Source organism: Amblyomma americanum, chromosome 6 (assembly GCF_052857255.1).
Source record: "Amblyomma americanum isolate KBUSLIRL-KWMA chromosome 6, ASM5285725v1, whole genome shotgun sequence".
NCBI classification, from domain to species: Eukaryota; Metazoa; Arthropoda; class Arachnida; order Ixodida; family Ixodidae; genus Amblyomma; species Amblyomma americanum.
In genome coordinates, this window is record NC_135502.1 from 138,610,386 (window position 1) to 138,682,474 (window position 72,089).

General features: G+C 45.8%; 1 protein-coding gene across 1 annotated transcript; it reads right to left on the bottom strand.

Moving 5' to 3' along the window:
• Nucleotides 1-21,256: 21,256 nt before the first annotated feature.
• Nucleotides 21,257-42,114, bottom strand: LOC144095002 (uncharacterized). Its single transcript, XM_077628843.1, has 5 exons — nucleotides 41,819-42,114; nucleotides 40,963-41,056; nucleotides 40,386-40,461; nucleotides 25,804-25,933; nucleotides 21,257-21,396 (listed from the first exon to the last, which is right to left on the bottom strand). Exons 1-5 carry the CDS (start codon nucleotides 41,832-41,834, stop codon nucleotides 21,272-21,274), a joined length of 441 nt encoding a protein of 146 aa, XP_077484969.1. The 5' UTR covers nucleotides 41,835-42,114; the 3' UTR covers nucleotides 21,257-21,271.
• Nucleotides 42,115-72,089: the final 29,975 nt, after the last annotated feature.

Below are 72,089 nucleotides of genomic sequence, written 5' to 3' on the forward strand. Positions count from 1 at the left end.
CCTCGGGAGAACCGCGCCTTCTCCCAGGCTGTGGAGAGGACGTTTCTCTGTTCTTAGAGGGGAAAGAGGGAAAGTTTCAGCGGCTGCGACGGCGCGTCAAGAATTGGGGGTGGTGTAACTGCCCTCCCTCGCAAACCTCCATGACGGCGCGCGCATAACACTGCGTGATAATTACGCGCGGCTGTTACTATGGGACAAGGGATTTTCGTGTATCCCGATACGGTGTACCACCAGTTCCTATGTCCCTGTTGTCTCAAAGGCGCAGCACGCGTGTTCTTTGTAAAGTGCGGCACGAAAACCCGCTATGAGGAAAAGCGAGGAAAATGGCGTTGTCATAGCTGTGTCTGTGCGTCCGCACAACAGAAGAAACCTGTCGCCAGTTGGCATTATGCCTATCTTCGTTACTAGCGAAGGCGTAGCCAGCGCGATCATTCCGCATGAAGTATGAAAGCGATCACAAACACCTGGCACTACAGGAAAAAGGCACCAGCGGCGACGGACCGCCGCCAGTCCGACTCAGTTTAATAATAACAGTTATCGCTTCGAGAAATCAATATGCTACTTAGTGGGTAGTGGTTCTGTAGATATTCACGTGCTTTTAAAGCAGTTTTTTCTTGTACTAGCACTAGGAGTCTTGTTGACACTGCGCATGTGCGCTGTTTTTTCGTGTATGTATATATGACGTGCTTCTTCCTAATAAAAAATCTGTAGTAAGTTCAGCGCTGGTTTGTGTGTCTCGTCTCTTACATGGTCCGTATGTGGTTGCGTTTTTGAACCACCACTATGCATCAACACCAACTAGCGCAATGTGCAGTATTTCTGCAATTTAATTTCTTCTTGACGCTCTTTCGCTTTCATCAGTCGAGCGATGACTGTGACGTGTAGTTGGTGTTTAATTCACATGAGGCATAAAAATCCGATATTATTGCTGACAGGTCATTTTTTGTCATTCCAGGTCTTGGAAGAGGCTGGATTAAATGTCGTAGTCAATTAAAGCTACATATCAGCGATTGTATTAGTTTTTCTAGTTGCATCATGTGACCAAAACATCAACTTCACGACAGTCGGCGTTCGGTCGATGAAATCAAAACAGCATGAGAGAAGAAATTCGATTATAAATTATTTAGCGTGGTTGTAGGCAAGTACTACCCGGTAATCCATGTATTTTATTATCTAACGCATCATTTGACAGAAGAAAACACGCAATAAATTTAGGTGTCTATAGTCCTTTATTGGCTCATGCACCTTTCGGTTATTCTTATTATGGATATTTATGTTTATTATGGTTTCGGATATTAACAGCGAAAGAAATATGCTGATATTTCAAGCCTTCCACATTGTAGCATTGCATATGGCTATGAAGCATTTCCTGAAAGATGTGACTGTAATACTTTTGAAAGTGATTTTTATCCACCATACTGAATATCAATTTGATGTGTGTTTATTTGTTCACTTTTACATCTGCTATGCAGCGCAGAATCCACACAGCCACCATGGAAGGCAACAACAGAGTGGCTGCGTTTGTGCTGGGGGCGAGAGACTGGGATGGCGGTCGGAAATTTCGGACGAAGGGGGCGGGCCCTTCACTTAGTAATTGGGGCTTTGTATGCAAGAATGCCGAAATGTCCTGCAAAAACAAATAAATAAATAAGCATTCTTACTTGCACTGAAATTTCAGTAGTAACATGTACACAAAAAATACTGATGATGTGAAGAAAGCCTCTGGGTTGGCAAGGTAAGCCTTAAGTCTAATTGGGTCGGTGGGCCCAAAGGCATACAGCTATTGGTTCTATATGGGTTACCTTTGTTGACTTCCCGCAAGTTATCACCTAAGAAGCCCACTGGGACCAAAACGGCTAGACCACAGGGGCCCAGTGCGGGCTAGCCCACGGAGGCCCGACACAGGCCAGCCCACGCAGGCCCGGCACGGGCCAGCCCACGCGGGCCCCGCACGGGCCAGCCCATGGAGGCCCGGCACGGGCCTGCCCAAGAGGATCCAGCGCGGAGCCTTGTGGGGCTATGCAGTAAGCCCACTGGGCAGCCCTTGAGGGTCCCCCCCCCCCCCCCCCCGATGCCGAGTTGCAAATCCTGCACATATCCCACGTCGGGCCCCTATGGGCAGCCCGTGCCGGGCCCACAAGGGCCCGCAGTTCACAGCCCCATTTGTGCTACTGGGGGATGCATAAGTAGTTAGCAGCCCATTCGTACATTGTCAGGATTCGAAGGTGGAACAGAATATAGAAAGTTGCACCTTTCACATCGACATTAGGCAAGCAAGTGACAAGTTGAGTGCCGCTGTACAATTTTTCTGGTGCCAGCATCGCATAGCACGGAAAGATTCTAGGAGGTAGTGTAACACTGACCGAGTTTCAATTGATAATGTGGTCTGCCACAGATTGCCTCAATCTACCGTATTTTCTCGATTGTAACGCGAGCTTTTTACCGAAAGTAAAAAGGAAATATCACCCCCCGCGTTACTATCGAATACTAGGTTTAAAAACGCTATGAAGAGCACCAAACACACACTATTAAAATTACTTCATGTGTCAAACGTGGGCGTTGATCGTGCTGGTCATTCGAAATCACGCACTCCAACTCGCCGGTCAACCAGTACGCGAACCACAGGTCACAGCTACTAGGACAAAGCGGCAATCTAATCGCAAACGCAAAAAAACGACGCCAGTGAGAACAAGCCAACAACGGTCGACGCCAGCTAGAGTCACTGGATGGATGGATGGAAGGTAGGAGCGTCCCCTTGGAAACGGGGCAGTGGTTGTTGCCACTATGCTCAGGTTTTTTCCTTTATTTCTTTTTACTCTGCTGTAAGTTGTTAATAAAATTCGCCATTTCCTTCAGAAAACGTTTTCCTACACTTTAAAACTTATGTCAACTCTCTGCGTTTGTGCCACCAATCCTCTAATCGCTTCTTGCTAATTTCCACCGCAGATTTATTTACATGACTATTGTTATCTCTAAGCCCTAAGGCCTCAGGAAAAGTGACTGTGCCTGCATCGACATCGGGATGGATACCATAGCATTTTAGGATAAGGTGTTTTATTGTTTCTACAGATTTACCACACACAGCACATGTGTCATCTTCGTTAAATTTTTTTCTGTAGCTGCGCGTTCTAAGTTACCCTGACCTAGCTTCAAAGAGGAGGGCAATGCCTCTTGAGTTATCATAAAACGTTTCCTTTTCCAGCATCGATATCGCTCTACACTATGCTTCTTTTGCATTGAATCTATCCAATTTTTACCTTCGACGTTTTTAACCTGTCGTTTAATGCTCTTTCTTTCTCCTTCCTCGTCTCTGGCAAACTTACTGGCCAGCTTTGTAGTTCGTTTCCGCCACTGTGTGTCAATGCTCTTTCTGTACAGGTATTTAAATACCTTAGCTGCCCACCGGTTATCGTCCAATTTCCTCAGGCGTTCTTTGCATAGTACTGTACTCTGAGCTTCTCGTGCTTCGAACGTTGTCCAGCCCATATCCCCCTGTACAGCCTTGTTTGTAGTTTTCCCGTGGGCACCTAGTGCGAATATTCCGACAGTTCTCTGATTTACTTCTAATCGCGACTGAACTTCAGCCCTTAAGCATAGAACCGCATTCCCGAAAGTAAGCCCCGGCACCATTATTCCTTTCCATGTACCTCTGAGGACTTCATACCTGTTGTACCCCCACAATGCCTTATGTTTAATTATCCCGGCATCTCTTCGCCCTTTTCTAATGAGATACTGTTCGTGCTTTTCCGTGTACATGTGCCCGTTGTTTAACCATAACCTGAGATATTTGTATTCGGCCACTCGGCGTATTTCATGGCCTTGTATTGTAAGCTGCTGATCAGTTGTGCCGCTTGAAACCATCACACCTGACTAAGTTGCGCTAAAACTGAAATCTAGACTGTCTGCTTCGTCTCCACAGCAATACATCAAAGTTTGGAAATCTTCCTGGCTATCTGCTAACAGTACAATATCTTCCGCATACATTAAACCCGGTAGTCGTTGCTCAATAACCTTTCCGCCTAATGTGTATGACAGACCATAACCTAGATTGATTTCTTGTAGCCTTCTTTCCATACTTATCATATAAAGCAAGAGCAGCAGCGGTGGTAGAGGACAACCTTGCCTTAATCCTTTGGGTATCTGTCAGCTGTTGTACTCCTAATTCCTTCCCTTGTTATTTCAACTTCATTTTCTCGATAGATTTCCTGTAGAAAATTAATTACCTCATGACTGACACATTCACCTTTTAATATGTTCCACAGGAGTTCCCTGTTCACGTTGTCGTATGCACCGCTTATGTCCAAGAAGGCTGAATACAGAGGTCTGTTTTCCGGCTTAGCTATTTCTATGCACTGGGTAAGCACGAACAGGCAATCTTCTAAGCGCCTACCACTTCTGAACTCGTTCTGAAGTTCTCAGAGTACTCTATTACTGTCTACCCATGACTGCATTTTCATTTTCACCGCCAGCATCGCCAGCCTGTATGTAACTGATGTTATCGTAATCGTTCAGAAGGATTTTATGTTCGTCTTATTGCCTTTTTCTTTATAAATCAAATTCATTTTACTCTGTTTCCAGCTGTGCGAAATTTGCTGATTCGTTATGACTGCCTCCAATAGTTTTATTAGCGTTTCCTTGCCTCTTGGGCCAAGTTCATTAATTAGCTTGATTGGAATTTCGTCGATGCCTGCTGACGTACATCTTGGAATATTTGCTTCCGCCTTTTTCCAGTTAAGGTTCGTCAGTTCTACGCTGTTTTCTACTGTGCTGTCCTGTGTTGCTCCCTCATTTGGGGTGATTACTCTATCGTCTTTCTTAAACGACTCAGCTATAACTTATGAAATGTAGTTCACAGTGTCCTGTCCCAGTAAACATTTTCCCTCGGTATCATGAATCTTTTCCTGCTTTCTGTGATTCACTTTGCCCAGCCAGCCTTTATGGCTCCAGAATTTTCTTGGCCCCCCTTAAGTTGAATCGCTAACTTCAGCCAGCCAGCGATCAGAGGACTGCTTTATTTTAGCCTGGACGAGGACCTGCACTTGTTTCTTTGGTCGATAAGATACCCATTTTAGGCCTATATACTCTTCAGATAACTGCGCCCTCTTTGCTTCTCTGTGTTCCCGCGATGCCAGCCGTCGTTGTTCGATCGCCTCCCTAATTTCCTTATTCCACCAACTTCGTGGCTTCCTCTTTCCTCTCCAGCGGTTTACTCCTTTTACTTGTTTTATTTTTGTAATAATGAGTAGTTCTAAATTATTATAATCCTACTTTTCCATGGAATGTGTCTCTATTGCTTCTTCTATGCATGCCGATATTTGTGCTATTTGTTCGTAATTTAATTTCGCGCATTCTTTTTGACTCCCCTTCATTTCTCTTTACAGCAGGCCTCCAAACTGTAGACTAATACGCTTATGATCACTACCGAGGCTGTACTTCACCTCTTCGTCTATTTCCATCATTGCGAGCTTGCTATACACCCCCTGCGAGATTAAGCATTAGCCAATCGTCGTTTGCATGTTACGGGATTCCCACGTGATTTGTCCCTCACACTTAGTTTCTCTATTTACAATAACTAGGGTGTCGCTCACAGAAGCCTAGCATCAACTTCCCGTTATAATCTGTGCATCCATCCAGATCCTCGATGTGGCCATTCCTGTCCCCAAACATAATAATATTGGCGCCTTCTCCAAACTGCTTTATATCGTCATTGAGACACTTAACTAGATCCGTGTTCTCTTGCCTGCATTTGTCCCCTGTCCCTAAATAAACAACTCCTAGCCATGTCCTTTTACCGGCAATTGTACCCGATACGCAGACATGTTCTTTGCAAGTTGACTTTTTTCTTTGTCAATTTTTTTCCTTGATGTATCAGCATACCTACTTCACCTCCCTTCCACTCCGTTGTTGTTCTGTTGCTCCCTTCCCAGACGTAGTCATCAATATATGGCGGGTCTTCTAGATCCCTGAGATGTGTCTCGCTTAGCGCGTATACACCTACTTCTTCGTCCTTCGACTGCTGTTCTATCTCTAACCACTTCGCTCTCTTTCTACCGCCTTGCAAGTTTATATACTGATCCTAGTGTTAAATTTCTTTTTTGTAGTTTTCTTCCTGGACCTCCTAGTGGCCATTTTATTCGCGTCAGCCTTCATTGCTACACTTTCTACTTTGCTTCTACCTACCCCTATGCCTAGATCCGCAGTGGACCCCCCAAAAAAAGCTACTGCCCGGCGTGCCATGCGCCACCCGATTTTGGCTCCTAGCCTTCTATTAATGTGGATGCCATCTCGTGTAAAGCCTCCGCCAAAGCCTGCTCTATGCACTTCCTTGTTTATGTCTGCCACTTCAAAGCCTTTCTCCTGGCTTAACTTGCATATCTCCCGATTAACCGCCACAACGTCCTTGGTAATTTCTCCGTTCCGTCCTTGCACTACCGGCACTGTGCACACCCCGATCTGGACTTGGTGTGCTATCGCCCTTAAATCGTCAACTCCCTCCACTAATCTTTCCGCTACTTTTGCGGCTTCACCATTCAAGACATCATTTAGTTGCGCCGCTATCACTACCAAATTGCGCTCTTCAATAATCTTAGAGGGTTCGTTTTTTGTTTCGCTCAGTACTGCGTCCATTTTCCTGCCTGGGAATGCCCCGGCTGCTACCCGCTTATCAGCCTTTACACGCTCCATTATAGTTCTTTTGCACCTACTCATATTAGAGTCACCACCGATAAGTACTTGGGTACTCGCTTCCTCCATCCGAACTTCCGGTTTATTATGCCGCCTCTTATCTGTGGCTGTGACCTCATTCCTGGAAGTTATCTTGTTCCCCTTCTCTCCATCTCCAACAGACTTCCTAGCTGCCCCGTGTGCGTAGCTGTTCCTGTTTGAACCCGCCTGACCTAACTCCTTATCGCTATCCATGCCAGCGCAGGCCCCATCCACGCGGCTGGCGCTGGAATGTCCGCTAATGTCACTTCGCTTGGCGGTGTCAGCCATTTGTGCGTTCAACAACTCACTAAGCTGCTCTTGGAGTTTGCGCTTCTCTGCCCTTTCTGCCTGCAGCTCTTTTTCTAGGGAATACATACATAGCGCTAGGCTGGTGTTTGCTTCGTCAGCCCTGTCCAGGCGTGCACCTAATACGCAGCATTAGCACATAAAATTTGCGCCTTCGGCTTCCTCTACAGATTCGAACCACGTTTCTTTCAGATTCGCCTACGTCTCACACTCCTTGCATTTAACCTTCAGTTGCTTGACCATTTTAGCAGCACTCTATTATTCCTACCACAAAATCCTAGAGAAGAAAAAAAAAACACTTGCAACCAGGTGCTCAAACAAAATTCTTCCTACTGCTAAAGCCAATCACCTATAAAGGAATGCTAACTACCTGTCTTCTACTAACTAAAGGAATACTAACTACCTGGCTCACAAGTGAGCCCTGCAGATCTACAGCTGTCAGCCGGAAACGGCCCGGCCGTTAGGTCACTGACCTGCTCTTTCGCGAGCACTTCCCCTGACTAGCCCAGATCTAAAACTAGGCTAAATCTAAGCTCTCAAAATATTAAAGGAAATAACTCATCGATTTGTCGTAGTCAAGCGCTCTCGCAGTCGTCCGTCCGTCAGGACCCGGTAACCACGCGTAATCCGACGAGCACCGAGACAAGCGTCCGCACCGCACGGCTGTCAACTGCCAACCTGTCAACTGTCACTGGGCGCGATGAGAGGGCGCCACCTCTTGACGAATGCTCGCAACCTGTAGCGAGGTTGTGTGGCCTCTGTGACCACAAACTGAAACGGCCATCTTGGAGGCACCGAGCGCTCGCAATCGCCTCCAAGATGCCAGAGAGAAGCGAGCGATCCCACCGCCATCTGTCTGTTAATCCTTGCAACTGATGCAGAAACGTGGCCACGTGACTAAAAGGCAGCAGGGCATGCAGCAGCGCGCTTTGTTTGCTCTTTCTCGTTTTTAGTGCCAGTGCATAATTGTGCGTTCCGTGCTTCGAGTCTTAGGCCTATCCCAATCATCGATCGAGTTGTGTTCAAGCGGAATGGCGTGCTCACGCGCTCAGTATACAGCTGGCTTCAAGCGCAACGCTATTCTGCTTGCTGCGAAAGTGGGAAATTCAGCGGCTGCAAGACGTCTGGATGTCAGCCAATGGACGATCAGGGAATGGAGGAAACATCGCGAGGAATTGTTTAACTGCAACAGCCTGCGAAAACGCTTTCGGAGGCCCAAGAAAGGCCGCTTTCCGGAGTTGGAGCGCCGCCTTGCAGAGTTCATTAGCGAGCAACATTCCCGACTATTTGGAGTAAGCATTGAAATTCCTCAGTGGAAAGCACAGGAGTTCCGCAGGGCACGGGTTTGACCCAAAACCAGTTTAAGGCACCACGAGGCTGGGTGCAGAAGTTTAGGCGAAGGGCCGGGTTCTCCCTTCGACGCACGACTTCTATTTGCCAAAAGCTGCCTGGGGATTTCGAATCAAAACTTCGAGAGTTCCAGCGCTACGTCATCGATCTTCATCGCTCTACCAACATGCCACTTGGACATATCGGCAATTCCGACCAGACCCCCGTGTATCTGGACATGCCTATGTCCAGAACAGTGCACAAGTCTGGTGAGCATGAAGTTCGCCTTAGAAGCACAGGCAAAAAAAATTCGGATTGCCGTTATGCTGGCATGTTTGGCTGACGGCCACAAGCTCCCTCCATTCATCATTTTTCACCGGAAGACGATCCCGAAGGAAACTTTCCCAAAAGACGTTATCGTGCGCTGTCACGAAAAAGGTTGGATGGACTCAAATCTTGTCATAGATTGGATTCAAAGCGTGAGGGACCGAAGGCAAGGCGCATTGCTGCACCTGGATGCAATATTGGTCCTGGACTCTTTCCAAGGTGACTTGACACCCGGCATCAAACAAAAGCTACAGCGTGACCGAACGCATCTCGTTGTTATACAGGGTGGCATGACCTCCATTCTCCAGCCTCTGGACGCTTGCATGAGCAAGCCCTTCAAGGATCGCTTGCGACAATCATACTGGGAGTGGATTGAAAGCGGATCAACAGCAACAGCTAAAGGTAGGCTGAAATGCCCAAGCGCGTCTAACTTTGCCCACTGGGTTTCAGCAGCCTGGTACGGGCTGCCTCATGTATTGGGCTAATGAGCATTTAAGAAATGCTCAGTTTCAAATGCTCTAGACGGAAGAGAAGACGACCTGCTGCGAGAGGCATCTAGTGACAAAGAAGAGTCAAGCTGTGTTGATGACAGTGACGGCGACAACTGCCGTGAGGATGAGGGTGTATAGGGGTGCCTGTTTGGCTTGTATTTCAATAAAGTTGTCTTTGACCCTCAGAACTGTGCGATGTCGGTTCCTCGCATCACATTCGGGTTCTTTCGGTTTTTCTGTCGCACGCCCGAAGTCTACCCTCGCGTTACAACCGTAGTTTTTTCCCTTTTCACACCCGAAATGTTGACCCTCGCGTTACAATCGTGGTCGCGATATATTCGAGTAAATACCGTAGAATGGTGCTTCGCCCAATGGTTTACTCCTAATCAGGTTCATTATTGTGATCACGCTAAGAGAAACCTTTGTTTTTTACACGACAACTGACAGGCTTACCTCGAGCAGAAAAGGAAGGATCAAACAACTGAAACGCTATAAAAAATTTCAAGGCCAATAAAATGAGGAAGCTGTATCATTACAGGGCCTGATCTTAAAGCTGGCCCAGCTAGAAGAGGACTGGGCAAATGCTAGACAATATTCGCTAACAAATGTCAGTGTAAAAATTCTTGTGTGCGACTCTCTCAACTTCTGTTTGCCTTTTGCAGGGTTTTTTGCCAATTTACTTTTCGGGCCTCTAACATAACGGTGTCCATTTGGAATCGAAGGTGGCCTAGATGTGAGTAACGGTGGACATTAGAGAGCCCAAAATTAAGCTAAAGTGTCGCAAGAGAGGGGTTGAGAAAGTGGGAATCAAATATGTGCATTATGGAGTGGAAATGCCACTGACCGTGCTTGTCACTCACGTACAAGTCCTCGAGAGCAAGCTGGTAACATGCAGGACATTTTCGAGAATTCGCGCTCTTGCGCCTTAACCCACGTCACCAGGCGTTCGCCCGAGATTGCCCGCATTGCATTGGCTAGCGCAAATGGCGTCATGATGCAGAGTGCTGTCACTGGTTCGCGAGCAATACAGAGAAAAAGGACGGGTGCTTGCCCGGCCCGGAAGGTGACTGCAGCACCTCCTCCTTTCTATTCCCTCCTGTGTCTGTAGCTGTGGCGGCTGGTGTTGAGAGGTAAAACATGGAGGCAGGTTTGTAACTGCCAATATCTCTGATTTACATTAGCTATCCTGAAAATTTTGCAGGAGGCTGATAGGCAATTCAATATCTACTAGTTTTATCAGCTTTTCTTACCCTCATTGCCCTCCCCCTTTTCAGTGCCTTTTGAATGCTCGAACAAAAATGCCACAATTTGTGGCTTGGTTTTGTTCAGATGATATCATTTTCTGATAAAGAACCAAGCTTGTAAATAAAACAGATCATTAAGCTATGATAATTAAAATTTAGTGTTCTACAGCAATTATCAAGAAAAACCGACTATAAATTGAGATTCAGTAATAATCGAATTAAAGAGCCCTTTCAAAGCACTGCAAGTTGACAGAACCAAAGTAATAGTTCAGAGAAATCAAAATTCAAATCAAAGAGTTCTTTTACTTTTTTTTGTGCATCAAAGCAACTACAGTGCCCTAAAAGAAGTATAATAATAATAATAATAATAATAATAATAATAATAATAATAATAATAATAATAATAATAATAATAACTTCCTTATTTCCATCAGTGATGGAGGAGACTGCGAGTAAAAGTCGCTTTAGAGGCAAGCGACTTGACTATAGCCCGCAGCCTCCTTTACAAGGCAAACAGCAATTGAACAGGAGGTTAACATAGCAATTGACCACATGTGAAATTTTCACAAAAAATAAGCGCAAAAACACAAATTACCTGAAAAACGCTCTTCAATTATTTAAGAAAGATTGAGTGACAAAGTGTTTACGTAAAGCTCGTACATCAGTTATATAAATATCAAGACTTGATTTCAGAAACAAATTTAAAAGTGTTGGTAGTGTGTATGATATCTTTTGTGTAGAATGATTGGCACGCGGAGTGACTACCTTCCACTGTTCCGTACACCTTGCGGTGTAAGAATGTGTGTTCCTGGTGAGATTAGATAACTAATGAAGGAACTGTAAATTCTCTTTTACCCCCCGTTTGAAAGCTTGACTTAACTTGTAATGATAAAGGTTAAGCACGGGTAATATATTTGCTTTCGGAAATAAGTCTGATGTGTGGGCATTGTAAGGCATGTTAAATAGTACTCGCAAAAACTTTTTCTGAAGTATATGTATTTTTTCTAGATTCGTACGTGATGTGGTACCCCACACGAGCAGACAGTAATAAAGTGTAGAGAAAAATAGGGTGTTAGAAACAAGAACCTTGATTCTGTAAGGTAATAGTGGTCTCAGCCGCACCATCATGCCAACAATTCACGAGATAATTTGCCCAATATCGATTCTATGTGCATGTACCAAAGCATATTGTGTGTGAAAATAACTCCAAGTATTTTAAAACTATCTACAATTTCTATGTTTACATCGTCATAGACAAGGTTGACGGAACTGATTATTTGCTTAGATTTGGGCCTAAAAATTATTGGTTTTGTTTTGTTGATATTGATTTGTAGACAGTTTTGTTTTGACCATAAATGAAGAATTTTCAGAGCAGTGTTAGCTTTATTCTCACGGCTACTTATGTCAGGTGATGAAAAAAATATACTCGCATCGTCTGCGTACATTACGTAATTCGCATCTTTATAGATATTTACTAAGCCATTTATATGTACAATAAACAGGAACGGGCCAAGAATACTACCCTGAGGAACGCCGCTGGTGATATGTATCAAATTTGAGCGGCTATTGTTTATTTCAACTTATTGATAGCGATTATCAAGATACGATTTTATAAAGCTTCCACAGTGCCCTCGAATACCGTAGAGTTCAAGCTTATCAAGTAGAACCGAATGAAGGATGCAATCATCTGCTTTAGTAAAATCAATAAAAATACCAAGGACAATGTTCTTAATTTCAAATTGCGATAAAATAAATTCTTTTTGATGTAGTAGTGCTAATTCTGTAGACCATCGTTTTCTAAATCCAAACAGGGCTGGAGAAATTATGCTATGTTTGTCAAAAAACTTCGAAACCTGCATTAGTATTAGTTTTTCTAGTCCCTTCTAGAAAACAGGTAATATAGAAATGGGTCTGTAATTTTTAGTATCATTAACGTCACCTTTCTTGAACAATACGACACTCTGGCTATTTGCATCCGTTTAGGAAAGATAGCGCTTGACAAAGACAGATTAATAATATTGGTAATGTACGGGGAAATGATATCAAGCACATACTTGATAGGGCGAACCTGCATGCCTTCTGCATCGCAACTTGAGCTATTTTTTAGTGAAAGGAAAACTGATGTCACCTCGTGCTCAGTAAAGCGGTGAAGAAAGAGTGAAGATGAATTTCTGTTTGGTATAAATTCACTAATATCAGACGACACACTACCACCAGAAAAGTTTACAAGGTAATCATTTAAAACATTTGCAAGAGCACTTTCTGATACTTCGTTTCCACCAAGTATTAGAGTTTGTATTCGCGGAGCTGATTTTCGACGATTTAAGACATCATTTAACTTTCTCCATAAGGTATCAGGTTTGTTGAAACAACCCTCGAATTCTGCACGAAAATAGAACTTCCTATGCAATTTTAGTTCCTTATTTAGCTTGTTTCTATATGACTTGTATTCCTTTAATGTACTTGGATACTTAGCTTTGACGAACTTGTGATAGAGCGCATTTTTATAATTAATCAATCATCTATTCAAGCAGATTATTCTGAAGGCCAAATACTTGCTGTAAGTTAAATTGAACCAGCAATACAAGGAAAAACGGTGTATCTGTGCGTCATTTCTTCTCAAAATAATTGCATTTACTGCTTAGCACATAAAATCAAAGCCACAGTGTATCAAGAAACCAGTTAAACGCAATGCTTAAAGAGAATGCGAGGGTCCAGAAACATCACAAAGTGCAAACAAGGGCAAACAAACTTGGCATGCGAAAACTCGCCAACAAGAACACTATACAGGCGAAGCTGCCTAAAAGGTCGCCTGTGCATTCCACCTTCCAGAGTAAACTGCAAGGCGACTAGCGTCTTTACGAAATTTTTCAGGATGAGGCGTGTAGCCTCGTCCACTCTGTCACCTCCCATCAAGGCAAGTCGCTTGATGTGAAAACCATTACAGCACAAATAATAATAAAATGTTTAATACAAATAAATAATGAATGATCATTTATAAATTGTCATATTTATTGCATACAAGGCACAGAAACGAAGACGTTTATCTATGCTTAGCACCCAGAAATTTTTTACACCCATTTTCCCCAAGAATTGCTATTTCATGCACATGATGAAAAATAAAACACATATGCAACCAAAATAAATGCAGCGACACAACTGTCTTCACTGCATTGCTTAGAAGAATGTGCTGGTGCCAAGCTGATCGAAACATGCTCAAGCCATGAGTGACAGCTTTTCAGTGTGATGCGACAAAGCATGCCCTATTAACCCCCCCCCCCCTCCCCAGATATTTCTTAACTGTACCGGAAACCCAAGCATGATTTCACCAAATTTCACGCAAGCAAACTGCTAGACATTGATCGAGAGTGACAAAGGTAAAAGAAATGGCACAGCTAAGAGATAAAGAATATCCTGCAACTTCCAAAAAATGCCAATCTGTGAGAGCAATACAAATGCAGTCATCATGCACTCCATATTTTCATGCCTGCAGGTTCCCGGAAAAGTTCAATTTTCTAGGCAGGTACTTTTAATTTCCGTTGCTATAAATTTAAGTGCAAGCATACTGCTGAACTGCGAATCTGGCGATATAAAAATCAGGAAATTTTATTCGTGCTATCTAGGGAGTGGGGGAGGCGCGGCATCAATCTGTGTCGAGTCCTTCACGGCAGGGACTTTGCTGTCTACGCTAGCACCGTGCCATTGCAGCCACTTCAGAAGGCTAACAGGAAAAGCTACACCTTCTCTGCTGCAGCCTTCTAGAATGCTCTACCCATGCTGTACCCCAAAATAAGCCATTGCCACTTTAGCTTTGGCTTAACGCTGTACTAAAGGTGATTCTGAGCTCATCTTTTCACCGCGTGAACTCAAGCGCCAAGTAACTGCTTAAGTTTGAATAGCCAGTGAAAACAGTGCTGAGAGATACTATGCTTATTAAAGAATTTCTATGTTTACGAATCAGGTTATAAAACTTGAAATGCGAAAAACATTTCTTTACAACAACTGAAAAGCCTGGCTCACCAGAATAGCCCTTCTGTCGGGATCTCCAAGCATTTCTTCTAGCTCCTCAACATCTCCCATGGAACTCAATGGGACCAGCTCTGTTCCGAGACAATGCTGCAGAGCAGCTGCGTGATTTCCTTTGAGCTCTTTGATGTCAGCTGTGATCTCCATTAGGAGCTGCACTGTCCGACTGTTGAAGCCTGAAATGTACAAAATCCTTGATTACAGAAAGACTGCACATATTCCTCTGAGTGCTTTGGTATGGCTAAATGTATCACAATTTGGTTCACACCAAACACTGATTGCATAGCACAGAAATTTTTTTTTTAAATTCGGTGATTTTTTAAATATGTCAGTACTCCCGAGATGAGCGCACTAGTTGGTGCACTACAAAGTATAGGATGTGGAGTGTTTTGAGGGAAAAAAAGCAGAACACGACTGCATTACTGGGTCCCATTCGCCTCACGCATTCATTAGGTCTACATTTATTCAGCTTGAACACAACAAGCTTCTCAGCTTGATAGAGCAGCCTTGTATTCTGAAAAGGTTCGAGGTTTCTGACATGAGCGAAACGCATGTCCACTCCTGATTTTGAGAGCGCAATGCACAACATAATCTGTTTGTGACCTGTAGTAAACTGTCAAAACAGGCAACAGAGAAAAAGAGAAAGCTTCGTGGCCTGTGGGTAGCGTGCCTCTCTCACAGGATTCAATTCCCACTACCACCTCTCAGAAAAATTTGGTGTATCTGAACATTGCTGAGTTGTTCCTGAATTTTTTATTTCTCTGTTCCATTAGGACTTTCCACCCCCGGCCAACGCCACTACAGAGTTTTCTGTGACAAAGGATCGATAACACTGTCGCATTAATATTCAGAAATAATGTGGGGCCTGGACAGAAGTTAATGTGCTCACTGTGATGACAGCGTTACATGTTATAGCCTTATGCTCCGGGTCCTAGCAGCAGATGTGCCAATCAGTTGTTTTTAAAACCATAACTTTTATATTTCTAAGACTGACAAATCGCCCCCATATCCGCAGTTTATGGAACTTCTCTGGAACTGCAATGCCACGACTAAGGGTGATGTCATAGGAAACCACAGGCTATCTCACACTGCCATTCACAGCAGTCATGACAATATTGACAGTTGTCTGTAAATGAAACCGCACTGTATAAAATTGAATGTCGCCCACTCACGTTGCGAGAATGGGGTGTCCATATCTCGTCGATATGAAAAATCAATGCTATGATATATTGCCAAATTCTTTATATAATCAGCACAAAACTTTCCTGCCACTGTTTGTGTAGGCAAGCAAGCAAGACTCAAGCAACAATTATTAGGGGTATGAAAATTCATGTTCATAATTCTAACTAAATTTCAGACAGCATTTGCTATTCGATTCGCACTTTCACTATAGTTTAATCTCGTTATATCGAACATGGATACAGCGAAATATCAGTATAACGAAATGAAGAGTGCAAAATCTGACCCGCTATTGGTTATAATGGAGCAGTTTTTTGTATTCGCATGGTTCAAATTGCACAAGGAGCCGTAATAAATGCAAGAAATGCAATATTTTGATCATCTGAATAGTCCACAGTAGTAGTGTGTATGAATCGACCGTGCATTCACATGCCGCACCATATAGGGGCAGTACGAACTAGCATCAAGCTGACAGGCGCATGACCGGCACGTGCTTGAACCATCACCTACTCATGCCGCGCGCCCGTGCCACATCTGCAGACCTGCGCGCAAGACGGCTGCACTCCATGACTCAATCAGCTCCGTTGCGCAAAATGGCAATGTAGAAGCACAGAGTAGTGTCATTTGAGTCGATTTTTGGTAGTCCACAGCGAGCGCAAAAGGGGACATTACTGAGCACTTCAGTGTTGTATCTAGCACTCAGTCGACAATTGTGAACGCAAGACAGAAGATTGAAGACATCTCTTTACATCCGTTCCAAAGGAGACATTGTCATCATGTCATCATGTCGACTGGTGCTTCTGAATGTTACGTTTGAGAACTTTTTCTCTGCTCATTACAACTTGGTCATGGCACCTGTACTGACCGAACAATAAGTCGCTGACGAGGCTGATTCTTGCAGATGATGCAACTAGGGATAATGACAGTGAACCGAAAAGTGAAGAATGAGCTCTCTAAAGCGTAGAGGCTGCCGACACGGCCAGGAAATTGAAGGGCTACCTACAGAAAGTACCTGTGGCCTGATGTCGAGAAAGCTCTACATTTAATTGATTTCATGAAGAATATTGTCCTCTCAAATGCTGCTCAGCGCCACCAAGCAAAGATTGCATTGTTTCTTAAATAAACTTGGGCGGAGCCAGCATCCCCATCTAGTGTTCATTTCTGCTCTCCTACACAGAAAAAAGAAAGAGCGAGATTTCGCATGCTTTTACCAAGCTCTAAATTCAACAACTCTTCGTTATTACACCTTTCTGTTGTTCCCCCAAGAGCACCCTTTGCTTGGGTTTATTTGCAGACTTTTGCAGATTTTTAGAACGATTGTTGTGTATAACAAATTTTAGGCCAAAAGTAGGCTTGTTATATCTAGATTTGACTCTATTCGAACCTCTTTGATCAGAAATTATGAATTTCTGGTTCATCTAAACTGGCAGTGAAACATCGCGACATTCTCAGACAGCAGTATCTTGCACTTATGAATGGAGCCTACAGCCATTGACATCAATGAAAGCATAGGGAATTTTTTTATGTTGGTCAATGTAAATTGATAATGTAATCATTGAAATAATTGATTAAAAAGGTGGGATGCAAACCTATGAGCGCCTAATATCATGTTCGGTGCTCTATCAACTTCGCTAAGACGACAGCTGTTCAGTCTTCTTTCATAGGTATTTGCTGCATGTAACCTATCGTTGAGATGTTCACCAGCACCACTCTTTTCAGTACTGACAGACATGTATGTTCAGTAGCGAGTGTCGCATGGAACATGATTCGACGGGAGAGTAGAAATTGTGCGAAAACACTCTTGCACTACCCATGGCAGTAAGGCTGCCAGAATCGAGGCCCTTTATTAGAACAAAGACCTTTGCTATCGCCAAAATGTTAGAGACTTCGTTCTCCAGAAAATCCGATGTCGTCAGCGCTGTCAAAGTAAACTTATGGCCATGGCTATGGCAGGTGGTCGTGTACATGTGACATGGACGGGACTGATTTGGCGGCAGATTGTGTATCCTCACGAGGCCACATGACATGGCGGGAGCTGACAACTCGGGCTTATCAAGGTAAACTTCGAGATGGGAGAGTGAGATGGAAATGAAACCCACTGGGACCTTTTCATCCACAGTAAAACATGATACTCCTAGTCAACACCGGCATGTTAGTGTCGCTTGGTTATAACGAGGCTTTATAGGTATCTATGACAGGTGGAATTCCACATAATAGGGCAGCCTACTACTGTACGTGACTGAGTATGTGTGAGATAATTTTGGCGAAAATTAAGAAATTCTTTAGTGATTAAACAAGCAGTGTACTCCGTGTATGTTCACAAGTATCTGCAAGGAGAGCCACAGGCGGGAGCCGTTAACGCTGTCTTTTTCACCCTTAAAGGCAGAGCTTTAGTGTCCCCCGAATTTTCTGGCACCCTTGCTCCCACTGTTATAGGTAGCTTAAAGGAGCCATGACATGGTCGTTCTTCATAATGCAGTTTTCTGGTTCAGTAACTAATGCAAGAGCTTATGATTCAATTATCGAAATTTGGCTGCCCTGGACGCGATGAATTTTTTCCAAAACATACAATCGAAATTGAGACCGGGAGACTCCTCCCACTGGCAGCGACCGCCATATTGAAAGCTCTCGTGAAGTCACTAACGCATGCACAGAGCAACGTCTTCTGCTCTCGTTGCTGCAATATGCGCAGCGAGGTCTCATTCCCCCCTGTACTTTTGCGGGCGATCGATGTAGCAGTCGTCCCCCATATACTAATGACTGGTACCAAAAAAGCGATAATAACGCAGTTTTTCTTCGGTATAGGTAGGGTGCGGTCACACTATAGGCCGATGCGACGGCGATCGACGGTCGATGGGTTGATCAGTACACAAATGCCGTCGCTGACGCACTGGTCTGTCACGCTAGACCGATGACGACGCCAGCACAATCAACGATCGCGTATCGTAGTAATGTTAGAGTCAGCTTAGTGGGAACCAGAAGAGAGTGGTAGGGGACTAGTTGGTATGACATTGAATAAACTTAAGAAATTTAAATCTTATTGAACCTCATGCTAGCCACAGCGACATACGCGATGTGCGTGCACCAGCGAAGATCTGCTTTCATTCGATGCGTGCGCATAGAACTGATCGGCGAGGCAACTGACACGGGCAGAAAACGCCGCACAACGGTGCCGCTCGCCGCCGTCACCTGGGCTTGTGCGGCCGAGCGAAAGCTTCATGCCCGGTGAGACGGCGGCCGGAAAAACTGCGCTTGTGTACCTTATCCGTATCGAAAAAAGCGAAACAAGTGGCTACATATTGCCACAGTCCCAACTAATCCAGTGGCGCCATGCCGCGACCGAACTGTTTTAGATGGGACTTGCCATGCTTTGCGCTCTCGAGGGGCTAGAGGTTTTCGTCTTCCTCGCACGAGCTCCCTGCTGTCTTGGACGCGTAGCACGTTTAATTAAACCGGGCTTTGAGTGCTTTGACCGTTTATCGGTGATATTTGGTGGAGGTGCCGGGTAACGATCCATGTACGCTGACCTCGAGGACACTCTTGACGTCAGTTCTCAACGCGTGGCTACAACACCAGTCCACAAGGCGAGCCGCCGCCTGCGAGGCCCACAACCAGAGTTCGGCCAACTCGCAATACCAGCAAGGGCGATGACGTCCGCTACGGCTAGCCAGACAAGTCAGATTCCGGGAATGCCCCGCCGTTTGTCCTTCACACTCCTCGGTCGCCCCCATCATTCCACGGTGAGAGGTTTGAGGACGTCGAAGACTGGTTGGCCAGCTTTGACCGTGTGGCGGGCTTCAACGAGTGGGACGGCGAGCGCACATTGCGGAACGTGTACTTCGCACTACAGGACTCGGCCAAGACGTGGAATGAGAGCTCTTAGCCACGTTCAACACCAGCGAACGAAAAGAGAAGGCTGAAATCGCCTTGCAATCGAGGTCGCAGCAGCCGAACGAGAGCGTCGCCATGTTCATCGAGGACATGACGCGACTCTTCAATCGCGCCGACTCTGCTATGCCCGAGGACAAGAAGGTACGCCACCTAATGCGCGGCGTCAAAGAGCAATTGTTTGCCGGACTGGTACGTGACCCGGCAAGAACAGTGGCCGACTTTGCCAAGGAGGCAACAAACATGGAGCGTTCTCTGCATGAACGGGGCGCTCACTACGGCCGTCAGGCTAGTGTAGCAGCCGCTCACCACTGCACGCCCACGTCGTTACCCACTGAGCAGCTTCGAGAGCTTGTGAGGAGCCTGGTGCGCGAAGAACTCGAGAAACCTCGCTTCGAAGCTCCACAGGCAAGCGTCGCTGCCATACCGGACGTAGTCCGAGATGAAGTCCGGCGAGCTGCTCAGTCGCCACCAGCTCCGCAGCCAGCGCCCTATGTGATGACATACAGTCAAGCATTACAAAGCCGTCCTGGGCCAGTGAGTCAAGCATTTTCTCCCGTCACTCCTATGCCTTCACTGCGGTACCCAACTGCAGCTGTACCCGTCGTATCACAGGAGCCCCTGTCCACCATGAGCAAAGCGCGCGTTTGGCGTACGCCAAACAATAGGCCGCTCTGCTACCACTATGGGGAGCCCGGCCACATCCTCCGCCACTGCCCCTACCGCAGAATGGGCTTAAGGGGGTTTTCACCTGACGCACCTCGACCGCGCTACGGAGAACGGCCGCGGGACATCGAGCAGTATCTGTCCGATAGTGTGCATCCAACGACCTCGCGGCGACGCCAGTCCCGTTCGCCATCCCCAAGGCGGTTTTCTTCGCCAAGCCGCACGTCTTTTTCTAGCCAGTTCAGACGCGCGTCCCCACATCGGGAAAACTGAAGACGGCCTCCCCCGGGGATAGGGCCGCCGCTATTGGATCAAGTCAAGAGCCTCCACCTGACGATTCGCGGCTACGATACGACCGACGACGACTTCACCCGACGACCTCAACGACAACGACGTGCTGCGACCGAATGGTGTCTGCCGAAATCCCAGTAATCGCTGATAATCGTGATGTGACCACTCTTGTGGACACCGGCGCTGACTTCTCTGTAATGAGCAGTCGGCTAGCTACGGCACTAAGAAAAGTGCTGACCCCTTAGTCTGGACCCCAGATCCGCACCGCCAGCGCCCATGTGGTTACGCCAATTGGCATCTGCACGTCACGAATCCAGATCCGCGGTGCTACTTTCCCTGGTTGCTTTGCTGTGCTACCGGACTGCTCCAAAGACCTGACCCAGTCAAAACGCACTACAGGATTCTAAGACAGAAAATTTCTGTAGTCTGTACTCTTGCCGTATTTTTGGGCATGTCTGGTGTAGTCTGTCTTGTCTTCTGTAGTCTGTCTTGTCTTTTGTAGTCCTGTCTTCTGTAGTCTGTCTTGTCTTTTATAGTCTGTCTTATGTAGTTTGTCCTCTTTTGTAGTCTGTCTTGACTTCTGTAGTCTGTCTTGTCTTCTGTAGTTTGCCTTGTCTTCTGTAGTGTGTCTTGTGTAGTGCTCGTACACTGTGTAACAGTCGTTACTGTGTCACCTGTCAATTAACACAGGATTTGTGTTCTGGAGTAGGCAATGCACAAAAATGCGCAGCTTGTTAATGGTCACCTGTCAATTAACACAAGCTTTGTGCATTCCAGAGTAATTCGTGCACAAAACCACTAGAATTGAAATGAAAATGATCAATATTTATTTACTGTTTCGTGCTTTTTTTTCGAGCTTGCTGATGCATGCTGTCCAGCGTTGTCCTGGCCGCAGGTTCCTAGATACATCGCCCATGAGCCAAGAAAAATGGTTTTTGTCTTGGCTGAAAAAAAGAAAAAATAGAGATCATCGCTGCTACCTGCGCAAAAAAGATGTGAAAGCGTTGACGCCTCGACACTGGTCGCCTTTCAAATTTGGCGCCATGGTTGTTTTCTCGTTGACTTGATTGGTTATCAATTAGCTCTTATTTTACCCTCATTTCATCCCAGCAGCGATTTCGAGTTTTCAATCTTTCCTCCATGGATCGTTCCTGCCCACTCGCTGAATACCCGCCCAGTCTAATCACCCGTTCATTGCCATTCGCTTCTCAATAATTGCCTAATTGCCCCTAATTTATCATTCCTATCTCCTGGTTAAGTATAGGACACTTATCACTGGTCACGTGATTGCTCATTTCAAGTTTTCAAACTTGGCGCCAAGCTTTGGCTTTGTCCATACATCCAGTTTTTCAAATTTGGTACTACGCTGTAGCTCCACCTACTTTCAGCGTTTTCTAATTTCGCGGCACTTTTTGTCTGGCCCAGCCACTTTTTGGACATTTTTGGCTGTAAATAATTATCCGATCATGAAATTTTCTTTTCGAGCAGCATCCTCACATCATCCTCTGCCAATTATACAACCAATCGTATGACGCTATCTCTTCTGAGTTGCCCACAACTGCTGCGGACACGATCCCCGGCAACATAGCCTAGTAAACTTGTCACTTTATTCAAAATGTTGTAATACTGAACAAGGCTTATGACTGGCCGATTTGGTACTGACTCACCTTAAAACCAGCTAGAACACACAAGAAGACATGAGCTCAAGAGGCGGGACGAACAAAAATTTAATTAAAGATTTTGATTATTTGATATGTGAGCGTTTAACGTCCCAAAGCGACTCAGGCTATGTGGAATGCCGTAGTGGAGGGCTCCAGAAATTTCAACCACCTGGTGTTCTTTAGCGTGCACTGACAACGCACAGTACACGGGCCTCTAAAATTTCGCCTCCATTGAAATTTGACTGGCGCGGCCAGGATCGAACCTGCGTCTTTTGGGACCGCAGCCGAGCGCCATAACCACTGAGCCACCGCGGCGGCATCATTGAAGGAAAGCCGCAAAAGAAGACCCGCGAAGAGATACAAGCGCACAATAACCCAAAGCAGCGAAAGGGCGAAGTGCAATCAAAGGTCACTGGCATACTAATGAATCATCTGAAAAAGCAGATTCCTTACGGTGAAGGTTTACCGATGGCTTAGCCACACGTGTCCTTAGCCTTACCGATGTACTAAGCCTCAAATATCTACCGACAGATTTATCCCTTCCATAAACCACTGATGTGTCGTGGAAATTAGTCGTGCAACGAGACAGGTCATCCTCATATTTGCATTCACAAGATTGAGCACGCAGTGCCAGATTACAATTTGTCTTCCCCCTATACAGTGAAAGTGCTCAGTCAGGCGCAAATTCAGGTATCTGCCTGTCTGCCCATATTAGTTGCAGCCATAAGGTAGTGGAACGCAATAAACTCCATTACTTTTGCAAGTGGTGAACCTTTTTTTGTGACACTGTCCATTGTGGACAAGTACCCAGTTTAATCAAGCCTTTTTAATGGCGGCGCAAAGGCCTCCTGTCTTGCACTTCGCTGTTAAGACAACAGCAGCATTTCACTTTCCCGCGACTTTCTTGAGACTCTGAAATACTGTGGAAGTAAGGTGTATCAGCATCATCGGAGTATGTGCTCCTTACCCTCGAGCGAGTGAAAACATACTATGACAGGTTGTTGAGATGGGCAAGTGGGAACCCAGATGCTTGGAAACCTGCTACAAGAATGCGTCCTCAGCAGTGATGGCATGACTTATGTAAAGCTGATGTCATGCACACGATTGCACACCCATCAAGTGTTTCCATCTTTACTGACCTTAACCAGCAACAAATACACCTCTTCACCATCCTTCCCCAGCAACGAGTGGTCCGACTCGTAGCTAAAAAGAGCCTTCCCCGATCTTTAGCTGTAGCCCCGACAAACATATTTGTCCACAATGCGCAGGTCTGCATCAAGGAACTGCTAACGGTTCTGCTTAGACAATTTTAATGTAAAAGACAAGCCTTGACCGCATGCCTTAAAGACTCCTAAAACATCTTGTGCCAACTTATCTGACCCTTCTATGTCCAGAAAAATTAGATAGTCATGAACATAACGAATTGCTACTATTCCAAGGTCTTCAAAACAGGGCTCTAATGCCTTATCGACTTTAGACAAAAAAATGTTGCTGAGCAAAGGTACGACCTGCGCGTAAATACCGCCCTGCAACTGACAAATGCAGATTTGCAGTAAAAGGACAACAGCCCCAAGAAGCCAGCAACCGAAAACACAATCATCTGTAAGAGCATGTTCATTGTTCACCCTGATGCAGTTTGTACATGCCTCAGAGGTCTATAATGTGACAATGAATAGTGCAGACCCTCCATGTCGATGCTCACTGCAGAGCACTTGCCCAGGTTGCTGTCTACAAGAAACTAGAACTCCACAAAACTCCACTTTTGTGAGTTGGCAAGGCGGTATTTACATCAGAAATCAGGCATATGCAGAGGGTCCCAGGTTGCACTGTTCCTCCGCGATATTCTTCTGTCCAGAGTCGATACCGCATCAAAGCCCTGTTTGGAAGACCTCGAAATAGTAGCATTTCGTTATGTTGATAGCTACCTAATTTTTTTGCACAAGGCGGGCTCAGATAAGTTGGCACAAGACGTTTTAGAAATCTTTAGGCATGTGGTCAAAGCCTATCTTTTATGTCTGATTTTCACTAAGCATAAGCATTTGTAGCTTCTTGACTTAGACCTGCGCTTTGCGGAAGACCACATATGTTGGCGCCACAGCCCAAGATCAGGAAGCCTCTTAGCTACGAGTTGAACCACTCGAGGCTGGTGAAGGACAGGTTGTCAATCGCATGCATCATGACCGCTTTATTGAAGTCATGCCACCACAGTGGGTAGAATGCATTCTCGGAGCAGGTTTCCAAGCCAATGGCACCTTGGTTCCCACTCGCCCACCTCGCGCACCTGTCAGAGTGTGTTTTTACTCTCTCGAGGGAACGGAACACCATTCACATGATGCTGACGTTGTTGAGCAGCACAAAAAGACGGGCTCTATACCTTACCTCCACGCCATTTCGCACCATCCCAAGAAAGTTGCACCAAAGTATGATGTTGCTGTTGTCTTGACCGCTAAAAGTAAGGTAGGAGCCCTTTGCTTCTTCGTTCAAACTAGGCTTGATACAACTACGGGTAATCGTCCGCTATGCATAGTGGAAGGTAAAGAATGTTCACCACTTGCAAAAGTAAACGGGTTTTTTGCGTTCCACTTCCTCGTAGCTGAAACTACTATGGGCAGACAAGCAGATATCTGAATGTGCGGTGCGCATGGCTGAGAGCACTTTCACTGTATAGAGAGGAAGGCGAATTTTCACCTGACACTGCACATTCAATCTCGTGAATGCAATCGGAGGACGACCTTTCTCTTTGCACGCCTGATTTCTGCGGCACATCAGTGGTTTAGGGAAGTGATAAATCTGTCCTGATATAGTTGACGCTTACTACATCAGTAAGGCTAAAAACAAGTGCCTGGCTAAACCGTCGGTGAACCTTCACTGTAAGGAATTAGTTTTTTAGTTGGTTTACTAGTACATCAGTGCCTTTCGGTTATTTTTTGCCCTCTCACTGCTTTGGGGTCTTGCGTCCTTGAATCTCTTTGCAGGTCTTCTTTTGCCACTTTCCTTCAACAAAATTTCAGTTGTTAGACCAGCCTCATCTTGTGCTCATCTCTTCCCCTGTTTTGTGTCTTCCGGCTGGTTTTAAGTTGTAATACTGAAGGCCGGAAGACAGCCATTTTAGAGTCAAGTGCACTTATATTGGCCACAGCTATAATGAATGTTCATTTATTACAACAATTAGTGCTGACTTCATTAATTTATGCATGAAGTATATGACACTGCATCAAAATAAATAAAGGACTAAGCCTCTAACCCTCATGGCCAAATTGCAGTTACAGCAAACAAAAAAAAACACCATAAACCTGCCCCACATGCAAAAGCTTGCACTTAAGGCCAATGCAGAAATAAGATCAGATTAATTCCCAAAATGCATGACACTGCCACGCAAAGTAAAGATTGTGACAGGCAATAAAGGAGCAAAAAAAAGCAAACTGTAGGTAGCAGCCAATCTCATGCAGACAAGCTACAAGGTCAGGCCAACATAGCCACAACAAGCCACAACAAGCATATAATTTTTAAGGTTTTCACAGCCCTTTAAATGGCAAATACTTTCCTGAAAAAACATAACAGAAGCGGCAATTATTGTTTGCCAATCAATTTTTTTCATGTACTTCATTATTCATGAAGCATGGACGGGCATAGAGTAGTCAGATTAGTGGATGCATTCCTAAGCAATGCCATGCCAAGAACTGTACTTACAGAAAAAGCTTGCCTTACTGAGTGAATACCACTGGCCATCCACTAATTTCCCAGCCTGCTCCAGGTCCCTGGCAAAAATCACACGCAACTTGGTGGCTTGTACAACTTCCATGCAACTCTTGGTCTTTAGCTGGAAAAAAATTGAGGGATCAGTGAGATATAAAATTTTACATGCATTGCTTTGTTTCAATGACCGACTAAGAAAGAAACAGCGGTTTCTGTGAGCGCAACTATTTTTTCACACTAGCTTTCTACAGTAAACCATGGTTATCGCGACCTAATTCACACTGACTTGCTTCACGGCCCCAGCACTATTGTGTATAGCTCCATGGATTCAAATGCTTGTTAGCTCTGAGCCCTTGGGCTTGCACTCGTTAATGCAGAAAACCTCGCAAAGGGCAACCAGAGCTTCGAGCTTTAAGCCATAGGAATTCAGAAGCTCAGTGGTCTGTGGGAGAACTTTTGGCTGGGTGACACAGTAGCAAATGCTTCTCCAGCTACTTTCACTCCATTGCAAAAAACTCGCACAGCAGAGACCTGTCCTCCATTTTGCATTGCAGAAACAATCACTGAAATTCAAAGCACGCATACTAAATGCACACCTACCTTCCAACACAGCTTCATAATAATGGGTATAATTAATGGAATGAAATACCAGTCAGTACATGTAGTTTTCAGTTTATACAAAAATTATTAGCAACCGACAAACAATAAACATTAAAAGGGAAATAAAATAACCAGAATTGTTTAAAAAATCTGTCAGAAGAATTATGTGACATCGACTACACTCCAGCAGTTCTTCGGCTTTGTGCACCTTCAAAGCACACTTTCTTACAGGCACATTTGCACAGAAATTGCATTGAACCTGATATTTAAAAATCTTGATTGGTGCAACATTAAGGAGAAACCAGGTTTTACTCAAAAACGAAGGGCCCTACACATTGCATCACAAGCCCAGATGGTGCACTTTAGTCGCCTCTTATGCTTATGGAAGAAACAGGAACACAGATATCTTGACTAAATCAAAAAAGAGGAATTGCAATGCATGTGTAATGCAGAGAAGATATAAGCAATACCCCACTAAAACGCTGGGAGGATTCCAAGAGTAGGTGAATGCATGAATGGGTGGCAATCAGATGGCTAAATGAGATTAGGAAATTTGAGGAAAAAGGGTGGTAGCATGTGGCTCAGGACACAGTTACCTAAAATGAACTAGAGAACCATTGTTATGCACTAAATTTAACAGCACATTCACACGACAGACAAAATCACTAACTCCAGGAACGGACTGCGCATCATGCAACTCAATGTCAATCACCATTGCAAATGGCACCAGCACCGCAGACTGCACATGAGGAAAAGTAGACGTATTTTTGCTCTCAACTTTGAGCAGCAGTCAGCTGCGCTTTTAAGAGCAAAGCTCTAAAGTACGGCAACATTGGCACTTTATTTTACTGACACGAGGGTGCTTGTGAGCGTGCAAGTCCCATGTTTGTTTTGCACCAAATGTGTTAATTGAGAGGTATGTTTAACTAAAGAGGGGCACCTAACATGGGCATCAGCACTTCATTACTTCCCTTCTATATCCCTCCCTTATATCACGGTTCAAGTGTCCACCAAAATGTGAGACAGTTACTCTTACATTTCCTTGAATTTTCCTTCAACTAATTTTAATTTTTTTAAGTATGCAGCTTTAAGAAGGTAGAGGTACAAACTGTGCAGTATAACCATATGGTATGGAAATAAACCAGCAATAAATCTGTGCTCACAGCAGCTTGCCCAGTGCATTGCAAGGATGCTATGCCATACAAGAATTGGTGTCATCGTGCAATGTTACATTACTGACTCACAATTTGGTCTCTGTATCAGAAATACTGGTAAGCCATCATTGTAGAGCACAATGTTTTAAAAGGAATAAATGAACATATAGGTCCTTTTTCGAGGACACACATGCATACCAGGCAACAGGTGTGCAATGTTAAAGCACAATTATGTTAACAGCAGCTGCGTCAAGAGCTACATCAGCGACTATATTTTGTACAAGTCTACAGTTCCGGTAACTATAAGCTGAGGTACTGCTGTGAAGTGCATGTAGAGTTTCATGCATTTCTAAAAATAGCTGCAAGCCTATATTGATAAATATTTTTCTAAACAGGCACCTAAGATATGCATCACTGAAAAAGAATTACCATGAACGGATCAGGATGGATGACACAGCCGAAGGCAGGAAGCACGCATTGCCCAATAGATGCTGGCCGCTGGCAACTGCAAATAAATACATCCAGAGCAACAGCTGTCAGTGGCTGTAGCATGTCATGAATGACAAGAAAGGAAATCGTCTACTGCTTTAAGAACTAAACTTAGACGTAGTATAAGTAAATAAAAACCAATGAGCTAGCCCGCGACAATACAAATGAGCAGATTTTATGTAATGCACTCATATTCATCCTTTGAGAAGAGTCACAATGACTGTTATAACCACACTGAAAATGAGCTGGCTGAAATGCCGCACACCAATTTGAATATAGGATGTGCAGGTTTTCATTAATTCCTATCATGGTGCCTTGCACCAATGTCTAGGTATTAATTTGAAAGTTGCAACCAGTCTGCCTTGGTTAAATGAGAAGAGAGAATGGAAAAAGCATGCCTTCACTAGCAAGAAGCTTGATATCTCACAGCACAGCTTAGCATCATAGAAAAATTGCTAGCGCATTTAACAAATCTGCATACAATTAAAAGCTGCACAAAATTGTCGACTGGCCATGCAAGTAAGGGCAAGAGAAACAAAAAAATACCAAAGAACACTCGTGAGTGCGGCGAAGGGAGGTCTGTGGGTTGGATCCCGTCCCTGGGAAGAGTTCTGAGCTCGGAGAATCACCGGCACCACTGCTGATGGCACGCAACCAAGAATAAATAACAAAGCGAAAATAAGTAACAAAAACCATCGACAATGGCGAACGACCTGAATGCGGGCCGCAAAAGCGAGGGATATAGCAAAAAGGTAGAAATCCTAAATAATTGTGCAGTTGCATCTCCGACAGCTCGCAGTGCTCAGAAAGAGAGGAAGCATCAACGTTTACAGCTCAGGAGACGCAAGATTGATCTAACTTTGACATAACACTGCCTCAAATTCTGTTCCACTGGGGAAGCACAGACAAGTTTATAAATGACAAGGCGATCAATATGAACTAGCCTTTCGCATGCGATCACTGTCTCAGAATTTAGTATGACGCATAATAAGGCACAAGCACTTATCCGATGAGTACTAACCCTGAGCAAAAAAGTGCGGTGTCTGATCGCAGCTGGCCTAGCGCGAGCGCTCTGCCGCGCGGCACTTCTCGCTCATCGTCTTCTACGCAGTGCAAATCCATGCTTTTGCACCGAGTGTCGAAGCGCTAGCACGCGAAAGCGTAGCTCTATTGTGATATCTGGTGCCATTTTTATTTACTACGAGACGCGAGTACTAAATGCACATAAAGACAATGAGAACAACACTTGCCATGCAGGATATAGGCCCTGCTTTTTTGGCGCCACATTATAGCTGCGGCAACCGCAGGCGGACTGCCTCCGCTCACATCCCTATATAGCCGCATACAAATAGCGCGTGTGAATACAGATCATTAGCAAAGAAACGCAGAGCGGGTCTCACCGGCCATGCGATTCATCCAGGCGTAGTAAAACGGCGCAGGAGTCTTCGTTCCCTTTACAGATGACAAGACGTCGCAGCGCTGTCTTTCATCATGGCTCACCCGTTGAAACTCGCCAATGTTGACAGGCCGAAATCCTGGTCGTTGGCTTCCAAAACACACTCCTGCTCACCTTCCGATTTAATGAGTTCTTCACACGTGTCCGCCGTACAAGTACTCAAGCAATGCCTCAAAGAGGCAAATAATACGAAACACGACGCGTCGGTTGCGCTGCAATGGCGCCGACGGCTGCGCTTTCGTGTCGGTGAAAAAATTGCAACCGACAAAAAATTTGTTTTTTAAACCATGAATATTTATATTATCTTCTCAACAAAGACCCTGTTTTTATTTTAAATTATTTTTAGATTATTTAAGAATACTAAAGCGCTTTCAGTTACTTTTTCTGGCATGTAGTTTGAAGAAGCTGCGATCCGGTGATCCCCTGAAGTGACCCGGATGCCCTAGCAGACGACGAAGCAGACGACGGTGTTGACAGAATGCAATTTCGTTTGATGCCAGATAAAATCACTAAGTTGCGACAAAAACAGCGAAGAAAAGAGCCGTATCTCAAGCTGGCGAATATCGTGGAAAAGTTGAACGCAATTGGCACGATGGAGAGTAGCTGCGATGCATTAATTTGCGCGACACTGGCACGCCCGATCAAAACGCACGACAGATTTTTTTGTCGCGCATCTGTCGCGCGACACAATTTTGTGTCGCAAGACAAGCTGTCTTGTCGTGCCTTGTGTCGTGCGACAAGCTTCGTGTCGTGGGTTCTTTCGCGCGGCAAAGTTGTTTGTAGTAGGTTCTGCCGCACGACAGACATCTTTCCTGCATTTTGTCGTGCGAAGAAGGTCCCTGTCGCAGCATTTGTCGCGCGACAGAGGGAGTCGTGCCGCGCGACAGAGATTGCGTGCCTCAGCAAAGTTGCCTGTCGTGGGTTCAGTCGCGCGACAGACTTCTATCGCGCCTCTTTTCACGCGACAAAAGTACCTGTCGTGCGGCCTGTCGCGCGACACAACAGCTTATCGTGGGATATGCCGCGCGACAGATACCTGTCGTGGGATGAGTCGCGCGACAGATACCTGTCGTGGATTGTGCCGCGCTATAGATACCTATCGTGGGATGTGTGATACGACAGATTCCTGGTGAGGGTAATTGTTTTACTGCAGAATTCTAGAAATACTGTCGTGCTGTCGTGTGACAGCGATAGGATCAAATTGACCAAAGATACTGCAAAGCCCGTTCATTGTGGCGAGTCGCGAAGAGGATGCGAGGTGCTCTGGTCTGTTGGTGACGGGCACCGAGCGAAATGAAGTGCTCATTCACATTGGTGAATCGAGTTTTCAACTCGCTTCCCGCGACCTGGCTCTCTCACCGAACGAGAATTGGCTTAGAGGAGAGGCACTGCTCGAGCACTCACCTAATTCCCTTCTTTTCCCACATGATAATGTGACGAAAGTAGTGCATGCTCAAGAGTATAATGTGGCTTTGAAAGCACAAAAAGCTGTAATGCACAAGCGACGAAGCCAGCGGTGCCTGCGTATCCGCACGCGCTTGAGGTGGCAGCATGTAGCTGCAGCCACGACAGCGCCTGCACAGCAATCGGTGTGCGCAAGTCGAATGACGCTACTGACAGTCAGTGTCCTCTTGGCTTCTGTGACGTGTTCAAGCCATGTAACATAATATACCGCTACTACTACATGCGCAGAAAAGTCTAAGGACACTTCTATGCGTCGCCGAAAAGAATGTCGTTATAATCGTCAACCAGCGAAAATTACTCGCCATAACCATCCGGCTACACAAAGGCAGCATGTGTGTACATGCACGCAGTTCTCTGTATAAATGTTCAAAGGAACCCCGATATCATTTTTCCGCGTTTCAGTTTCAAGAGCGTCAGCTCTTACTACTTACGTTTGTCAAGGACACGTCTGTCTGCAGGGAAGGTCAAATTGGCCAAGACAGTTACCACACTATATCACATGCAACAGCGGGCGCGTAGAGCCTCAGTTGTCATAGATACCTTCGAACCGTTTTGCATATGCCAGTATAGCGGCTATCGAAGTGGAACCCCGGGGACCCCTATTTGCATCAAATTTGGGGTCCGCCCGTTTGACGCATAACGATCGAAGTGGTGTCATTTGACTTGTCATGTTCCTGAGGATAAAATAAATATTTAGATGAAGCCCAAAATATGTGTGTGATTCGTACCGACGACCATTCGCCCCCAAAGCGTGCATTGCGGGGACTTCCAGACAGCCATAAGGCTTAATTGTTTGTCGCAGAGGGTTCCGGATGCGGTCAAACAATTCGTCTTGTTGTAATGCACATGTTTATAAAATTCGTTAACTGATATATAAGGAGGAAACATACCGTTTATAGCGAAGGTGGCTGAAAATCGCAATAGTAGTGCAAAATCTTTGAAGTAGATGACGCTGCTTGTATCTTAGAACGAATGTTTCCGAAACGAAACGCCCTCAGATGTTTGTATTTTGTCTTCTCCACGTTTGCTCAGCACCCCGATCTAAACACTTGAAGCTCTCGTAGCTAACGCTCTTAAGTCCAACGCTGATGCAGTGTTGGCGGAGAATTTTTTTAGCGGCAGTGACGTGGTGCTTATCATAAAATAGCAAAAAAAAACTTTACGACGTCGTTCATTGCCTTCACTAAAAATTTCATGACGGTGACAAGAAAATGTCGCTAAATATAGACAACAGCGTATGCAGCCGAAGGTGAAATGCGGCGGCCGGCGAGTTTGAACCGATTTGATTCTCGGTCGAAATGAGAATAAAGTCTTGGGACTGACGTCAACCGCGCGCTTTAAAGAGTTTCGCCTGCTTTGACACAGTCTAGCTCCTGTGCACCCGCGCTCGGTCCTCTAAACTACTCTGGTCCCAGTGTGACTGTGTGCTATGACAATCTGAGCGAAAAGGAGGATATCTGGGGGTTTTGATGTGCACCACGGCCATACAGTTGAGCGACATGATAACGTACGGGCGCGGAATGCCAGCCTGAATACCGGCCGCCAGCGTCAGAAAAATGCGACAGTAATGTTTGTTCAAGTCCATACTAAGCCGTCGGATGGATTATCTTTGGCCAATATCAAGACGTTGGTAGAAGCGATAACAGGAATACAAACAAATGTCTCCCCACGGCGCCTTTAATTGCTGCTGCTCAATCACGGCTGTCCTGGCCTCAGCTGGCTCCGGTCCTGCAGGTGTCGCGGAAATCGAGCATATCTTTGTTTTACTATGAGACGAGGTTCGCAGTAAAACTATGACGAGAGCAGCACCTCAGCGCTAGCCAGTTTCGAAGTGCACTCAGCTGCTGCATCGATGTGAAACTGGCTAGGCTTAGCGACGACTAGGGCAGCCAGGGGGTAGTGCGTAGTTCAATGCCCAGCGCGCCCGCGGGCGGCGTCGTTCCCGAAAGCTCGCCTCGCTCACTCCGGCTGGCTCACTGATTGGCTCAACAACTTGCGACCTTCACTCGGAAGGCTGGAAAATCGCGAAGCGAGCGGCTGGCGCTACGACTGAGCGATACTTTATGCCCACGTTTGCAGTACTGGTGAACAACCTTTACCGCCCATATGCTTGGGTTATCGGCTGCGTTGCGGCGAGTCTTTGTTAAGATCGTCCGTGACGCCATCGTCACCGTCCGTGACATACCGGCTGAGAACTTCAATTCCAGTACGTGCCGAAACAGCTCGTATTTATCGTAGCGACACGAACTCGAAAACACGGCTGCTTCGATGCGCAAGTGGGCTCTTGCTTGTTAAACTACACGCGATCAGGATGCGGCGTTAGCTAAAGTGAGACGCAAGTATCGACGTAGTTTCTTAACGCAGTTGATATCAAAGCAATCCGCTTGTACTGGTCACCGATTAAGCTGTTAAGTTTCATGATCTCCGGTGAGCGCCCAGTCAAAACGCACTACAGGATTCTAAGACAAAAAATTTCTGTAGTCTGTAGTCTTGTCGTATTTTGGGCATGTCTTGTGTATTCTGTCTTGTCTTCTGTAGTCTGTCTTGTCTTTTGTAGTCCTGTCTTCTGTAGTCTGTCTTGTCTTTTATAGTCTGTCTTTTGTAGTTTGTCCTCTCTTTTGTAGTATGTCTTGACTTCTGTAGTCTGTCTTGTCTTCTGGAGTCTGTCTTGTCTCCTGTAGTCTGTCTTGTCTTCTGTAGTGTGTCTTGTGTAGTGCTCGTACACTGTGTAACAGTCGTTACTGTCACCGGTCAATTAACACAGGATTTGTGTTCTGGAGTAGGCTATGCACAAAAATGCACAGCTTGTTAATGGTCGCCTGTCAACACAAGCTTTGTGCATTCCAGAGTAATTCGTGCACAAAACCACTAGAATTGAAATGAAAATGATCAATATTTATTTACTGTTTCGTGCTTTTTTTTCGAGCTTGCTGATGCATGCTGTCCAGCGGTGTCCTGGCCGCAGGTTCCTAGATACATCGCCCATGAGCCAAGAAAAATGGTTTTTGTCTTGGCTGAAAAAAACAAAAAATAGAGATCACCGCTGCTACCTGCGCAAAAAAAATGTGAAAGCGTTGACGCCTCCTCGACACTGGTCGCCTTTCAAATTTGGCGCCATGGTTGTTTTCTCGTTGACTTGATCGGTTATCAATTAACTCTTATTTTACCCTCACTTCATCCCAGCAACGATTTCGAGTTTCCAAATTTTCCTCCATGGATCGTTCCTGCCCACTCACTGAATACTTGCCCAGTCTAATCACGCATTCATTGCCTTTCGCTTCTCAATAATTACCTAATTGCCTCTAATTTATCATTCTTTTTCCTATCTCCTGGTTAAGTATAGGACACTTATCACTGGTCACGTGATTGCTCATTTCGAGTTTTCAAACTTGGCGCCAAGCTTTGGCTTTTGTCCATACTTCCAGTTTTTCAAACTTGGCCCTACGCTGTAGCTCCTACTTTCAGCGTTTTCAAAATTTGCGGCACTTTTTCTCTGGCCCAGCCACTTTTTGGACATTTTTGGCTGCAAATAATTATCCGATTATGAAATTTTCTTTTCGAGCAGCATCCTCACATCATCCTCTGCCAATTCCACAACCAATTGTATGATGCTATCTCTTCTGAGTTGCCCACAACTGCTGCGGACACGATCCCCGGCAACATAGCCTAGTAAACTCACTTTATTCAAAATGTTGTAATACTGAACAAGGCTTATGACTGGCCGAGTTGGTACTGACTCACCTTAAAACCAGCCAGAATACACAAGAAGACATGAGCTCAAGAGGCGGGACTAACAAAAATTTAATTGAAGATTTTGATTATTTGATTTGTGAGGGTTTAACGTCCCAAAGCGACTCGGGCTATGAGGGACGCCGTAGTGGATGGCTCCAGAAATTTCGACCACCTGGGGTTCTTTAGCGTGCACTGACAATGCACAGTACATGGGCCTCTAAAATTTCGCCTCCATTGAAATTTGACTAATGCGGCCAGGATCGAACCTGCGTCTTTTGGGACAGCAGCCGAGCGCCATAACCACTGAGCCACTGCGGCGGCATCATTGAAGGAAAGCCGCAAAAGAAGACCCGCGAAGAGATACAAGCACACAATAACCCAAAGCAGTGAAAGGGCGAAGTGCAATCAAAGGTCACTGGCATACTAATGAATCATCTAAAAAAGCAAATTCCTTACGGTGAAGGTTTTCCGATGGCTTAGTCACACGTGTCCTTAGCCTTACCGATGTAGTAAGCCTCAACTATCTACCGACAGATTTATCCCTTCCATAAACCACTGATGTGTCGTGGAAATTAGGCATGCAAAGAGACAGGTCATCCATTGTGGACAAGTACCCAGTTTTATCAAGCCTTTTTAATGGCGGCGCAAAGGCCTCCTGTCTTGCACTTCGCTGTTAAGACAACAGCAGCATTACGCTTTCCCGCGACTTTCTTGAGACTGTGAAATACTGTGGAGGTAAGGTGTATCAGCATCATCGGAGTATGTGCTCCTTACCCTCGAGCGAGTGAAAACATACTATGACAGGTTGTTGAGATGGGCAAGTGGGAATCCAGCTGCTTGGAAACCTGCTACAAGATTGCGTCCTCAGCAGTGATGGCATGACTTATCTAAAGCTGATGTCATGCACACGATTGCACACCCATCAAGTGTTTCCATCTTTACTGACCTTAACCAGCGACAAATACACCTCTTCACCATCCTTCCCGAACGAGTGGTCCGACTCGTAGCTAAAAAGAGCCTTCCACGATCTTTAGCTGTAGCCCCGACAAACATATTCGTCCACAAAGCGCAAGTCTGCATCAAGAAACTGCTAACGGTTCTGCTTAGACAATTCTGTTGTAAAAGACAGGCCTTGACCGCATGCCTTAAGGACTCCTAAAACATCTTGTGCCAACTTATCTGAGCCTTCTATGTCCAGAAAAATTACAGTCATGAACATAACGAAATGCTACTATGCCAAGGTCTTCCAAACAGGCCTCTAATGCCTTATCGACTTTAAACAAAAAAATGTTGCTGAGCAAAGGTGCGACCTGCGTGTAAATACCGCCCTGCCAACTGAAAAATGCGGATTTGCAGTAAAAGGACAACAGCCCCAAGAAGCCAGCAACCGAAATCACGCAATCATCTGTAAAAGCATGTTCATTGTTCACCCTGATGCAGTTTGCACATGCCTCAGAGGTCTATCATGTGACAATGAATAGTGCAGGCCCTCCATGTCGATGCTCACTGCAGAGCACCTGTCCAGGTTGCTGTCCACAAGAAACTAGAACTCCACAGAACTCCACTTTTGTGAGTTCGCAAGGCGGTATTTACATCAGAAATCAGGCATATGCAGAGGGTCCCAAGTTGCACTGTTCCTCCGCGACATTCTTGTCCAGAGTCGATACCGCATCAAAGCCCTGTTTGGAAGGCCTCGGCATAGTAGCATTTCATTATGTTGATAGCTACCTAATTTTTTTGCACAAGGAGGGCTCAGATAAGTTGGCACAAGACGTTTTAGAAATCTTTAGGCATGTGGTCAAAGCCTATCTTTTACGTCTGAATTTCACTAAGCATAACCGTTTGTAGTTTCTTGACTTAGACCTGCGCTTTGCGGACGACCACATATGTTGGCGCCAAAGCCCAAGATCAGGAACCCTCTTAGCTACGAGTTGAACCACTCGAGGCTGGTGAAGGACAGGTTGGCAATCACATGCATCACGACCGCTTTATGAAAGTCATGCCATCACAGTGCTTAGAATGCATTCTCGGAGCAGGTTTCCAAGCCAATGGCACCTGGGTTCCCACTTGCCCATCTTGCGCACCTGTGTTTTTACTCTCTCGAGGGAACGAAACACCGTTCACATGATGCTGACGTAGTTGAGCAGCACAAAAAGACGGGCTCTATACCTTGCCTCCACGCCATTTCGCACCATCCCAAGAAAGTTGCACCAAAGTATGATGTTGCTGTTGTCTTGACAGCTAAAAGTGATGTAGGAGCCCTTTGCACTACCGTTCAAACTAGGCTTGGTACAACTATGGGTAATCGTCCGCTATGCACAGTGGCAGATAAAAAATGTTCACCACTTGCAAAAGTAAAGGTTTTTTTGCATTCCACTGCCTCGTAGCTGAAACTACTATGGGCAGATAAGCAGATATCTGAATGTGCGCCTGGCTGAGAACACTTTCACTGTATAGAGAGGAAGGCGAATTTTCACCTGACACTGCACGTTCAATCTCGTGAATGCAATCGGAGGACGACCTTTCTCTTTGCACGCCTGATTTCTGCGGCACATCAGTGGTTTTGGGAAGTGATAAATCGGTCCTGACATAGTTGAGGCTTACTACATCAGTAAGGCTAAAAACAAGTGCCTGGCTAAACCGTCGGTGAACCTTCACTGTAAGGAATTAGTTTTTTAGTTGGTTTACTAGTACATCAGTGCCTTTCAGTTATTTTTTGCCCTCTCACTGCTTTGGGGTCTTGCATGCTTGAATCTCTTTGCAGGTCTTCTTTTGCCACTTCCCTTCAATAAAATTTCAGTTGTTAGACCAGCCTCATCTTGTGCTCATCTCTTCTCCTGTTCTTTGTCTTCCGGCTGGTTTTAAGATGTAATACTGAAGGCCGAAAGAAAGCCATTTTAGAGTCAAGTGCACTTATAATGGCCACAGCTATAATGAATGTTCATTTATTACAAAAAATAGTGCTTACTTCATTAACTTATGCATGAAGTATATGACACTGCATCAAAATAAAAAAAGGACTAAGCCTCTAACCCTCATGGCCAAACTGCAGTTACAGCAAACGAAAGGACACCATAAACATGCCCCACATGCAAATGCTTGCACTACAGGCCAATGCAGAAATAAGGTCAGATTACTTCCCAAACTGCATGACACTGCCAAGCAAAGTAAAGATTGTGACAGGCAATAAAGGAGCAACAAAAAAGCAAACTGTAGGTAGGAGCCAATTTCATGCAGACAAGCTACAAGGTCAGGCCAACATAGATGTGGAAGAAATTTGAAAAAAAAGCCAAAACAAGCACATAATTTTTAAGGTTTTCACAGCCCTTTAAATGGCAAATACTTTTCTGACAAAAAATAACAGAAGCGGCAATTTTTTTTCGGAAATCAATTTTTTTCATGAACTTCATTATTCTTGAAGCATGGGCGGGCATAGAGAAGTCAGATTAGTGCATGCGTTCCTAAGCAATGCCATGCCAAAAACTGTACTTACAGAAAAAGCTTGCCTTACTGAGTGAATACCACTGGCCATCCACTAATTTCCCAGCCTGCTCCAGGTCCCTGGCAAAAATCACACGCAACTTGGTGGCTTGCACAACTTCCATGCAACTCTTGGTCTTTAGCTGGAAAAAAACTGAGGGATCAGTGAGATATAAAATTTTACATGCATTGCTTTGTTCAATGACCAACTAAGAAAGAAACAGCGGTTACTGTGAGCGCAACTATTTTTTCACACAAGCTTTCTACAGTAAACCACGTTTATCGCGACCTAATTCACACTGACTTGGTGCACGGTCCCAGCACTACTGTGTATAGCTCTATGGTTTCAAATGCTTGTTAGCTCTGAGCCCTTGGGCTTGCACTCGTTAATGCAGAAAACCTCGGAAAGGCCAACCAGAGCTTCGAGATTTAAGCCATAGGTATTCAGAAGCTCAGTGGTCTGTGGGAGAACTTTTGGCTTGGTGACACAGTAGCAAATGCTGCTCCAGCTACTTTCACTCCATTGCAAAAAACTCGCACAGCACAGACCTGTCCTCCATTTTGCATTGCAGAAACAATTACTGAAATTCAAAGCACGCATACTAAATGCACACCTACCTTCCAACACAGCTTCATAATAATGGGTATAATTATTGGAATGAAATACCAGTCAGTACATGTAGTTTTCAGTTTATCCAAAAATTATAAGCAACTGACAAACAATAACATTAAAAGAGAAATAAAATAACCAGAATTGTTTTAAAAATCTGTCAGAAGAATTATGTGACATCCACTACACTCCAGCAGTTCTTTGCCATTGTGCACCTTCAAACCACACTTTCTTACAGGCACATTTGCACAGAAATTGGGTTGAACCTGATCTTTAAGAATCTTTTTTGATGCAACAGTAGGGAGAAACCAGGTTTTACCCAAAAACGAAGCGCCCTACACATTGCATCACAAGCCTAGATGGTGCACTTGAGTCACCTCTTATGCAAGAAACAGGAACAGAGATCTCTTGACTAAATCAAAAAAGAGGAAGTGCAATGCATGTGTAATGCAGAGAAGATATAAGCAATACCACACTAAAACACTGGGAGGATTCCAAGAGTAGGTGAATGCATGAATGGGTGGCAATCAGATGGCTAAATGAGATTAGGAAATTTGAGGAAAATGGGTGGTAGCATGTGGCACAGGACACAGTTACCTAAAATGAACTAGAGAACCATTGTTTTGCACTAATTTTAACAGCCCATTCACATGACATACAAAATCACTAACTCTAGGAACAGACTGAGCATCATGCAACTCAATGTCAATCACCATTGCAAATGGCACCAGCACCGCAGACTGCACATGGGGAAAATTAGACATATTTTTGCTCTCAACATTGAGCAGCAGTCAGCTGCGCTTTTAGGAGCAAAGCTCTAAAGTACGGCAACATTGGCACTTTGTTTTACTGACATGAGGGTGCTTGTGAATGTGCAAGTCCCATGTTTGTTTTGCACCAAATGTGTTAATTGCGAGGTATGTTTAACTTAAGAGGGGCATCTAGCATGGGCATCAGCTCTTCATTACTTCCCTTCTATATCCCTCCCTTATATCACGGTTCAAGTGTCCACCAAAATGTGAGACAGTTACTGTTACATTTCCTTGAATTTTCCTTCAACTAATTTTAAATTTTTAAAGTATAAAGCTTTAAGAAGGTAGAGGTACAAACTGTGTAGTATAACCATATGCTATGGCCATAAACCAGCAATAAATCTGTGCTGACAGCAGCTTGCCCAGTGCATTGCAAGGATGCTATATCATACAAGGATTGGTGTCATCGTGCAATGTTACATTACTGACTGACAATTTGGTCTCTGTATCAGAAATACTGGTAAACCATCATTGTAGAGCACAATGTTTTTAAAGGGATAAATGAACATATAGGTCCTTTTCGAGGATACATATGCATACCAGGCAACAGGTGTGCAATGTCAAAGCACGTTTATGTTAACAGCAGCTGCGTCAAGAGCTACATCAGCGACTATATTTTGTACAAGTCTATAGTTTACAGTACAAGTCTACAGCAGTGAGGCACTGCTGTGAAGTGCATGTAGAGTTTCATGCACTTCTACACCTAGCTGCAAGCCGATATTGAAAATATTTTTCTAAATAGGCAGCTAAGATATGCATCACTGAAAAAGAATAACTACCATGAACGGATCAGGAGGGATGACACAGCCGAAGGCAGGAAGCACGCATGGCCCAATAGATGCTGGCCGCTGGCAACTGCAAATAAATACATCCAGAGCAACAGCTGTCAGTGGCTGTAGCCATGTCATGAATGACAAGAGAGGAAATCGTCTACTGCTTTAAAAACCAATGAGCTAGCCCATGACAAAACAAATGAACAGATTTTATGTAATGCACCCATATACATTCTTTGAGAAGAGTCACAATGACTGTTATAACCACACTGAAAGATGAGCTGGCTGAAATACCGCACACCAATTTGAATATAGGATGTGCAGGTTTTCATTAATTCCTATCATGGTGCCTTGCACCAATGTCTAGGTATTAAATTGAAAGTTGCAACCAGTCTGCCTTGGTTAAATGAGAAGAGAGAATGGAAAAAAGCATGCCTTCACTAGCAGGAAGCTTGATACCACACAGCACAGCTTGGCATCATAGAAAAATTGCTAGCGCATTTAACAAATCTGCATACAATTAAAAGCTGCACAAATTTGTCGACTGGCAATGCAAGTAAAGGCAAGAGAAACAAAAAAATACCAAAGAACACTCGTGAGTGCGGCGAAGGGAGGTCTGTGGGTAGGATCCCGTGCCTGGGAAGAGTTCCGAGCTCGGAGAATCGCCGGCACCACAGCTGATGGCACGCAACCAAGAATAAATAACAAAGCGAAAATAAGTAACAAAAAATCCATCGACAATGGCGAACGACTTGAATGCGGGCCCCAAAAGCGAGGGATATAGCAAAAAGGTAGAAATCCTAAATAATTGTGCAGTTGCATCTCCGACAGCTCGCAGTGCTCATAAGGAGAGGAAGCATCAACGTTTACAGCTCAGGAGAGGCAAGATTGATCTAACTTTGACATAACACTGCCTCAAATCCTGTTCCACTGGGGAAGCACAGACAAGTTTACAAATGACAAGGCGATGAATATGAACTAGCCTTTCGCATGCGATCACTGTCTCAAAATTTAGCATGACGCATATTAAGGCACAAGCACTTATCCGATGAGTACTAACCCTGAGCAAAATATTGCGGTGTCTGATCGCAGCTGGCCTAGCGCGAGCGCTCCGCCGCGCGGCACTTCTCGCTCATCGTCTTCTACGCAGTGCAAATCCATGCTTTTGCACCGAGTGTCGAAGCGCTAGCAAGCGAAAGCGTAACTCTGCTGTGATATCTGGTGCCATTTTTATTTACCACGGCACGCGAGTAATAAATGCACATAAAGACAATGAGAACAACACTTGTCATGCAGGATATAGGCCCTGCTTTTTTGGCGCCGCATTATAGCTGCGGCAACCGCAGGCGGACTGCCTTCACTCACATCCCTATATAGCCGCATACAAATAGCGCGTGTGAATACAGATCATTAGCAAAGAAACGCAGAGCGGGACTCACCGGCCATGCGATTCATCCAGGCTTAGTAAAACGGCGCAGGAGTCTTCGTTCCCCTAACAGATGAAAAGACGTCGCAGCACTCTTTCTTCATGGCTTACCCGTTGAAACTCGCTAATGTTGACAGGCCGAAATCCTGGTTGTTGGCTTCCAAAACACACTCCTGCTCACCTTCCTATTGAATGAGTTCTTCACACATGTCCGCCGTACAAGTAATCAAGCAATGCCTCAAAGAGGCAAATAATACAAAACACAACGTATCGGTTGCGCTGCAATGGCGCCGACGGCTGCGCTTTCGTGTCGGTGAAAATTTGCAACCGACAAAAAAAATTACTTTTTTAAACCATGAAAACTTATATTATCTTCACAACAAAGACATTGCATTTATTTTAAATTATTTTTATATTATTTAAGAATACTAAAGCGCTTTCAGTCACTTTTTCTGGTATGTGGTTTGTAGAAGCTGCGATCCTGTGATCCCCTGAAGTGACCCGGATGCCTAGCAGACGTCGGAGCAGACGACGGAGCAGACGATGGTGTTGACAGAATGCAATTTCGTTTTATGCCAGATAAAATCACTAAGTTGCGACAAAACCAGCGAAGAAAAGCGCCGTATCTCAAGCTGGCGAATATCTTGGATAAGTTGAACGCAATTGGCACGATGGAGAGTAGCTGCTATGCAATAATTTGCGCGACACTGGCACGCTCACCGGAGATCATGAAACTTAACAGCTTAATCGGTGACCAGTACAAGCGGAGTGCTTTGATATCAACAGCGTTAAGAAACTACGACGATACTTGCGTCTCACTTTAGCTAATATGCAACAGCGGCTAGCACTCGCCGCATCCTGATCGCGTGTATTTTAACAAGCAAGAGCCCACTAGCGCATCGAAGCAGGCGTGTTTTCGAGTTCGTATCGTTACGATAAATACGAGTTGCTTCGGCACGTACTGGAATTGAAGTTCTCAGCCTGTGCGTCACGGACGGTGACGATGGCGTCGCGGACGATCTTAGCTAAGACTCGCCGCAACGCAGCCGATAACCCAAGCATATTTGCGTTAAAGGTTGTTCACCAGTAGTGCAAACGTGGGCATAAAGTATCGCTCAGTCGCAGCGCCAGTCGCTCGCTTCTCGATTTTCCAGCCTTCCGAGTGAAGGTCGCAAGCTGTTGAGCCAATCAGTGAGCCAGCCGGAGTGAGCGAGGCGAGCTTTCGGGAACGACGCCGCCCGCGGGCGCGCCGGGCAATGAACTACGCGCTACCCCCTGGCTGCCCTAGTCGTCGCTAAGCATAGCCGGTTTCGCATCGATGCAGCAGCTGAGTGCACTTCGAAACTGGCTAGCGCTGAGGTGCTGCTCTCGACATCGTTTTACTGTTTACCTCGTCTCATAGTAAAACAAAAATATGCTCGGTTTCCGCGCCACCTTCAGGAGCGGAGCCAGCTGAGGCCAGGAAAGCCGCGATTGAGCAGCAGCAATTAAAGGCGCCGTGGGGAGACATTTGTTTGTATTCCTGTTATCGCTTCTACCAACGACTCGATATTGGCCAACGATACTCCATCCGACGGCTTAGTATGGACTTGAACAAACATTACTGTCGCATTTTTCTGACGCTGGCGGCTGGTATCCAGGCTGGCATGCCGCGCCCGTACGTTGTCATGTCGCTCAACTGTATGGCCGTGGTGCACATCAATACCTCCAGACATCCTCCTTTTCGCTCAGATTGTCTTAGCACACAGTCACGCTGGGACCAGAGTAGTTTAGAGGACCGAGCGCGGGTGCACAGGAGCTAGACTGTGTCAAAGCAGGTGAAACTCTTTAAAGCGCGCGGTTGATGTCAGTCCCAACACTTTATTCTCATTTCGACCGAGAATCAAATTGGTTCAAACTCGCCGGCCGCCGCATTTCACCTTCGGCTGCATACGCTGCTGTCTATATTTAGCGACATTTTCGTGTCACCGTCATGAAATGTTCAGTGAAGGCAATGAACGACATCGTAAAGTATTGTTTTTGCTTTGCTATTTTATGATAAGCACCACGTCACTGCCGCTAAAAAAAATTCTCCGCCAACACTGCATCAGCGTTGGACTTAAGAGCGTTAGCTACGAGAGCTTCAAGTGTTTAGATCGGGGTCCTAGATCGGGGTGCTCAGCAAACGTGGAGAAGACAAAATACAAACATCTGAGGGCATTTCGTTTCGGAAACATTCGTTCTAAGATACAAGCAGCGTCATCTACATCAAAGATTTTGCACTACTATTGCGATTTACAGCCACCTTCGCTAAATCCGGTATGTTTCCTCCTTATATATCAGTTAACGAATTTTATAAACGTGTGCATTACAACAAGATGAATTGTTTGACCGCATCCGGAACCCTCTGCGACAAACGATTAGGCCTTATGGCTGTCTGGAAGTCCCCGGAATGCACAAGTTGGGGGCGAAAAGGTCGTCGGTGCGAATCCCACACATATTTTGGGCTTCATCTAAATATTTATTTTATCCTCAAGAACATGACAAGTCAAATGACACCACTTCGATCGTTATGCGTCAAACGGGCGGGCCCCAAATTTGATGCAAATGGGGGTCCCCGGGGTTCCACTTCGATAGCCGCTATACTGGCATATGTAAAATGGATCGAAGGTATCTGTGACAACTGAGGCTCTACGCGCCCGCTGTTGCTATGTGATATAGTGTGGTAACTGTCTTGGCTAATTTGACCTTCCCTGCAGACAGACGTGTCCTTGACAAACGTAAGTAGTAAGAGCTGACGCTCTTAAAACTGAAACGCGCGGAAAAATGATATCGGGGTTGCCTTGAACATTTATACAGAGAACTGAGTGCATGTTCACACATGCTGCCTTTGTATAGCCGGATGGTTATGGCGAGTAATTTTCCCTGATTGACGACTAACGACATTCTTTTCCGCGACGCATAGAAGTGTCCTTGGTTTTTTCTGCGCATGTAGTAGTAGCTGTACATTATGTTACATGGCTTGAACATGTCACAGAAGCCACGAGGACACTGACTTTCAGTAGCGCCATTCGACTTGCGCACACCGATTGGTGTGCAGGCGCTGTCGTGGCTGCAGCTACATGCCGCCACCGCAAGCGCGTGCGGATACGCAGGCACCGCTGGCTTCGTCGCTTGTGCATACAGCTTTTTGGGCTTTCAAAGCCGCATTATACTCTTGAGCATTCACTACTTTCATCACATTGTCATGTGTGAACAGAAGGGAATTAGGTGAGTGCTCGAGCAGTGCCTCTCCTCTAAGCCAATCCTCGTTCGGTGAGAGAGCCAGGTCGCGGGAAGCGAGTTGAAAACTCGATTCGCCAATGTGAATGAGCACTTCATTTCGCTCGGTGCCCGTCACCAACAGACCAGAGCACCTCGCATCCTCTTCGCGACTCGCCACAGTGAACGCGCTTTGAAGCATCTTTTGTCAATTTGATCCTATCGCTGTCACACGACCGCATGACAGTATTTCTAGAATTCTGCAGTAAAATAATTACCCTCACCAGGAATCTGTCGTATGACACATCCAACGATAGGTATCTATCGCGCGGCACAATCCACGACAGGTATCTGTCGCGCGACTCATCCCACGAAAGGTATCTGTCGCGCGGCATATCCCACGACAACCTCTTGTGTCGCGCGACAGGCCGCACGACAGGTACTTTTGTCGCGTGAAAAGAGGCGCGATAGAAGTCTGTCGCGCGACTGAACCCACGACAGGCAACTTTGCTGAGGCACGCAATCTCTTTCGCGCGGCACTACTCCCTCTGTCGCGACAGGGACCTTCTTCGCAAGACAAAATGCAGGAAAGATGCCTGTCGTGCGGCAGAACCCACTACAAACAACTTTGTCGCGCGAAAGAACCCACGACACGAAGCTTGTCGCACGACACATGGCACGACAAGACAGCTTGTCTTGTGACACAAAATTGTGTCGCGCGACAGATGCGCGTGCGACAAAAAATTCTGTCGTCCGTTTTGATCGGGAAGCCTGGTTGAAGTCGGCCGAAAGGAAGTTGCTGAATTCCCAGGGGAACGTCAAGAGCAGGAAAACCTGCAGCAGAATAGGCGTCTCTGTGACCTTGCTCGTAGCGACGGCGTGCCCCCCATATTAAATGCAGGGGCACAAAAAACTTGGAACGCTTTACCTACAGCCTCCATAGATTTGAATCTTCGAATATCGCGAAATTTTCAAAAAGCGGCGCAGTTGCCCTTTGGCCGTTAAAAGAAGTGATGATTTCTAATGGATATATTGTCGCCATCTCTGGAGAGCCAATCGTTGGGCTTTTCTGGATAATGAATTCTGTTTAAAGGCAGGAGCCAGAATCTGTGGGTGACACACACACTGCGGAGGATGTTTCATTCGGCGGCACACTTGGCCTCTTTTAAATTAGTAAGACGTGAACGGGGCACTAGCAACGGTGCAAAATACGGCACTTTTACTCTCATGGTTATAGCGATGGACTCAAAATACTTGTAGAGGTTTACTTCTGGCACCTGGAGGGCTTGATGGATGCTTCTTCCCTCATGTGCAATACATACCAGAACATCTCTTTATTCTTGACGATGCCAGATGCACTACACTCAAAACTTTAAACTGGTCCATGCTAATCCAAATGTAATCTTAAGCCGATCGCGCGGCACAACGTGTATGGTGAGCACCAATAGAGACAACTTGAGTTTTGCGCTGTGTAGCGCCTTTCATGGAGTCCGCTTTGAGTGAAGACTACATGTTTTTGTCGCTCACCGAGATAGTCTGGTGCTTCTGATTACTTGGAATTGTGCAAGTGTTGACATCCCTGTACTTGTGCTCACATTCTGCCTTCGTTTGTAATGTTTTTGCTGATCACCAAAACCGAAGAGCCCTTTCATTGTTTTTAGAAAAGATGGGTACTAATGCTTCTATTTTACTTGCAATCGACCAATCTAATATGTTGTAATGGTTGGGGATGGGCCCCGCAGTTTGAGAACGACAAAAGACCGATACTTGCCATCATTTTCCGATTTGTTCCCTTCGCCATTTCACTACACCTCGGGTGAAGCTCTAGTGTTGGATCACGACTATTGTCCTATTTTTGTAAAACCATTACAGCCTACAGTTCAAATCTTGGTTCCTGGTGGAAGACTGGCCCATATTAGTTTCAAAAACGTGCAAGAAGTCTTTCAATATCAGGGTGGCTTGTGTTTCTGTAGTGGCTTCTAGATGTTTTACTTCAATGCACACTGCCGACCACAGTACGTGCGAACACAGCGAAGAGTGGCTGCTCTCTATGGAGCGTCAGTGCATCGGCGCGGCCGCGCATCAAAGCTATGTGGCGCAGCTGGCGCACAGGAGACTCGAGGCCGTGCTTCTTGTCGTCTCCTGCAGCGCAGAAGCTCACCGTGCTTGCTTTGCTGGGAAGCGCACATAAGAAAAGGCGCTGAGATTGTGCTGCGAGAAAGCGCACTTCACTCGCCGCAGCGCGTTGTTGGCTACACATAATACAACTCAACGGCCTTTGTTCGTAGTGCCCCTACGCCGGTTAAATTCTCTCTTTGTTTCAAATTTCTCACTTCTAGTTTCAATCGGTCTATGTTGTTTAACATCCTAAAGCGACTCACACTATGAGAGACGTTGACGAAGTGGAGGGCATCAGATTATTTTTACCCCCCGATGATTCTCACCATCCACTGATAAAGAGAAATAAATTATGGTCTTTCGTATCGTTTCGATCAAAACTCCGCAGAGAATGGTCACGCTTCGCCGTGTTCACACATATTTTGTGTGGTCCTGTACTTTTAAAAGTAGTCATGAACAAGGACTTAAGTATTCTAGTGACAGTCGAAGAGCTAGGCAGTCAACGTTTCGCATGGGCATTATGGAAGGTTCTTGTAAAACAAAGGTTTCTGAGCATTTGCGCACTGGCTCGAATAGCAAATCCCACAACCTGAGATGAGAGTGGACACGTCTTCTTTCAGTGTATATCAACAACTAGTATGGTTTGCTAATCATTTGCAAGCCAGAAAGCCCCCATGTGCCTGGCACAGTTTTTTTGCAACAGTTGCTTGCCGGGCGGTAATGCACATTTAAATCCGTAAGTGGAAGTGTAATTTTCCTGTAGGAAGAATATCTTAGACGTTCTGGTTATCCCTGTTTTACGCCGTCAGTATGTTGCTACAAGGCTACGTTGGAATTTCCGGCTGCTTGAATGTGCTTAATCATACTAGGCGATGTTTGTAACTGACTTCAGACCAACAGTCCTTGGTCACTGTCTGCAGTTTTTACCTTGAATTATAAGTTTGGGGACTTTGACAGCTCATGAGCCGCAATCATGTGCCTTCCCGGTATTTTGAAGCTGTAACAAATGCTTGTAAGTACTGGTGACATTTTTACCATATGCTTTCGCACCAGTGCAAGTCCAACTATAGTCTTGTTGGAACTATTTGTCCAATTGCAGAGCAGACACAAGTGTCACAGTGTAACCACCGACACGTCAACACCACAAAAAAATTTTTTTCTGTCAGTGCATAACGCTGTGCCTTGGCTCTCAGCACTCCAGGCGTATACGCTGTCGTCTGCCTTCTTGCTGCTGCACTTATCCCATGCTGTATGAGCTGACGTCTGTTGAAATTGTGACCGGCTTGGACTTGTAAAGTATACGAGCTAAACCAGCTTTGCTGTTACATTCCTTTATCTCTGTGCTGCCAAGTCATGTCTAATGCTATGTTGGCCTTGCCAGGTAAAAGGCTAGTAGTATCATTAAGGTTCGGTGCAAACTTCTTCAGAAAGGTCGGAATTCTTAAGAATGTAGGAGCCTTTGACTCATTTGATAGATTAGACATGGTCTCGATGAAGCTGACTTTGTCAGGGTCTCTAGCAAAAGGTTCGTTCAAGAGCTGCTCTCCTAGACACTTAAATGGTGATCAATCATAACTTCATTTTTAATTGTTAAAGCTAAGTTGTTTTCGTTAGTAATGGTAAGAACTGTTCTCAGATTGGGCTTTGTGTTCTTCTGCAGTCTTTGAGGCAGCCAGTACGTCATTAAATACTTCTTCAGAATAACATGGCCTTCGTATACCTTGCCGGTGGCCTGTTGGAATCACGCAGGAGCTGTAGACATCTCGAATGTTAGTAAAAAGATAGGTAGAGCCTCATCATTTTTCAAACATGCAAATCAGTGACCATCGTTCATCAAGACAGTTGCCTGAAAGCGCTCTTGGCAGCAAGGACAAAGAACATGGCCCAGTCGTTAAGGCTTGCAAATTTCAGAAATTGGTGTATGGTAGCGTTGCCTTTACCCCAAGCAGCACCGGTCATCGGCCCAATATTGCAACAGGATGGTCCCATCCTGGTCATTTGTAGGGCCAGCTTTGCCAATACAGTTTCAATGTTGGGCCAATTACTTGTGCTGCTTGGGACAGCGCTTCATTTAGGCTTTGTAGCTGGAGGCGAAAACAAGCAGCTACGTCTTTTTATCAATGATCGGAATAGGATGACTGCAATGTTCTCAGAATGCTGCCATCGCGTCAGTTTCTTCGATTCGCTGCCGCTCTGCTTCCAGCTTGTTCTATAGTAACCTTCAACTCTGTGAAGGAAACGAAATGTAGATACTTAACTTTCACTCAGCTGAGTACACCTTCATGCAGCTGACGAAATGCGGCATATATGTTGCAAATGTTTTTATTTTATTCACATCCTTGTTCGCCTGTGATAAATAAGTCATTCCATTTTTACCATGCTGTCTAACGATTTTCGCCAGGTTCAAAATTCGCAGGACGCCCGATGAATGGGTTAACCATGATTGTTTTTTTTTTCAGACGATGCTCGGCTAGAACTGTGCGTTGCGTTTATGCCGAGCCGACAAGAAGCTGTGAGAGAGACCTGTTGCGAGGGACGACTGGGCCGGCCACAGTGGCAGTAGTCATACTTAATGGTGGGTAGTAGGACATATTTGGGTCGCTAGTATCGATGCATATTGCCAAGTAACAACGGTGTTGGCTGTAACGTGAATTGCACCTACAGCTATTGCGCTAAGCAAGCCCACAGTTATATTTGGCGATACGAACTAATAAATATCGTTAATTTTTTAAAGCTTGTTAACTCGACGATGACCTCAGAGAGGGCCAAAATAAGGCTCACATCTAGTGGTCCAGAGCAGTTTATCGAGCACTCCTAGGATCAGGAGAATTTTTGGGAAGCTTCAAAACATGTAGAAACGTGCTCTCTCCAGACAATGACCTGGAGGTGAAAGTGGACACGGTACCGGGACACGCGGGTGACGCCGGCAAAGAGGCCGCGCAGGCTTTGGCGAGCGAAATCTTACGCGCTGACCGCTCAGTCTTGGCACTTTCGGCCCGGTCCGCACCCAATGACCCCGCGCCGGCCGCACGTGTCAGCCCTGCCAGACAAGAAAGGCGGTGTCCCCTCGCGACGTTCCCTTCCGATGCACACTCCTGGTAATCTCAACCCGTTTCCCCCTGGCCTCATTCATGTGCCCTCATCTATCAGGCACGCAGAAGATGTGATTTCTAAATAGCGGTTTCCTAAGAACCCTAGGTATCACTAGCTTCCTGCGGCCGAGACAGACATCTTTTAGTGTGGACAGAGAAAAAAGAAAGAAAATAATGTTGAACAGGAAGAACAACGCTGAAGACGCTCCAGAATACGCAGATGAACATGCGGACAGAGTAACGTGCATAAAGTGCTGCATTACCTCTCGCACAATGGTGCCGCACATTAAGTGGAAATGGCTTAACTACCATGACATCATGAACCAACTAGCTCAAGCAAGAGTTTTACTTGAGCACATCAGGAGAAAACACCTCAAAAGACGTATTGCGTGGATTACATTGCTTTGACTCATTGCTTGGACTACACCGAGCAACGACGCTTTGCCCGAGCCACGCTGCTCTCCCTCTGAAAGTTTGCACGTGCAGCAGAAATTTATCTCCAAATGTAATCTGCCTTTCTCTACTCCCTCTGGAGAGAGAATAGACTTTTCTTACATCTCCATCTCGATTTCATAAAGATTACACAACTGAGTATCATTCCAATCTGACATTTTCTTCATTTCTGAGCAAATTTGTATCTTTCTTTTTGGCCTACGTAACGGCGTTACATCCACCAATAATATATATGCAACAAATTAAATGTACAGTTTTAAGCCATTAAAAACTCGCAGCTACACTTCCTGTGGCTTCAGTCGGAGATCTTTGATTCTCTCATCACCTTGAGGCCTTCCTCAGCAACCTTTTAATTATAACTACCCAGTGAGTGCCCCTTCGATGCGCTCTCGGCTAGAATATCAGCCGTAATGAGGTGCTGCCTGACGTTATCGCGTATGCAGCTTTCTTCTTTTTCCCTTAAACAAAAGAAATGGGCTATTCTTTATTTTAGTTCCAATGTGGTATACTTATATTTACTGGTGCAAGTTCTTTAATTAGTCGCCTTGTAACCATACGAGTGCTTCATTGTCACCTATCTTCGAGAAACTGATCTTGAAATATGTTTTTGAGAACTTGAGCAGTTCATATAAATTAATTACAGCGTTGTGAGATTGGTGCATCTCGTTTGTCACTCACTCCTGCAATAAAATTTCTAGTTCGTGCAAGTTTCAAGAAGGATACGTTTTCAAACTTCAAAATGAGTCTGCAAAGATCACCGGGAATTGTGCGGAAATCTGCTGCAAAAACTTTCAAGGTGCAGATTATCCTAGCCACTTGAGCATCCATCAGATTGTTGTCTCCAGACCAGAAGATGTAATCTAATTCTTCTCCAATAATGTTGTCGAAGGGATGAACAGGTTTTTCAAAATATTGTTTCAGCTTACGATTATAGTAATTAAACGGACTTGAGCACAGAAGTGGGAATAAACTTTCTCTAACAATTAGTCCCACCGGCGACAATTTTCCCGTGCATAACTTTATTTTTCTCTTAATCACGAAGCACCCCAACCCTCTGACTATAGCGAAAGATTATAAGAACCTCAGTGTAGAACCATACAGAACATCAAAATTAAAGTGTGGTCGTTGTAACATTCCTTGATGCAATTTTGTGTTTGCTTCCTTCACAGAGAAATGAGACGTGTACCTTCATACGCAGGTTAGCTGGCCTGTACAGAATTTCTTTGAACCCTATAAAGCTCATAATTAACGCGACAGCGTTAAGGAGCTCGTGTCGCAGAAAAGCCGGTGTCGTCGGCGGCGTTGGCCGTGAGCGAAAAAGGACGCATCTCGATGGACACCTGAACCACGCCGTAAGGGAAGGGATTTACTTTCCCTTACTGCGCGGTAATAATAATAATAATAATAATAATAATATTAATAATAATAATATTAATAATAATAATAATAATAATAATAATAATAATAATAATGTGTCCAGAAAGAATTCTGAGAGAAGCATCATTTTCTTAAAACCAATTTTCATTTCATTTTCCTTCCATTACGACCCGGTTCAGGTGTCCACCGAGATATGTGAGACAGGCTTCCTTTCCTTAAATTGTCCAACGGGCCACGCGTCGCGCTGGACGGGCGATGGCGTTGCGTGCACTCCTTGGCAACGCTCCAACACACTGTCGCGTCTCACTCTTAAAGGCGAAGCTTAAGCGTCCTCCAAATTTTTCATCCTGCTCCTGGCCAAATTGATTCTTTGAAGTTTAATCTTTCACATTGTGACATCCGAAGGAGAGATTTATTCAATAACATTTGTAATGTGGTACTTTCCCATTTAATCTAATACAATAGCCGGACGTGGCCGCCCCGTGGCCAAGCGGCTTTCCTGCTGAGAACTTGGTGAAGAGTTTGGCTCTGCTCCTCAGCGTCCACACTCTGATGTACTTTCAATGTTATGACGCTCCTCTTCAGAAATATTGGTTTGCTTTCAAGAAGCGTAAGGAGGCGAGATAAACATAAACCTTTAACTCTGACCTATAGTTGTGCTGACAATTCACAATGCTGCTTTTATCAACTATAAAGACTTTGCTTATGATTACAAATTCAAGGAATTCGTCGTCTAATGATTCTAGAGTAGAAATGGCAGAGTAGTGTTACAGCCGATCGGAAACCTTAGCTGACGTTCGATAATAAGCAGGATATTGGGCGGACAGCATCTCAGCGGAGGAGTGTTGAAAACAAATCCAATGTTTTTCCAGCCATGGACGTTTACTGTGTAAGGCGGGGTGTTTCAATTTTGGGCATGGTGAAAAGCAGCGATTGCCGAATACTCAGATTTTGTATTTAGAAACTTTTCTATTGGCAGCCAAGAATGCTCGTAATTATGGAGTAGATATCCGAGTAAGCAGTGCGAGAAAATTCCAAATGTTGAACATCTTGGTTCAAGCTAGATAGTACACTTTAACCACTAAGGTCAACCAAAGTTTTCGGAAATGATGAATAAAATAAACGGCCAAAAATCACACTATTGAAGAGAATGCAACGCAGGACTCACAAACATTATTCTGCAAGTGGTGTGAGAAAAGAAAGAACATTACATGCAAACCCTACTAAATGATCAACTTAATAGTTCAGAATGAGGTGAATGCATGAAACTAACAACGGTAATCAGATCGTACACAAACAGCACTCTCAGGTGTAACACAAACAATATTCAGGATCGCTGAAGTAGGGAAGATGTCGGAAAAATAAAATAAAAACTTATCTATATAACTTAGTAGGAGTTCCACCTAGGGTGTGGTTTTGTTTTGGCTTTGTGGGGTTTAACCTCACAAAGGGACTCAGGGGTTGAGGGACGCAGAATAGAAGTCTCCGGAAAATTTTGACTATTTGCAGAGTAGACGAATAAACCTGGTGGCAAATCCTTGGGTGGTGGCTCTAAAAGCGAGAAAGTTGATAGAGTAATTGAAGGCAGAACGAATCCAGAGATTCCAGTTAATGCCAGTTAATGCCGTGCACTTATCAGAGGGCCTGCTATTGCACATACGCTTTCATAAATTCAAGTTTGCTTCATTGCTTTTTACAGTTTCAACATTTTTTCATATAAATCTAAACAGATAGGGTGCTGGAATGTAAATAACGAAACCGGATAACGAATAGAAGGGAAATGTCGCATCCGAGTCGCGAAAGCTTCACTCGCTGATCCTATCAAGGACAAGATGCTGCGAGTTACCTTCGATTTCTGCAGCTGAAACCTCCCATCAAATTGAAATGTGTTACATACAAATCAAGAATTAAAAAATTTTTGTTACTTCCGTTTTACTACAAAAAATAAATTTGTTTGTTAAGGCATATACCGTACGCTTTCTGTTCTGCAACTACCTGGTTCGATATACCGTACCAGCGACAACCAGCTGATATATTACTTAGTCAATGAAGTTGTTCCGCTGGCCAGGGACCTGGTTTGTATTGATCTTCGACCGCAGCTTGAGCACATCAAAAACCCGTAATTCATCGTTTTCTCGGCTAAAGCTGCATTCGCACCATTAAGAAGAATTGAACCTGATCATTACTGTTTCTAATGTTCTCCAGCTCATAAAAATCACGCTCGGAATATATTGTTATGCACAGGGCGTTGACATCAAGTTGAGAAGACCACTCAAGCTTCAGTTATGTTGGGCGGAATTCTAACGACTGCCGTCACGCGAATATTTACCTATTAAATATGAGTTGGTTGCTCCACAAACCGGCATGTTGCATATTGTTGGACGTCCTTCCTAGGAAGCAGTATGTCTGTAAATACGCAGGTTTCGCTGCAATTACCCCCGTAAAAGTTCGTCCCAATAACAAACAGCGATTAAGAAGACTGCAAGGAGCACGGAACGATTCTGAAGTCGTGGTCCCACAAAATGAAAGGCAGAAATTGGAGCCGACACTTACGCTCAGCCTTAGGGTATAACAAGATAGTTTAATGGGTTAATTTTCTTACATGCGAAAGGTCATTTTCTACTCTACGCTCATAAATCCCTGGGAGACATCATACCCATCCTGGCGCTGTGGTGTAGCGGTTAAGCGATGGTGTAGCGGTTGAGGATCACCTGCGATGGCAGGTGCTCTCAGCAGTGGGCATTGTGCGACGCAGGTTGCTCTTCCCTAGCTAAAAATAATTAATTTAACTGCAACCTGCAACATTGCGAACTTTACTCACTATCCGGTTTCAGGTTGTGATGAAACCTCAATGTCAGTTACCTAGGTGGCCCTCCTGCCTCGTACGCTGCTTTCTGGGGACCACCTGCCAGACACGTGCCTGTGATTTCTCACTCACAACGCCGACGCTGACAGCGCCGACACCGGAATTTCTGGTGAACGGAGCCTTTAATGCTATCGAGTTAAAATATCTGCCTTCACGTGACAGCCTGTGTTGCGTTTCAATGCCCACGTCCGGCTCTCGCGCGCCTGGTGTGGTCTACTAGCATCCCTGTAAAGAAAACGAGAAAGAGGATCAACTTTAAGAGCCGTTGTTTTGGAGACAATTCGTTTGACGTCGGGCCGATCCGGAGCATCCGGTCGACATTGCCAACCGCGCGAACGACTTAGCAATCGAGGTAAGCGTAAACGCGCGCAACCGGCTGCCGAAACCGATGAAGAGCGGCAGCTTCGCCTGGCTCAACGGCAAGCGAAAGGTGCAGAAAGAAGACGGCAACGATCCTTGGAAGGAGCCACGGTGCAGACTGGCGAGCCGCTGTAAGTGAGCTCTCGCAGTGCGCAACGCACAAAGAACCACACGGTCCGTCTGTCAGACTACTTCGGCCACGAAAACCTTGGAAAGTTACTTCGCGTGACTTTACGTTTGGATTTGTGTGCAACATCTGTGAGCGCTTCCCGGCTTTCGAAGCCGTTTTTTTCTTGCATCCTAAGCAATTGAAAGTACCTCCGCATAGTATGCAAGGTATTGCTCGTGGTACCTGTTGTATCCCGTACCGTTGGGGAACTGCCCGGTCCGACTGCCCGGAGCAGCCGGAGCACCACCACGTCAAGCACCCCCACCTACATACATCGACCAACTGCCCTTTATTCCAGTTCAATGATGAATATATATACAGATGTGCGAGTCAGCTGACCAGATAGGGCGCATGCCTAGCGCCACCTAGTTTATACAAACATAACTACAGAATACAATACCACATTATTCCCCCTCAAAAGAGTTAGCAACTAACACTGGAAAAACACAATAAACACTCAATGTCTTTCATAGTCTTTAAACCACACTGGTGGTCTTCTTTGTCTCGTCGAATGCCTCAGTCCTGGAACGTCCCTTTCAACTGGCGTCTGAACAGATGGCTGCTGGGGTGGGTCGTGGTTCTCCTGCTGTGGTTCGCCAAGTGGTTTTGCTGATTCAGGCGAACAACTTTTCGGAACTGTAGGTGGTGGAACTGGTTGGGGGCAAGGTACCAGTCGACTCCGATTCCATGTGCGGCCATCATTGAGCTTGTAGGTATCTTGACCACATTGGTCCACAATGGTGAATGGACTCGAGTAGCTCAGAGCGCCCTTAGGCACGTGACCAGGCAACTTGACTCTCACCGGTTGACCTGTTGTTAATGGAGAGTACTTTGCAGCTCGCCGACGGTCAGTGTAAGTCTTACTTGCTTGTTGCCTTTGTGCTACTCTGCTGTGGATGGACTTCATCGCTGCCTGCGGATCTTGAAAAACTCTTTACCTGGCGCTCCTACAAGATCAAGTTTTGTTCTGGGATGACGGCCGTGAAGAAGGACGGAAGGCTTCACTCCTGTGGTCGCATGCGGTGTGAAACGGTAGACTCCCAGGTATTCGGTGATAGCTTCCTTCAAAGGCCGATGTTCTTGTGCGCAGACTTGAACGTACTCTTTGAGTACTCGAATAAACCTCTCTACCTGCCCGTTAGCTTGCGGATGATAGACTGCCGAATACGTATGAGCGATGCCACGTTCTTTGAGGAAACTGTCAAACTCCAAGGCTGTAAACTGAGCACCATGATCACTCACAATCTCGTCTGGATATCCTTCCCTGCTGAAGATGCTTCGCAGAAAGGAGATGACTGTTGCAGTTGTCACCCTTGCTGAGAAACAAACCTCAGGCCACTTGCTGTAGTAATCGATGGCTGTAATGGCAAAACGGCAATCTGCCGGCACTTCGGAAAAAGGGCCCACAATATCGATGCCCAGCTTCTGCCATGGTGCAGATGGGAATGCAACTGGCTGCAGAGGTGGTGTCACGGGTTTTGCAGACTTGTCAACAGATTGGCATACCGCGCAGGATGCAATGAATTGTTCTACTTGCTTGCACATAGCAGGCCACCAGTATTGCTCACGTAGTCGCTGCTTTGTCCTCGTTATTCCCGGATGAGACTCGTGGGCTGCGTCAAGAAGCCGTGCTACGAGGGACGAAGGTACTACAAATTTGTCACCACGAAGCAGGAGGTCTCCAACGACTGAGAGCTCAGTTTGCACCCGGTAGAACGGAACTGCTTCGGCAGGCAACATCTTCACTGCGGGCCATGCCGATGTCACCCACTTTATAACCTGCTGCAGCAACGGGTCCTGCATCGTTTCAATGACAAACTCTTCATGAGTAATGCATGTTGAGACAACACAAACAGTCTCTTCTTCCTCTTCCTCCACACGACCTGGAAGGGGCATCCTTGAAAGAGCATCAGCAACAGTATTCTTGTCACCCTTGTGAAATTCAATCGTGAAGTTGTATGCCAACAGCCTGGCGTGCCACCTCGCAATCCGGAACGGTCGGCGACCTACTCCCTTTGTACTAAGGAGTGTGACCAGAGCCTGGTGATCGGTGCGTAATATGAATGAACGACCCCAAAGGTACACTCTCCAATATTCGCATGCCCACAAGCAAGCAAGGGCTTCCAATTCCCCTACAGAATACTTCTGTTCCTGTGAAGTAAGCCTGCGAGAAGCAAAAGCAATCGTCACCAGTTCATCATTCCTTGTCTGTTGCAACACTGCTCCCAAGCCAATGGATGAGGCACCCGCAGGATCAAATAGCTGTAAACATCTTGTGGCCAGGGAACATTTCAGTTGCTCGAAACAAGCTTGTCTTGCAGGGTTCCATGTGAATGTGGCATTCTTACGTAGCAACTCTCGAAGAGGCTCGACAACCACCGCATAGTCAGGTATAAATTTGGCGTAGTAGCCTACCATGCCCAAGAATGAGCGCAGAGTACCGACATTTGTTGGGGCTGGCACAGCCTTGATGGCGTCAATGTTACTTTGTAAAGGGCGTATTCCCTTGTGACTGATCCTGTGACCAAGGAAGTCGACTTCTTGCACATTAAAAATGCATTTGTCATTCAACTTCAATCCAGCCTTTGCAATCAAGTGCAAAACTTGTTTCAAATTCTTGAAGTGCTCTTCACGTGTGCTTCCGTACACAATGACATCATCTATGTAGCACAAAGTGTTTTTGCAGTTCTGCAAAATAGTGGCCATCATTTTCTGAAACGCAGACGGTGCTGATGCAAGACCGAAACAGACGCGCTTGAATCTGTACAGTCCACTATCGGTTATGAAGGTAGTCAGTTCCCTGCTTTCAGGGCTTAGCAGAACTTGGTGATATGCAGCTGCTAAATCAATCTTTGAAAAGTAATTTGCGCCATGAAGTTTGTGCAATATTTCTTCCGTGTGCGGCAGTGGAAATTTGTCAACGACAATCGCTTTGTTTGGTTCGCACAGATCGACACAAATTCTTATCTTGCCGTTTTTCTTTGCTACTACTACGATTGGAGACACCCATTCAGACGTGTCAATCTTTTCTATGACATCTTCTTGCTCAAGGCGCTGCAGCTCTTCGCGTACTCGGTCTCGCATTGAAACTGGCAAACGCCGCAACTTAGCAACAACAGGCGTGATTCCTTCTCTTATCTTGACCTTATGGACAAAATTTGTTGCAAGCCCTAACTTGCCATCAAACAAGTGCGGAAACTGGCAAAACAGTTCACGGTCAAGGCCTTCTGGCGCTTGCGTAATATGGGGGCATTGCAATGACGTACCGTTGATTTGCAGACGCAGCGTTTCGACAGCGTCGATGCCGAGAATGTCAGTACCGTCCTTGACGACGTAGAAGAGAATGTCGGCCTGCCGATCCTTGAAGATGACTGGCGCCGTGAAACACCCCTCGATGGTTATTCTGCGGCGAGAGAAATCGTAGAGTGACGCTGATGTTGGCTGCAAAGGGAAGCGTTTCAACCTTGAATACGTGGCGTTCGACAGAATGGAGACAGCAGAACCCGTGTCTACGAGGAAACGTATAGGAACATCTTGTACAAAGACTTCTGTGTGTATCCCTCCTTTGCACTGCCGGTCGAGAAGCAACACGTTGAGATCGCCGGATGCACTGCAGGTGTCGACTTCTCGGACAGGAAGGGCCCTTTCGTCAGGCATGCCGCTTCTACAGACACGCTGAAAATGTCCTCGTTTGCCACATTTGCTGCAAGTTTTACCCCGCGCCTTGCATGTCTTGGAATCTGCAAGATGCCCTGAAGACCCGCAACGGAAACAGGACTTCGGCTGCTGCGAACGCGGTAACTGCGTTTCTGAGCGGCATGGCATCCGATGTTTTTCGACCTTTTGAACGCTCGCAGCCGATGACTGCAGCTCAAGTGAGTATTTCGTGGCTTCTTCGATACTGTTTGCAATAGCCAGTGCGCGTTCAAGAGTGAGCGAAGTGCCTTCAAGCAGTAAGCGTTCCCGAAGAACAGGGTTGCACGTTTTCGCTACAAGTTGGTCACGAATAAAATCGTCAGCCTGCTTACCGAAGTCGCAACTTAATGCCAGCTCACGCAACGCCGTGACGAACGCTGTTGCAGTCTCCCCGGGCAGTTGGGTGCGTTGTCCGAACCGATGCCGCTCCACGACGACGTTCGTTTTAGAAGTGAAGTAAGCGTCCAACGTAGCCACCGCTGCATCGTACTCGTCGCTCGTACCGCTTCCTTCCTTTCCTTCTGTAGGCGGCGTCGACGATTTCTCCTCCGGCAACGCGTAGTACAAGCGTTGGCCTTCCACACCCAAACAGTGTAGCAGCAAAGCTTTACGGCGCGCAGGTGGGTGAGCGTCGCTCCCGGACGCCAGGAGATAGTTCTTGAAAAGGCGGTGCCACTGCGTCCAAGGAATGGCGGGCTTCCCGGGCGTCGGCAGGAACTCGGGCGGTTGATGCAGGCTCATTGCTTCCGCGTTCGGTTACTTCACCACTCGTCGCCAACTGTTGTATCCCGTACCGTTGGGGAACTGCCCGGTCCGACTGCCCGGAGCAGCCGGAGCACCACCACGTCAAGCACCCCCACCTACATACATCGACCAACTGCCCTTTATTCCAGTTCAATGATGAATATATATACAGATGTGCGAGTCAGCTGACCAGATAGGGCGCATGCCTAGCGCCACCTAGTTTATACAAACATAACTACAGAATACAATACCACAGTACCCGAGTCTATTTTTGCGCTGCCGAGATTTTTCTAACCGCATACTATCTACGAGGTTCCAAGAGAGCTTTGACTCTTGTTGCAGATATACATCGATGCCCTTCGCTCTTTCGTACTCTGGACACGTGTATTAGCGGAAAACTTCAAGACTAAGCACAAAATAGATCATCAAGAAAGCTGCACAACTCAGGAGACTGTGACACTCTCGCATCCTAAATCTCGAATTTAAAATCGTATAAACTCTCTTCGTTCTTCCTGCCGCTAATGAAGGCAGGCAAAACTCACATCCCGCTCGCGTCGTGCGGACAAATGCTACTTCAGAGGTGCGGTACAGGCAGGACGCTGTTTCGAGCCACAGATTTGCAATAGTGTTAACGGCGTTTCTCGAATAAAAACGACGGGAGCTCACATTAGGAAAACTTGATAGAAGAGAGTATGAGCGTCAGGCTACATTGAGAGACCGGTCGTGGCTGCGACGGAAGGGTGGGAATGGGAGGATATTCAGAAAGGGTTGTTCTCCTGCGCTTCTCCTCGAGGTGGTAACATTCACTTTAGCCTGTCTCGCTTGCCACGGATGGTAATGCGTTAAGTGAAAGGTAAAGGGGGGGAGTGGGTGATGAAGTGTCTACCGAAGGAGGGAGGAGTTATAGTCGGCAAGGGAGGCAGCCATCTTGGTCGACACATGCAGAGGAGCGGGGGTGCGTGGAGAGGTTGCCCGGTCGTTCGAGGCGCTCGGCTTTCTTTTCGCCGAGCATTGCAGTTCCCGACAAATGGGCCCAGCGTCCGGTGTTAAACCACATCGAAAATCGATGTCAGCGGCAGCATCGTACAGCTCGCCCGGTTTTACGGCGTCTGCTACTGGCCCCAACACTCTCCCCGGCGCACGAGTGCATCCGCTCATGTTTCTGCTTTCTGTTTAGGCTGCCCTGCTTGGGGATGCTTCGCTGTTTTTAACTCTCCCTTTCGGAACTGGGAGTGTGTGTCCTTAGCCTCTGCAGCCCAGTACATCGCTTTTTTTTTTCCCGCTTGTCTTATTTTGGCACTAATCGCTCCGCTGCTACCCCTACCACGCAGTGGGCTATTCGTCGCTACTGTTGCTACTCATCGCTGAGAAGAGGACCTTTCGGCAGGGGGCGCAACGGTTTTGTAGGCTTGAGCGTCTGTAGACCTAAGCTTCCGTCGTGTCGCACAAAGATCGCTCGGCACGTTTTTTCTGCCTTAGGAGACGCCTAAATTGGCGGCGCAGCTGGCTTCGCGATTTGGCCGTCTTTGAGAGCGCAGCTCGTAGACGTCTGTTCCTTTGTTCCGCGACGTAGTCGTCGTTATCGTCGTCGACGTTGTTTGCGTAACGGTTTACCTACGGTAAAACCCTACCACTTGTTTACTATTCGTGCCCCCACTAAGCTTGCCTAAATGCCACGCGGACTGTGTACAGCAGTAGATCCGGATCTTTAGCTTCATAGTTTTTGCTAGACAAATACAGGATGTCTCGCCTAGTACATTACATATTTTTTTAAAAGTAGGCTTCTGAGTTAGAAGACCGATTTTTTCGGCTTAGCACTGTCAGCGGTGGAGTACAACAGAATACTGATAAGACGTGCTAACTAGCAGGCTGATTACCTAATATAGAATAGCTAAATTTTTAACGATTACTGTTAAGTGCCCTAATTATTGAGAGTCGTGTAGCCCATCGTAAGTAATATCGACATGTTTCAAAATTTAAAAAACACGGTTACCCTCGGTGCTGTCGCCGAAAAAATTTTGGCACTTTCGACAAGTTACGTTCACTGCTGAGGTTGCTTTGCCTGCAAGCTTATCGAAAGCTCAAGTATTTTTGCGCAATGTAGCCAGAATTTGTTGTGCCACAGAGCTGAGGATAATCGCGTTTTCGTAATTCGCTGGCAGAATAACAGCACTGTTAATGAGGCTTCGCCGCGACCACGTAAAATCGTATACAGGTAAGCAAGAGCTTCAGCCAAGCAGACGGTAACCAATCAAATGCTTCAAAACCTTCCTCGAAATGATAGTATCAATGTTAGCTTTCTGTTTCACTTCCTCCTTCCACTTTATGTTGGATGATATAAACTTTGGGCATAAGGATTACACGGGCATAGCTCTGTACCCCGCATTTAAAAACAAATTATGCTAGGAAACCCCAAGCGCACTCAGCTATGCTTAGAAACTGCTTACAAATCTTACTGTAGCATTATAAACATTGAAGCAATTTCGCAAAAAGAGAGTTTCGAATAAACGCATTAAAAGCTGCATGATCTATGGGAATCAAACAGTGCTGCGCTCGTGTGCCTTCCTGCTGTTTGCGCCTTGCACTGTATATTTACGAAGTGTACAAGTACATCTAGGATGTCCTTGATATACTACCAAGAGACGCCGAGGACAGCCAACGCAGAAAGTACCGAAACTGCGCAGCTCGATTAATGTTTTCTCGAGTACGCAGATTGGGCGAATTTGCACACGTATTCCTGCGACAAACTGATGCTATTAAATAGTGTGTGCTGATGTTGTTAAAATACCAATATTTTTTACTGGCCTTTGAGCTTGAGTTTTGGTTCTCCTGCGGTTTCCAAAATAGAAATAAAAACCACAGCATCAGAGGGGCGCCCATATAAAATTTTTCAGCAATGTTAGCGAAGTTCACTATGATCACTGCTTTGCTTTATTTATTCTGTATGCATGATGAACAAATTGCTGGCAGGCCGCCATTTTGTAGAGGATTGTTATTGAGGTTGCATTAATGTTTCGGCACGGAGTGAAGAGCTGTCCTTGTTTAATGACGCGCACGTGCCTTAGGTCTGAAGAGAATACCTCTCAATGAATAAGCAGCATAGCTGTTAAGACGGTGCCACAGTAAGGCTTCCCGGACCGTTTCTGTCACTATTCTAGATAGCACTTTCGGAACTTAACCTGAGGAATATGGACATAGACTCGTCCAGTGACTTCATCATCAACATCCTCAGCTTTACTATACACATTTCAGGGCAAAGGCTTACCGTATCTCTCTACTTAAGCCAGTCATTGGCCAGCTGAGGCCCGCTTGTCATCGAACGTCCTTTCTTCATCTGGCCATCTAACTTTCCGCAGCCGTCCGGAGATTGGGCCACCAAAGTCAGCTTTGCTATTTGCGGCGAACAAAGGCGGCGAGTTGAGGCAATGCGAACGCTATGCCGCAACCGTGCCGCCCAGAGCGCTGCAGCACCGAAGATTAGCGAGAAATTCAATCCTAATCCTTTCCTCCCCCGGCTCCCAGATAAGCCATCCTGAGATGAGCTCAGCGTTAGGGCTCCAGTTCGCTTTTTTTCTCCCACTGCATCGACCTCGCTCTCATCTCTCCGCAGCTTCGGCTGCTCTTTGTTCTCTCTCTTCGATATCAGTCCCCGAAGGACGACGGCATACTCATGGATCTGGCACATACTACTGCAGGTCATTAAGTTGGCGCTCGGCTTAGGGAAAAAAATGAACGCGTCGGGTGATATCTTTGCCTGAACGTTTCTGAGCTCCTGCGAATACTTGACGCAATCACAGTAGTTGTCCGTGTTAAAAAACATTATTAATGGAGGGCTAGTTAGTGCTTGTGATTCACTGGCTAGCGTTTGTCCCGTCGGTATCTTTTCTCGGTCCCTTGCCTTTCTTTAGCTCTAGTAACCATGTTTCAGCGAGTGTTAAAAAAGGTCATTGATTTCTGTTCCGGGAAAGATGAAGCATGAACGGCATTGCTACAATCAGGCAGGTCGGTAGTGAGCCATTGATTTCACACATTAAGCACCTAACGGATGTGACAGGAGCATTGTGTTCAGATTATGATTCTTTTGTCTCTATAGGGAAATGCTACAACAACACGTTTGGGTCATAAACACGCTAGTTCTAGCATTTTGCAACCGTCGTGTTTATCAGGCACAATGAAAGTGATAGGAATTTCATAATGCGTACGCGCTGTTTTTTTCCTTCAAGAAATTGCAGTGCATGAAGCGCATGATTCGGCGATTTTCGGTATGACATTTTGACCTATGTGCACCGCTGAATTCATATGCAACCAACCTCAAGAGGGCGCTCACTGCTCATTTTCTGTTGTGAAAGGCTGAACGCGGACAAGCCCGAAGTTAATAAGGATCCGCGAAAAGATCTCTTCTGTGTGAAAAGCACCATTTTTTGTAGTTTGTCACGCCAATACTGTACGAACAGACGAGCCCTGATAACAGCAAACCCACATGCAATCGCGAACTTTGTACCTGCGTATTGTTTGCTGAAGGGGGCAGGGCTAGCGCTAAATTTGTATTTCCCAGACATGACCTCTTGAGCGAAGGGCTGGCTGTCCCGCTTTCTTGGCGCGGTTTCCGGGAACCATTATTTGTCTGACGACGCCACGTCAGATTTATATTGAGATTCTAGGTCCGCCGATAAGACCATTCCTGGCATTGATTGCTTTCTGTTAGTTTACGTGCTCATGGGTGCCTCTACTCTCACTTTCACTATTCGATAACCTTCAGAGTTACAACTTCACCCTAATGGCAGTTGCAAAGGTGTAAGCACCTGATATCCACCGCGCTGAATATCATTTCGGCGCGAAATGTGTTTTGGTTGCGAACTTGCTGCCTCTTTTCTAATTATTTTGGTAGATCCCTTAGGGTACGCATGTGTTATTTACTGCAGCGCAAATGATGGGCCAGATCTAAGCTACGCAGTTCTAGTAAGAAGCGGAGTTCTAATGATATCCGCTGATGGTTGAGTGCATTATTCTAAGTACCTTCAATGTGAGATGGCGTAGTCATGCTGCGCCCACGTGCAAACGTTTGAATGCTGCTTCAGATCAAGTGTATACTCCGGGGAAACGTTTAAGCGCTGCTAGTGCCAGCACCATTCTATCAAGTGGCAGCATCCCGCTTTCGTTTGACGCGACAGGTTCGTGCTTTGTTTGCACACAATACTGCGTATTCCTTAAGGCGAATCATGACTGCTAGTTTCGAATGGCTTGCATTCGAAGTGTTATATAGACTGCTTGGTTGCTTTAATGTATCACGCCTGCTTCTGTTTTTAATGTATCCCCGAAATACATGCTGGTAGAAAGAAGGCGTGTTCGATTTCCATTTATGCGTTGCCTCATTTAAATTCGGTTTAGAGGAATTGGTACCATTCAGGCGGACAAGTGCTAGATTTTGTTACGTGTGACTGGCCGATAGTTAAGATGTGAGGCTTTGACGTCCGGAAGAAACACATCAGCTATGAGGCATGCCGTACTGAATGACTGCAGATGAAATCAAACCATCTGGTGTTATTTAAGGAGCGCTGCCATCGCATTGAACATCGGTATTTCTGGGCTATATTACTTGACGAACCATCGTTACGGAAAAAGCAGGTAGAGATAACGGTCATCTCTTGATACCTGCACTTTTCCAGTGTACCGGTGCTAAACCTGGTACCACAAAATTAACGGCCCAATTTTCCATCATGCAAGTGAGAACGAAGCCTGATGATCCGGGTGTGTCGGTTTTCCTACACCAGTTTGTCACGTGTTTCTGCGGGTCACAGCCGCCAAATATCATTCTTCCAAGCGAACGGCTTTTAAGATTCCACCCTTGATTTGAAGACGGCACAATAGCTTTCCTTCGCACTATTAGCAGTATTGTGAGACAGATTATGGCCACTGCGGAACATGATATACACTTGACAAGGGTGGAGTGTTGGGAGAGTCGGTCCATGAGAAAAGGAGCGCGAAAACAAGGTGACGGACGAAGACAGAACACACAGCACGAGCGCTCGTGCAGTGTGTTCTGTCTTCGTCCGTCGTCTTGTTTTTGCGCTCCTTTTCTCATGGATGATATACACATAGTACTCCGCAGTATGACCGTTAAGCGACGCATGCCTGGTGTAGGAGCAATTGTAGTGGTGATAAAGTTAGTATAGTACCTGCCCGTGATAAAGTTGGTATAGTATATGCGCTTTCAAGTCACGATTCTGCATGCGGGCTATTCAAGATACCGTAATGAACGGCTATGAACACGTGACGTGTTTGGTTTGAGACAATGCCCTTAAATTGTGACTTATCCTCGAAGTCATCCGGGATATCAAAAGATGCCAATCATTATTCAGTCATGACTCAAAAAAAAAATAACGCCTATATTCGATCGTGTCACTATTCTGGCGAGGATCTAGCGACCAGATTAGAGCGAGCGAATTTTTCACACTGCTAGTCAAAAAATAAATTGTGCAAATATTACGTCCTCATGTTTAACGAACACGAAACGTGCCTGCTTAGCGAGTAGAGAGAATGTTGATCGATTGATCGAACTGATATTAATTCACGTCTCATAGGAAGCGTTGATGGTGCTCTTACATCTGGTGTTTTGTATTCTAATGTATGTTCAAATAAAGCACAGTTGAAGGTCCAGCATCGTCCGTGTCTAACACTTCTGGCTTGTGCCTCTGTCGTTTCAGGTTCATGATTGAGTCGTTCTTCCTGATGTAACGCATGAAATATATTTGATGGTGCATTCCTAGAAGAATAATGATGATGAAACTAAGAAGCTTTCTGAGCAGCTGAAGTGCAATACTATATTAGTTGCATTGTATCAGCATGCATCGTGTTCTTGGGTCCGAGGCTGCAAAAATCAGTTAGGCTGCACACTGCCACCAGAAATTATGCAGCAAATAAAATTAAGCAAACGTCGTTTACGGTACGCTAAAAGATTAACCCACGACCAGTAAATGAGACATACATGCGATCCAAATGCAATCTACACCTCAAGAAAACCCTTCCATTGCATGAAAGTGCTTGCTTTTGATATACGGGTACGACCCGGGAGCACAAGCAGTGCTCGCGGGAATAAAAACGCAAACACACGACGAATATGATCATAAAGAATGGAAACAGTAACACGGGGAGAAAAAATTATGGTACAAGGCGAACTCGCTCGCATCGGCTGCAACGCACCCTCGATGGTTCGGGGCGCACGAAACACACATACCCTTCCAGGAGGCCGCAGCTGCTGTATCTGGCTGCCTTGTCCATTCCTCGTGGTTTTGCAGGCCTTTTCAGCACCTGACTACCCAAGGCGCTTCGGTTCCGGTCTGCCTAACATCGTGCCTTCCTGCGGCTCCTGTTGTTTCACCGCACCACCGTCTGCCCGCCCGCATACCTGTTCGTGCCCTCGCGTTTGTAAGCGATTGATGCCTCTCTGCACCTCCTTTCTGTATTGTGTTAATCAAGGGTTTATGACGAACCAAAGTATGTCTACGTATTTAGGCTGCTGCTTAGAGGAATGGCTTGGACTCGTTCCCCTACGGTGACGGTCCGGGCTGCTGCGATAGAAAGCGGAGGTATAAGAGGTAGAAATGCATTCATAGCCACGGGATGTTGTTCTCGACGCCGCCCTGTGTGGCAACATGGGAACCAATTTTGACAACAGCAGGTGCCGCGCTCATGCTAAGCCGGCTGCGTTCATGTCGGTAGCCGCCAAGCTTGATTTCTCTTGGCGTTTCTCGAGCTCTCTTGGTTGGTCTACTACGATTGTGTATCTAAAGAGCGCTGTTTATATTGTCACATCATTGTGAGCACGGCATGGACACAGACGCAGACGTAGACGGCAGACTGACGGCAAACTTGATCGATCTCTTTAATGGGCAATGTCGTCGCCGCAAAAATAAAGAAAATTCGTTTGGAGACGGTGAAAGCAGCCAATGCGATTGGCGGTTCGTCGAAGATCAGAATGTTCGTTGCTCTCGGGACGCTGGGTGTGACGGCGACGATAAGGCGCCTCCATAAGGCGCCTACGATACATACGATATACTCGAACATAGATGAAACTCATGTAACACTTGTTTCTGGGGTAGTTGAAACCTACTTGATAGCTGAAACTGTGGGCATTACATAAATCTCTTCTGAGAAATCAAGTCGGCTCTTGCGTGGCCAGCAAACTGATAAGGTGTGCGTCGCTGGCATTGAAAACTGAAGACAGAAAACTATCAGTACTATTCTTCGCGGAATCATAGCTTGCGTCAGTATATGTAGCCAAACGGAGGTCTTATTTCCCATCGACTTTGCTAGCTTGGACAAACATCTGCCAATCTTGCTTCAAGATAGCCATCGGTCTTTACATATCCAGCGTAACAATGCTGTTGCATTGATCAGTATCCTTTTTTTCCCCTAAGTGTCAGTGATTTGTTGGCATTCCGAAATGACGACGGCGCTACTGGCATATCGGCCTATGGAAAGTTGGTAATAGAAGTGTTGTCAGGCGGCCCTACAACACACGCAGTAATACCGCCTTCCGCTTTGCCCGAATGCAGTTCCCTATATGGAGAAAACGATCGTCTTGAGCCTCTCTTGTCCAAGCCTATAGTCCGTATTTGAGCCACGCCAGGTGCAATGAAGATGGAGGGAGCGGAAAGTGAGTCGCGATAACGTAAAAACACGTTGAACTTCGCGATAGTCGTGGACACCACGTCGCTTTGGGAGCCCGCTAAGTTTAGAAGGTGAAGAAACGAGAGAACGGGCGCAACAAAGCGGGAGAGAATGATTACGGCGGGGCAGCAGGCAGTGGCAGTGCTTGGCCTGTTTGCTCCAATAGAACGGACAGTTGTATCGGCTCCACATGATGCGGTCCTTTTCCCATGGATTATTGTGACATGGCCGTCGACTGTAGTCGAGGTATGGTCTCTCATCCTGTAACAAAAATGCATGGCCTCTGGAAAACATGCTGCTGGGGCTATGGTGCTTACTTCAAGACATTTTGCGGTTTCTCACAAAACCTACCATTACCTACTAGAGGTTACGTACAACAGTGCACTCAGAATTTCCGATCGTCTCTTATGTTCCATTCTTTATTTCATTCCTTAGAGTGTCACAGTAAGGCTTGTAGGTTCCTTCGTGTATGAAAGAACCAGGGACTGTCCGAAGGCCCAGTATGATGGAGAAACTGGACAGTGAATATTATTCCACGAAAAAAAATAAAATAAATAAATGTTGGTCTAAGCAAACACCACGAAGAACTCGGGATTTTGCATGCTGCCTCATTGGAGGCTTACAGAAGGAAGCGCGAAGGAACGGCCAGAAAGTGCATCTAAGTATTCAGGACGCCTGAGCGAAAGCTTTCGGTTGAATTTCTACCACCCGCAATTTTTATCTTTCACAAACATCACGCAGAAGATCGGCGTTTTTAAATGTCCTTGACATCTGTATCAACGCGCATGCAACCTTGGACTTCAGCCGAGCACACCGTTACGCCGGCCGTGGGACCGCCAGAGATCAATTCACTCCTGCGGCGGTGCATCTCGGACCAAACGTCCTGTATGGTGACGCGGCGAATTTTCCGTCCGGAACATTCACTATAGGACTAGCGGTCACGAACGCTCATGGCTCAAGATTACAGGCTGCGTTTGGGGCATGAAGTCGAGCACGACGGATGAGAAGATGGCCAAGTGGTCGCCTCTCTTCCATACACCAGGCCAGTTCGACATATGGATTAATTACATACTCATAGGCTGCGCACTACGCCTTCGCCAAGAACGCGTTATCTTTGTAGGTTGTACGCGCCGTCTCACCGATAGATCCCTATAGATTCCCCCCTGTTCGCATCGTTTCGACCCCTGGTCACGCCTCCTTTCACAGCAACTAGAACGCGCCCGCGCTTTACCGAGCAGAAACCTTCCCGGCGCAATCTATGGAAGCAGAGGAGTAAGCAGACAAAGGGGGTGCAGAATATTACACATAGCAGAATATTACTGTGCATAAAGAAGAACAGTGCCACCACCCCACCCAACAGTGACAAAGTCTGAAGCTGTCGCATGGCGTCAAATTCAGACACACATATCGTAGCCTGTATCACAAACACTTGCTCTTCCCCACGCTGTACACCGACAAATGCCCGAGCTGCCAACATCGACCTACAGTCTACCATTCTTTATGGGCGTGCACAACACCAGCTGGCGGCGTCTCACCCATGACACTCCCCATGAATTCCTCTTTTGAAAATATCCTGTCCAGCACGGAGCCGACCGATGAGCGCCAGCTGATTCAGCGTGCCGTGATGATAGCGTTGACTAATGGTGTCATGGACTGAGAGCCCTTCTTCCTGACACCGCTCTGAACTGTACAAACCCGCAATAACAACGATAGCTGTTCTAGCGGGCCTGCAGGAGCTCGGAAGCACATTGAGTCCTGGAGTTAGGGTCCGCACTCACCAAGACAGACAAGCAAACTATACTTAATAAGAGTTTTTCCTCCTCCAGAGCTGAACACCACAGATACCGAATAACTCCGGCGGGGAATTACATGCGGCGCAACGCGGCTTCTTATGTAATAAACTCCTCGAAGAAAACGTAAGATTTCATGCTTGGGGGGTCGTCTGCTACTGTTATTTTAATGCAGGTAGGTAACCAATATCTAATTAGAGCTTGCAGGGTGTTGTCTTCACCGCAGTGAAATGACTTCGACTATGCAGCTATTGTTGCGTAAGAGCCATCAGCGATGGCAAGAAGTGCGTTTGAGAAGAACCTTACAATTCTTGCCTCTCAAGTAACTCCAACAACGCGCGCTAATACGTTGTTAAGAGAGAGAACGGAAAAATGTCTTATTGGCATTAATATTTTTCTCCGCTTCTAATCAAATGTCACTTGCTTGAGTGTTCGAGTCAATGGTTAATAGCGCCATTATTCAGTGAGAATTCGCTAAATCATGCACGGTTGTCTTGAAACAGAGGCTACAAAATTTTAGCTACCAGTTTCTACACGCTGTACTCGCGTTTGAGCCGGACCGCAAATACATTGTGCTCTCTGCAAACCATTCCGGTTCGCTAATCACATCTGCTCATCCAGTGTACAGTTATGAACGAAACTTTCCTGAATGCATGTTCGCAAATCAAGAAAGAATTATTCCTGCGTTTTTTCTGAAAGTACACCAGCTGACTGACTGACTGACTGACGGCTGACTGACTGACTGACCCTGGCCGACAAACCGACCGACCGAATGGGCGACTGACTGAGTGACAGACCAACCAGCCGACCGACCGACTGGGCGACTGACAGGCTGGCTGATTTTTTTTCCGTAAATCCGCGTCATGCAATTTTTGTCCCTGACTGAGACTCAATCAAAAAATTACTTAAACGCTCCTATCCCCCCCCATATCCCGCCAAAGCTATGTTCGGGAGTAAAGGCTTGTCATATTATGTACGGATGGATGGATGGTTGGATGGATGGATGGATGGATGGATGGATGGATGGATGGATGGATGGATGGATGGATGGATGGATGGATGGATGGATGGATGGATGGATGGATGGACGGACGGACGGACGGACGGACGGACGGACGGATGGATGGATGGATGGATGGATGGATGGATGGATGGATGGATGGATGGATGGATGGATGGATGGATGGATGGATGGATGGATGGATGGATGGATGGATGGATGGATGGGTGGGTGGGTGGATGGGTGAGTGGGTGGGTGGGTCGGCGGGTGGATGATGGATGGATGGATGGATGGAAGGATGGAAACTTACTTAATCTAAAACCAAAATTGTTGCTTTGAGAGCAAAACATAAAACATTCCAGGTTAATCACCCAACAACTCATGAAGCCCAGGATATTGAAATAGTAGAATCGCATAAAATACTTGGAGTCATGCTTAATAGTAACTTGAAGGGGGACTTTCATGTTGAGAGCATATGCAAAAAAAATTCCACAACAGCTGGAGCGATCTCACGCTGTCGAATGTTCCTCCCGACGCAAATAAAAATCCAGCTCTATCACGCGTTATTTGCGTCCCACAACAATTATTGCAGTCTTTTCTGGGACACCACTATAGCTACAGACAAGCATAAAATTCTTAGAATCCCGAAAAGAATCATCCGCTACATCCGAAATCACCCATACCTCTCACACACTGGCCACTTGTTTAT

What these genes read in the sequence shown, in the direction of transcription:
- LOC144095002 (XM_077628843.1), bottom strand. An exon ending in GCACTCACGAGTGTTCTTTG is followed by an intron (nt 40,462 to 40,962) that starts GTATTTTTTTGT and finishes ATTTATTTGCAG; the next exon opens with TTGCCAGCGGCCAGCATCTA. An exon ending in CAGTAAGGCAAGCTTTTTCT is followed by an intron (nt 21,397 to 25,803) that starts GTAAGTACAGTT and finishes TCTTTTTTTCAG; the next exon opens with CCAAGACAAAAACCATTTTT.